The 62,229-nt window shown below is 43.8% G+C and overlaps 1 long non-coding RNA gene across 1 annotated transcript; it reads left to right on the top strand.

Annotated features, from left to right (window-relative positions):
* The first annotated feature begins 12,955 nt into the window (after positions 1–12,955).
* Positions 12,956–34,158, top strand: LOC137662927 (uncharacterized). The gene is made up of 5 exons (XR_011048074.1): positions 12,956–13,143; positions 14,279–14,509; positions 15,186–15,304; positions 32,311–32,412; positions 33,174–34,158. It is a non-coding gene; the product is annotated as an uncharacterized lncRNA (long non-coding RNA).
* Positions 34,159–62,229: the final 28,071 nt, after the last annotated feature.

Here is a 62,229-nt window from a genome sequence, read left to right on the forward strand (position 1 = left end):
TCTCTGACTTCATTAGGCCTTGGAAAGGAGAATGAATTTTGAAGGCCTTTGAAGGAGTTGCTTTGATACGAAAGGGGCTCGTGTTCCTGTGATCTGTGTGTATGAGGATTTCTTTCTTGGAACCAGTTCCTTAGACCCATGTGGTAGGACCACCTTGTCATCTTAGTACAGTAATACTCCTTTCCAGAATGCTCCAAGGGGGGTTGTTTTTGTTTAAGGAAAAGAGGAGGAGGGAGTTTCCCTTGTGCTTGCCAAGGTAAGAAGCAATCTTCTTCTGAAGCTACTGCCAGCCTCTATTACCCTTGAGTGCTTCTTGTCATCACCTGCTATTACCAGAGAGTTCATGAATTCCTCAGTGGCTCACTTCAAACTAAAGTATCTGTGTTCCTTCTAGAGCCTGCTGCTTACCGGCTCCATCCCAAATACAAGGGCATGGGAGAGATTCTCTGAGCTTCAAACTTTAACCATAAGCTCTTGGCATATTACATTAAATGCTGCCACCAGCTTCAATCAGGGAATGCAGGGTGCCTCTCAGCAAGAGGAGATGAGAAGCTGGTTTAATTGAGACATCCAAAGATGTGGACTTAATTAGGCAATTTTGTTCATCTCATCTGGGGATAGGAGGAATCACTGCAAATAGCCAATGGAAAGTTTTATGAGAACAGTTAAATATCTCCTGCCACTTCTTGTGCTTTCCCACGCAGGTTGGAGCTCTTCAGACTACTTTCAGCTGATGCCAGGCTTTTTTATCATTTACAAGTGCTGCTCCCATCACCCCTTCAGCAGCCTGTTCTGCTTGTCTGTTTCCCCATGGGGACTGTGCATTTCCCACATGTGATCCATAGTGGAGAGTGGTAAACAACTGTTTGGGTCAGATACCTCATCTAAAGATGAGGTGATTCCCAAACTCTTCTCATCCCAGAAAAACTCAAAGATCATATAATCTTCCAAAGATTATATATGTATATCTCTCCATATATATATATATGGATCCAAAGATCCATAATCTTCTTTTGTCATTTCTTCTCTTTCTGGCAATAATCTGCAATTACTTTTTCTTTTAAAAGAAACAATGTTTTTGTTTCTTGTTGAAATGCCTACAACTTTTTTTTGTGAAAATTAATAAAATCTGGAATGAAAAGAACAAAGAGGATATGCACTGCAGATTTTTCTATTTTTCAGTAACCAAAAATCTTCTAAAGAAATGTGTCACACATTGCCCTTCGTCTTTAAAAAAACTAATTTCTTGTCTAGCCCCTGTGTGTATGTAAAACACCTTACCCTTTCCCCTCTCTAATGTTAAGATTTATAGGCTTCCTTCCTGGCTGCCAGCCTTTCCTCCATTGAAGAAAAATAAAACCAGCAATAAATAGACTCACAGTACTAAGGCTATAAATTTCTAAATTCAGTTGCCAAAACTAAATCATCATTTGAACATAAGTGCAAACTCCAATAAGATATTGACCTGCAGCATTCAGCCCATTCCACAAATTTTTATTTAGTTACTGCACTTACTCCATTGGGAAAAAATTCTACTTAAGCCAAAAATTGGTGGGTCGTTTCCCAGCTAACATTTCCATAGTGATATCAGAGGTGTTACCTACCAGGCCGCCATGGGACAGAGCTGTGGCTGTTGGGGAGCATTGTTCTGTTGCTCTGTATTTAGTTCAGGTCTCAGTACTGGATATATAAATTTGAAATGTGTTTCTCCTGTCTTTCTGCTCCCTCTTCATTTACAGCACTGTAAAAATCCCCAGCCTGTATCCCAGGTCCCAGTAAATATTTAGGTGTCTTTTAAATCTAGTACACAAACATTTGTGATAACTAAAACAACATATTTATATAAACTATCTCATTCTCCTAATGTGTGCTCCCTAAATTAACTTATATTACCAGAGTAAGGTGTTAGTACATACATTTGTATTCCTGCTTTTCTGTAATATCTTTTCAGGAATTTTAAAGAAATTATAAGTCTCCAAGTCTATGAAACTTACAAAATTGTTTTCCCAAAATCTCACCATTAAACATATACATATAAGTTCAATTTTTAGAAGAACTGTATGAGATACAGTATGAACACTCTGTGGCCCACAGTAAGCCTCTCGCTGTATTTAATTTCTTTTTTGCTAATAACGTTTAGCTTCCTTACTTCTGACCTGGCCTGACCTGATGTGGTATTCACTCTTCAGCAACCATTTATCCTGGCGTAGTTTGGATTTAGCTAAATGAGGAGGCATTTTCTTTTATGCTCAGGGAGTGTCTGTGAAAATTGGTAAACCAAAACGGCTCCCTTGGGGTCTGACTTCAGTGGTAGTGAGGAGAGAGGTGGAGGGAGGGGCAAGAAAGGAAAGAGCCATAAAATTCAAAGAACCATGTAAGAACCTTACTTCAAAAGCCAAGAGTTCCCCAAAGTAAGCTTCATCTCTCTAACTCTGTGAACATAGCTGAGGTGCCTAAATTGATAGCCTAGTCCTGGTTGAAAACCTAATCTAAACTGGGAGTTGAGCCCTTCAGTAGGTGCTGAAGAGAGACTCAGATTATGGATCAGAGGCACTACTCAGGGCTATTCATAGAATCATAGAATGGTTTGGGTTGGAAGGGACCTTAAAGATCATCTAGTACCAACCCCCCTGCCATAGGCAGGGACACCTTTCCTCTACACCAGGTTGCTCAAAGCCTCATCCAACCTGGCCTTAAACACTGACAGGGAGGGGGTATCCACAACTTCTCTGGGCAACCTGTTCCAGTGTCTCACTACCCTCACAGTAAAGAATTTCTTCCTAATATCTAATCTAAATCTACCCTCTTTCAGTTTAAAACAGTTCCCCCTTGTCCTATCGCTCCATGCCCTTGTAAAAAGTCCCTCTCCAGCTTTCCTGTAGGCCCCCTTCAGGTACTGGAAGGCTGCTATAAGGTCTCTCCGGAGCCTTCTCTTCTCCAAACTGAACAGCCCCAACTCTCTCAGCCTGTCTCCATAGGAGAGGAGCTCCAGCCCTCTGTTCATCTTCATGGTCCTCCTCTGGACTCGCTCCAACAGCTCCATGTCCTTCTTATGTTGGGGGCCCCAGAGCTGGATGCAGTACTCCAGGTGGTGTCTCACAAGAGCAGAATAGAGGGACAGAATCACCCCCCTTGACCTGCTGGCCATGCTTCTGTTGATGCAGCCCAGGATACGGTTGGCCTTCTGGGCTGCAAGCACACATTGATGCCTCATGTTGAGCTTCTCGTCAACCATCACCCCCAAGTCCTTCTCCTCAAGGCTGCTCTCAATCCATTCTCTGCCCAGCCTGGATTTGTGCTTGGGATTTCCCTGACCCACGTGTAGGACCTGGCACTTGGCCTTGTTGATTCGTATCCCTCTATCCATTGCCTGCGGAGTCTGAACATGGGCAACTCCATTACACTTAGCACACACGGTTATTCTGCCCTTTGATTAATCTCAAACTTAGCTGATTCTTTCAAGTTTCAACTCTTGAGTAAGATCTGGAATGTTTCTTGGGCTACACTCATTGCAAACATATGTTGGGGTGTAGACCACATCTGTAGTGGTGATTGGGCTGAAAAAACGGTAAGTGGAAACTTCTCTCTCCACTTCACCCTCATTGTCACCAATCCATCTCCATGGTTTAACATTTGTGATCTGAAGAATCTGTTCCCCAGTCCCTATTTCTGGCTCACTCTGCAAGTTATTCCATTTAACAGGCCTTGCCAAAAGTGGTTGATGCTAGCATGAGGGAAAAGTCTAATGGCTTTCAGCTACAGTATTCACATTAAACCCCTGCTATAGAACTGACGTTAAGTGAAATTACTGCTGAACTGGAATGTTCTCATCTCATTCAGCAGAACCTGCTCTTACTGAGGTGTCACATCCTTCCCACAGTGGCAATGCATGCCATGAAACCGTTGAAGATCTGCAGGTCTTCCCTATTTACAGGATTATCTGGCAAATGTTTTTGCTTTGCTGACTATACCAGAGATGTGCTGTTTCCACTTCACTGAAACTAACAGATCCCAGACTACTAGGTTTTTTTGTTTTATTTTGCACTATAGTTGGCTTGGATCTAGGAACCTCAGGATCTAGGAATATCAATCATGTCTGTGATGCCTGACACTAGACAGGGGCTATTTCAAGCATTGTCAAGTAAAGATTGTGAGGAGACTCCAGAATTCCTTGCTGAAAGCAGGCTGATAGCCATGTTTTTTAAAACTGGAGAAATCTGTTAGAAAGCCATGAGAATTTGTTGCTGGGAAGCAGAAAGGTAGCTGGAAAGCTCTTGGCTCACATAGAAGGGAATGAAGGTGCCTCAGAAAAGTATTTCGAAAGGTGATTTCAAAGCCCAAAAATGCAAGATAACCAAAGTGCAGAACAAGATACCAGAGCTAAACCAGACATCTATCTTGTCTATACTATTGACTAGCAGCCAACTACTTCACTCTATAAATATTACCATCAGGATGAGCCTATTTTGAGCTGTCCCTGAATTGCAGCTGAACTGCACACCAGGTGACTCTCCCCTTGAGCAGGGACACCTCTCAAGGTTTGAGATCCCTTACATGAGACTAAGAGATCCTTCCTTGCCCAAGGCAGAGAGATCCCTTACTTGTGGCAGATCTTTGGTAAGAGACCAATAGCATGCTGAATTAATACTAATAAAACATTACTAATCCAGGTAGCTACTCAATTATTATAAACTTTGTATAGATAATTCCATTAGATATAAACTGTTGTCCAAGATTGGACCTTGCCGCACCTAGGCTCCATATGGAGTTTAGAAAGCAAGGGGGTCCACTCTGAACCTTGTGACTCAATAGGAGGGTCTTTCTTACCCTTTTGCATCTCCAGTCTCTTTGTGAATCGCTCTAACTCAATTCTAACTCAATTTTCCTTTGTATGTTTCTTCCATGCAGTAATTAATAAGGTGAACCTTGCCATCAAACTTATTGAACCGTGGTAAACCACTGTTAAACAACTTTGTTAAATTCCATCAAATTTATTGAACTCTGTCAATTTATTATTTTACCTCAATAAAACGTATTGCTGCTTCTCTCTTTTGAGTGAGGTGCATTCCACTCATCCGTGACATAACCCCATGACCAAGGAGAGCAATTCTGCTGCTCTGGTAGGGTCTAGATCTATTCTCCTAGCTGCTGGCCCATGAAAGGGCACAAAAGTCAAGCTTTCCTTCTGAGATCCTTAGCAGACCACAATTCTGATTAGTTGTGGCTGGACAAGAAGGCCAGATTTCATTAGAAATTTCATCCTTTCAAAATTCCCCAGGAGCCAAACAAGGATAAAAAGAGCATCTACCAAACAGGGACAATAATCAACATGTAGGCTGCTGGCAACAACATGCAGAATGAGGTACATCCTGGTGCTGCTCCCTAATATTCTTCATTAACAGTCCACAAGCATCCTGGGGAAGGAAATACAGCAGACCAAAGGCCAGGGAACAGACAAAACAGGAAAGGGACAAGCACTCAAGACCCCTTGCAAATGAATCTGATTTATTAAAATGCATCCCACCTTCAGTCAGAAGCTTTATCAAGTGCCCTCCTGACCCTTTGTCCCTCTGCCTCTGTTCTTGAAGCCAGTTTGCCTTGTACGTTGCCTAGCTGTGAGTGCTGCCTCAGCGTTTGTATCCATCCTATTTTATCAAAATTGCATGTTCTTTGACCCAATCTCACAGACCTGTTGGAGAGCAGCGTAGGGGAAAGGGACCTGGGGGTCCTAGTGGACAGCAGGATGACCATGAGCCAGCAGTGTGCCCTTGTGGCCAAGAAGGCCAATGGCATCCTGGGGTGTATTAGAAGGGGTGTGGTTAGCAGGTCAAGAGAGGTTCTCCTCCCCCTCTACTCTGCCCTGGTGAGGCCGCACCTGGAATATTGTGTCCAGTTCTGGGCCCCTCAGTTCAAGAAGGACAGGGAACTGCTAGAGAGAGTCCAGCGCAGAGCCACGAAGATGATTAAGGGAGTGGAACATCTCCGTTATGAGGAGAGGCTGAGGGAGCTGGGTCTCTTTAGCTTAGAGAAGAGGAGACTGAGGGGTGACCTCATTAATGTTTATAAATATGTAAAGGGCAAGTGTCATGAGGATGGAGCCAGGCTCTTCTCAGTGACATCCCTTGACAGGACAAGGGGCAATGGGTGCAAGCTGGAACACAGGAGGTTCCACATAAATATGAGGAAAAACTTCTTTACGGTGAGGGTGACCGAACACTGGAACAGGCTGCCCAGAGAGGTTGTGGAGTCTCCTTCTCTGGAGACATTCAAAACCCGCCTGGACGCGTTCCTGTGTGATATGGTCTAGGCAATCCTGCTTTGGCAGGGGGATTGGACTAGATGATCTTCCGAGGTCCCTTCCAATCCCTAACATTCTGTGATTCTGTGATTCTGTGAAATCTTTTTCTTATGCCCCTTCAATTGAGCCAGCTGAATTTTGCTTCGTCTCCTGTAACTATTTCTTTTTTCTGCTCTCAGTGAGTTAGGGGATGGAGGAGTTTGCCTTCTTTTTGTCATTTCTCTAGCTCCTTCCAAGCAGCTGGAATTTATTTTAATAAAGTTCATTTCAGTAGACCCTGGAGCCATAATACATGAGGCTGTGATCTCAGAAGAGCTCGTAAATTAAATAGGGTCAGCTCTGGTCGATGCATGCATAGGAGACCTCCAAGGACACCCTGTGTGCTGATCAGCCTGTGCCAAGGATATAGCAACAGCCAGGCCGTGTCTGCCCAGCAGGCTGTCTCTTTTGGTATGCTATCTCTAGCCGCTGCCAAATGCTTCAGAGAAAGATATGTGACCCCTGCAGTGGGCAAGTTATTCTTAACTGATCATAATATCCTTCTAGACCTTTGTGGTATGAAGCTGTTGGTCTGCTGTCTCACATGTGCAAGGGTAGTCAGGGGGCACTGCACCCTGCCTGCTTAGACAATGCCTGGACCACTCTCTGACACTCATACCAAAGGCACTCTTGTAGGTTGCTCTGCGGTCAGTCCCATTTCAAACTTCACTGCCTGTCCTGAAAGATGAATGCACCACAGAGGTATCTTGACTTCAAGAGGGGAGTAGCCAGCTTGAACATACCCTTTGCAATTTTTCCCCTGAAGTTAGGTAGTGTGTTTTTAAAAGATATGCAGTCTTGTCATAAAGTGTCCAAAAGATGAAGACCTCCATAGTTATGCTGTTGTAGTTCTAGCTGCCTAGAAATTACATCTTATTTAAATAAGACAGAATTTGTCTTGTTGAACTTCCAACTCTTGGCTCACATTATGTTTTTGTCAGAAAGCCTGAAATGCCTGCCTGCTTGCCTCCTCCTCCTATTAAATGCTTTTCTATGTGTAAATCCCTATATTCAGCAATTATGTCACCTCTAAAACCTCCCTTCTATAAGCTGAATTAATTGAATAGAATAAGCCTTATATTTGAAGTCTTCTTTTCCAGTTCCTGTGGTCCCTACTACAGATATCCCCACTCAGTGATAAAGCCTGTGTGCTTTGAAATACAGCAGTGTGTTTTTAATTCAGATTACAATAAAATCCACTGATTAACAGTGAAATAATCCTCTAGGCTATGTTTGACAGTAGTTTTTCTTCATCAGTGAGCATACTAATTTAACCTTTCCCCTCCCAAGTCAAGGAAGCTTCTGAAAATACTAGGCATTTTTTCTAGTAAATGTTAACTGCTTTCCTACTACCTTGACCTTGACTTGGTGGTTGAAGTCAACTATGAGGTATGGTCTCTGTTTTCTGGAACAACACGATGAAGAAAGAGTGGACCTCAAAGAGCAGGAAAGCCTCCAGGTCAGTAACTTTCAAAAGCTGTCCTATGACCTTTCCACTGTAGAGGGATGTACCAAGCTCGGGAGAAGCCTCTTCCCTTCTTTTATAGTCTCTGGTGGTGTTGAGTGAGATAGGTCTATTTGTTTTCCTTCTCTTGTTATTCTAGTCCCTTTTCCTCTTGCCATAATGTGTTACTTCATCAGCCTTGGAATCAGAGTTTTCACAGGGCTATTATTCTCCAGAAGATTAAATTCTTAGTACTGCTCTGCTTCCCATTTCTCTTTCTTGGTGGCTTTTTTTTTTTTTTTGCATAGTTTCAGGATTATCTCAACACTTCTAAAGCAGAAGGAGCAAGCTAGAGCCAAACACTTTTAGAGCAGGCGTTAGGTGGGCTTTTTCCACTGACAAAACTGCTAACATTTCTCATTTCTGATCAGTGGTGCTTTCTTTGAGTCCCTCAGGTTTTCTTCAGTCTAGGGTGAAAAATCTGTGATCTGGCTGGACTGCTTAGTGTTTCAGTTTTTATTGTTCTGAATGTGAAACACATCAACAACAGCTTCTAGATAACAGACAAGCAGATGCTCATCTCCAAGTCTCACTTGGCTTTGAGTTTGTTGGGTATCTGAATCCGAGTCGCTAAAGGGGCTATGACAAAAACCAGCATTAATTGGTGTCGCCATTTAGCTTCTTCATCTTCTGAGTGTCTGTCTGTCTGTGCCATCACCTGAGTAACGTTCCTTGCATGATGTAATAGGAGTGGCAAATATTCTGGGTCTGGATACCAGTGCTGATGCATGGTCCTGAAGTTTTGGCTGAGTAATGACAAGGATTCAGCCAGGTGGTTTTGGTAGTAGCTGACTGGATTTACTCTGTAAGGGCTGCATTTTATTTTCTACCTGCAGCGAAGAAGATACTCTTCATCATACAGCCTGCATTTCAGTTATAATTTTTCCCAGGTTCAGCTTCCAGGGCCTACTACACATGCCTGTATATCCAATATCCCTTGTATTTTGTGCTGTTGGTATCAGGAGCCTGTCCCTTAGGTTTCCAAGGCAGCCTTATCTGATACCAGGTATGCTACAGGAGCCCTCTTAGTAGCTATTAGGTGCCATGGATGACTGGGTTGAAGTCGCAGAGGCTATTATGCTACTTAAATGGTTGGTGTAGGAGAAAGGTATAGTTAGTTGACTCAAACCGAATGCATAGTGGGAGGAAACTGAATCAGAAGTTCTAAACATGCAGTGAGAAGGAAACTTCAAACATTTTTTCTTTCCCTTTTGCAGAAACAAATACAATTCTGTAATAACCTGTGATGTGTCGTGTGAATGGGTGTGGATGTGGGTGTCTCTGTTTCATGTGTCTCCATAATGTGCTACAGATTTTTTTCTGTTTGCTTGTTTGCTCTGGACATTTCATTCAGTTCTTCTGCTGAGCCAGTAAATAGTGATCTGTGTATTGTTTTCCAGATCACGATAAAATAGCTCATGCTCGATCACTTAGGCACTGCTTGATGGAGGTGTAGCATCCACTGATTTGAGATTTACCACCTCTTGAGACTAGGAAGAGCTGGAAAAGGAAGAAAGAATGTGGTATCAATACTAATACATGCATTATAGCTTTGGGGTGATACAGAAGAGTCATTGGCATGAACTAGGTGTAGAGGCCGCCCCTATGCCAGAGCCAGAGCACACTAACAGGCTCTGCAACCTTTCCCCCCTCCCTGGGAAGGGCTTTGGCTGCCTGTGCCTATGGCCAGCTCTGATGGCCACAGCTGTATCCTGGGGTTCAGCTGCTGTCAAACAAGCTGTGTGAGAGCTGTGTGGAGCCTTGTCAGGGGTCTTCCCCCCTGGAGAGACCTAGGAGAGTGCCTGGGAGCCACTTTTAAATTCAGGCCCTTTGTCCTGAGCTGTGTTGCAGATATGCCTGGTCCCTGACCCACTGACTTGTATTCATGGCTTGACTTCAGACCTGCCCTGCCTCTGTGGACTCGTCTGGCAACTGCTGGACTGAGGCCGACCCTGGTTAGAGTCACTGGACCTGCTCTGCTTCCTTGCTTGTGTACTGTGGGCCTGCACTCTTGTTGGTGAGGGCATTGCCCTGCCTGCCCTGCTGTCACCCTCAGCCCCTTGCAGAGCAGCCCTCTCTTGCTGCTCTGACACTCTGCATCTGGCAAAGCTACCAGTGAGATACACAGGGCATCCCTAGCTTGTACTAATAAAACCTTTACAATATCACATACCACAATGCATTTTTGGAATGTATCAGAGAGGTTAAATGCTTGATTTGGAACACTAATCACCTTCTTTCTATAAAGCCAAGATCTTTTGGTACTATCAATTTAGCTGTTCAAGGTTCAAGCGGAAGGAAAAGCCTACATAATAGATGTGGGGAGACTTTCAAAAGACAAGATAGGCTTTTCATATATAATATCACAACTTCAAAGTCCACTAGTACTACTAGTACAAAGTAACTAGCACTAGTAGCACATGATTTATTCCAAAACAGTTCCATGTGCTAATGTATTTTGAGAGGTCATCTGTGCCTTTTGTGGGATTGTTTAAATATATTAGATTTATGGAAAGTTATTTAGCAGCACTCCCAGCCTTGATGGATTAATGAATTATAGAGTGGATTTATACAGTCCCAACCATACAATAGGCACAGTGTCTCACATTGCTCTGGACATGTATCACACGGTTCTGCACCACACAGTGTTTTCAAATAGGGCATCTTTATAGTTTTTATTTCCAGTCTAATCAATGGCACTGACAACACTTAAGAGATCTTGCAGTTCATTTGAGAGAAGCCTTTACCACACTTCCAGCAAGCAATAGGAACTACTCTGGTCATCTTCCATGTGTGCTGGGCTGAGCTTGTTTTACCATAGCCTTTAGGAAAGTGTTTTCCAGCTGCTCCTTTATTATCTGACCAAAGAGACTGAAAACAGAGGCCAGAACAAAAGCCTCTTACAGGTCATTGAAGGAGATATGGGGAGGCCACGTGAGGAGGGATTTTCTGGCTTTCTTGCTTCCAAAGCCCTTGCCACGTTCTGCATTCCACCTAACCCCCTAGATTCAGATGCTAGCACTACTGGGGCAATCTGTGGGTCGTTTTCCAATCAGTAAATGCAGCAGCTTGCTGGCTGGGGATGACTGACTCCTCATTGCCCAGAGATTCTCTTGACAGCAAGAAGTTCCTGCCACACTGGCTGAATGGACTTTGCTTACAATAACAGATCCTGACTTCTAAGATGAAGCCAGTAAGGAAGGAAGACTACACCAACCAAACTGGCTCCCAACATGTAAGTATCCTGAACTTTGGGAAAAACTCATCCATGCTTCTTCACAATCCCTTCTTTGTGTCCTCTTCCAGGGCAGAACAGACAGGAACTAAATGAGACAGCAATCTGCCTGTATACTTAATTAGTGCAATTTCCCTTGAGTGGCCTGTTGCTTTTAGGCATAGATGTAATCTGCTGTGCATGACATCCATATCATAGATATCAGAAATAAAGGCGGGGGAACAAGGTCTCCTGTTTCTGTACACTATATCTCATCCATTCCCCTTTGCTCATTGAGGGATTGTCCTCTACAGTCAAAACAGGATTGGGAAAAGTACTGATGGGATCTCAAAGGCACAGCCTGATAAATCTTTCTAAAATAACTACTTGGGGCAGAGGATTTCCTTTGTCTCTGTAGCCTCTCCATGCAGCAGAAACTGGGTGAGTTGTTCCAGGTGAGTGCAATTAGAAGGTCCATACTTGTGTCTACAAGGAGGGTGTAAATACCAAGAACGTGACCTTGGAAGAAGTTTTCTATTCCCTACAGAAGCTGTACGATTAGCAACTCAAGAAGCAGTTAGAAGCACATCACTGAAGAAGAAAATTTATTATGTAGTAAGTATTGCACTTGTGTAACATTGCCAACAGCACCCTAGTAAGACAACCAGGTATTTGAGATAGATAGCTCCCAGTTCAACAAACCCACTTGTCTTACTGTATCTGCACTGCTGCAGACCCTCAGCTGTTCCCCTGGGCAGCAGTAGAAGTCAGCAGAGCATGAACATGTATGTTCCCTACTTGGTGCCTCCTTGCCCTGGCCTTGTTATATAGGCCTGCATATCAAAGGCCTTTGGGATTTCCTTGCCTTTTCCCTGTTCCTCTGGAAAAGATGGCATCCACTGAACTTTGCCCAATGCCTGCAGTGTTCACTGTTACACAGCTATATTCTGTCTTGTTTTCTGATAATCTCCCTCTTAGTCATTGGGACCGCTTTAGAGCGGGGGCATCTATCTGTGGGCCATGTCTTAAGAGAGAACTTGTATCATTAATTTTACCATGCCATGTTCTGGTCTCCATCTACAGGACAATCACACCAGGCTTTGTCATCTTCAAGTCTAGTGATCTGGGATCAAAGCAGCTCAGATTCATCCTGCTCCTATGAATTAGCTCCACTCAGCCAGTGAACTAGACACACCAGAGTCTAGTTCATTCAGTCAAACTGCTTTTGGACATGCAGAGTAGCATGGCAGCTCCTGACTCAAATGTAACTGTACTCTAATGTGGTCTACATATCCACCCATTACTATCAGCCATGGCTAATCCTATTATACAGTGTAAATTGTTCTACTGCTCTTCTTATTTAGTGCCTTTGTTCCTAGCCACATTTCAAAAAGATAGTTTCTTAAAGTCTGATCCCACTTCTCCATTACTGCCATTTCTGTTTCAGGGAGTAACCTGCATTGTCATATGGAATTGTTGAAAACACAAGGGGAAGCTTAGTCAAAACTTTAATTTAGAAACCAGTAAAATATGAATGATAGTTTTGCTTTCCCTGGGGATGAGGAAGAGTTAAAAATTTTAAGACAGTAAAACACTGATTCTAAATGGGGCTGCAGCCCTTTCAGATTGAACGTTCTGTCTTGATAGGTGTTTGGATGGGAAGACTTAAAGAGCTCCTAAGTAGCAATTTGGAAGGTAAGTATTAACTAGTGGTTAATACTTTATTATAGTGCTAGAGGGCACTGTACTGTTGAAGGTACTGTTTATGGATCAAATATAATAGCTAGGAGCTAGACAGTTTAATGGCTTGAGATTCTTTTGCACTTTTTGTTAGACAGACATGTTAATCCTGACAGTGTTGTAACTCATAATAATTGCACTCTTCCTGTCTCAGACATGCTATGTTTAATTCTTTGTTGTCCTGACCCTGTGGACTCCTTTCTTCTGAAGATGTGCAAGAAAATGTAAACTACTGCCATTCTGGATTGAAAAACATTCCGCGTGCAGTTTGCACTGGTGCAAATGCCTGCATGTTGTTCAGACAACATAAAGTCTGTAACGTCTGGAAGGCCATTAGCATTTGCTTGTGTAAGTACAACTGTGAGCAGCAGTGCTCCATAAAAGTGGTCTCCTATCCAGTTAGATCAGCTTTACAGTTGATAGATAAGGATGAAATGTACTTCTAACTGCTGTCAGTTCAGATAAACAGAACTAAAAATCCTTTTTTACAGAATGCCACCGGTTGTCTTCTAACACTATCACAAAGCTGGTGTCCATCTCTGTGATTTCAAACAGTTCTCACCTTGTTCACTTCAGTGTTACATGTTTCTCTAGGCAAAACTGCTTGTTTCACTTCTGCCGCTGGACTTTTAAATTGAAGATAAGATATAGTGTCACTATCTGAAAAAAATCATACCTTGTCTACAAAGTTCTTACTTTTTGCATGTTTTTTTCACACTGTTTTTTCATTAAAATGTTATTTCATAAACAAAACATTCATACATTTATCTAAAATATTATGTTGGCTTTGTGTTTAAATCAGAACTCAATTTCAAAGTTAAACATGAATTTTCACTTTTGAAAATATGTTTTGCTTTTTTTTATTCTCACTTCCATTTTTTGTAGTAGAAAGTGAAAAAAAGAAGCTGGGAATTTTACCTGCTCTTTGAAAATCTTTGTAATTATTAAATTTCCTACAAGTATTTATTTTCTTCTTAAAGTTTTGAAACCCCATGTTTTCACTTAAAAATGTCTCTTAAAGTAACTTGAGTAGTTCTCTTTTTGAACTTCAATCAGTGTTTATAATGCAAGTTCTTTCTGTATGTACAAAACCTGAGGAAAACTAAGATATTGCTGTTTCTGGCTGGTTCCAACACTCGAAATATCAGTCCCAGACTGTGATATCATGACAGCAAGCCAGACTTGAATGATGAACAGTCTGTGTTTTTACATGGCCCCAGTTAGATATCCACATGGTTAACAGATCCATTAAATCTACTGTCCAGAAGATCTGTTGCAATGGGAGAAAGTGCCCTGGGAAGGTACTTGCTGGCAGCAAGTATGTTGTGGGCTTGGACTTGGGTGACTACCCAAGTGCAGTGAAGGGACATCATGCAACTGATGGCCAGGGAGACTCAAAACTTTGAGAGTAGGCACCAATAAAGTAGATGCTGCTATAAAAGTAACAGTAAATTTTATTGCAATTTTATTTTTTCTTCTCCAGATTGTGGGAATTAACTCTGAAGAAGGAAGATCACACTGGACACCTGAGCTCTCTTCAGTGGCCTTTCCTACCCTATGGAATATGGCTTCTTTATCTTGCATAGCTGTGTCTGCAAATCCATCTTGCACGTTCCCAGGCGCCTGTTTCCAGTGCAATTTCTGCTTGGCAGTGAACTGCTGTTTTTCCTGCTTCCCCTCCCATCCCCCAGCTCATGTTCTGAGCAGCTGTGAGGTGGGCCGATCCTTCCCAGAAAAAAATCTAGCTGTTGGCCTGTCCTAGGAAGAGAATTAGCTATCCATGCTGCTCTGCATCCCATGCTTCTTTCTTCCTTCCCTTTCCCTTCTCGTCTCTGCTTCCCTTTTTACTCCCCTGCTGCTATCTTATAAACTGTAGTTCTTTCTCATTTTAATCTCTCTTCCCCCCCACCAGCTTAATGGATTGAAGATGTCAGAATAATGTAGCAAATTATTCCAAGTCCTAAGAATTCCTTCTAGAAGTGGCTGAGAATTTTTTGACATATTGGGGTTTTCTGGGGACATATTTTATGAGTGTGCTGGGTTTGATTAGAATTTCAACTTGTATCAGGAAAGTGAGAAAGACTCCAGCACTGTCTGACAGTCACCTGGAAGGTAGAAAAGGAACTTGAAGCTGGATTTACGACATTTCAGGAAGTTTCTTCTAGGTTGTATGCATCTCCCTCTCCAAAATACAAGAAATTTGAAACATGTCCACATACTGGAAAATGTTTTCCTTACTAGCTGTTGCACATCTGTGCTTTGTTTATAAGTGTTTAATTTTGATCTTAGCTCCTTATCCTACAGTTTGCTGAAGTATCTGAGTTGGGTTTTTTTTCGGTTTGTGACACTGCCAGTGGCTAAAATCTTTATAAACAAAATGTTTCTTGCAGGAGACTTCATGATTCTGTATTGCAGCGGATGGCACAGTCTTGTGTGCTACAAGATCTTGCAAAGCTGCAAAACTACTGGACTAAGACAACAAAGTTTGCTGCTCATAAGAAAGCCTCAGGTAATAGCAACTGCAATTGCTTCTAATGGACAGATACGTGCTCCTGCATTTCTGGCTTATTCAGTCCCCTTACAGCACAGTTGCATGCTCCTGGGTGCCATTTCTGGTCTATGCTTTACCCTTTTTTGAAAATATAGATGGTGACGAGCACACAGGGAAGCAGCCTAACGGCTGAAAACGGGAAATAGCCAATTAAAGGATCAAAGTCAGGGAAATTAAACCTTGAGAGGAAAGGGCATGGAACAGGGTGGGGTTGGGAAGAGCAGGATGATAGCAGCCCTCAGGGGAGACACCAGCATAGGAAATGGGAGTAGAATCAAAGAAGCAGAGGGCAAAATGCAACTGCTATCCCTTGCAGTGATTGTCTAAGAAGGCAGAGAAGCAGCACAGGAAGAGAGAAGGAGAAAAACTGTGTAACATATATAGTGATTTTGAAAGTTGTTTTAGCTAGTGCACCCTCAGAGGGGCCTACCTGTAAGTAGGGCTGTGCAAGCAGACCTTCCAGTATGGTTCGGTAGCTGAATTAGCTGCCACTGACTGCTCCCACTGTGCTTCCCAGCAGTCTCCTGGCATCACTGCACTGCCGCTTTCTCTCCCTCATTGCTGCCAGTGCCTGGCTCCCTCCTTCTCCTGGTTCCTCAATAGCCCCTATCATCTGACCTCTACTTTTGAAGTAATGCTTACTAATATCCTTACTGACATACCCCTGCTTTTGACAAGCTAGATCCTTGTTTTTAATGCCTTGACTACATGTAGTTTGTGACCCTGTTTAACTAAACCAGATATTTTTAACTTGGTGCAGCGTGGGAGTGAGAATATTCATACTTTGGATTAAGGGGAGCCTACACTTACTCTGCTTCAGTCAGTATGAGGTGACTTGGACAGCACTGAAATAGGGCATTCCAAAGATAAAATAAGAGTGTCCTTCCTGGCTGGGCTTTGCTGAGCCTTTTTTTTTTTAGGAATGAGCTCTTACTGTGCATAGGCTAAAGTTACCCAAGAGACACTTCTGTTTTAAAAGGTTTTTCACGGAAAATGAGATGTTTACAAAACAGGGAAAATACTGAAATGTTTGTTTGGGTTGATTTTTCCCCCTGAATCATTTTAAATGACAATATGCAAAGCAAAGTAATTTTTCTTGTATGGCCCACTGTTTCAGCAAAGCACTAACAGAAGACACTTGATCTAGAAATTAAGATAAGTTGCTTCAATCAGTACTAAGTAGCAGGTGCCCTTAGTGATTAAATGTAATAAAGTATTTCCATTATTCTATTAAGCTTTATGTCAGCAGTTGTCATAGTTCCTCTCATAACCTGAAATACTGTGAAAACATGTTCAGAACAACATTTCAGAATCTTGTAATGAATGCTTTCTGAAAGTGAGGAATATAAGGATTTACACTTCATAGAAAACTTATAAAATTTGTCTTTGGTGTATAGCAGATTAAAAAACAGGAATTGAAATATTTTCTTTTCCTGTGAAGGATGAAGTATTAGGTTTGATATAGTACAATGTATTGCTGACACAGTGTAGATGCTATTCTGCTTCTTTATTTACTGTATTATATGTGAAGAACACAGAAGTGCCTTTCTGCTGAGTAGTGTGCTCTTTCCCTGCCCTTTGGTGCTTATCACATGTATTGAGGGTGTTGGGGAAAAAAACCCAACACCCTAAGCCCATTACACAGCAAGATAATTTATTATAGCAGTAGATACAGAAAGAGAAAAGCAACAGAAAAAATACTTGAATGATGATAGGTCAGTACCCCGGGCTTTTAGCTGCTATTTAAATTTAAATATGCACTGCAACACGAGGTAAATAGGCCAAATGAGTCTATAGAGAGCCTTGGTAACATGCAGTCTGAGACACTCATAGCAACATACCTTGCAAATTACTATGGCCTGTCTTCTTGTGGTCAGCTACTGGGAATGACTAGCCTATATCACACACTCCTGCATAAAGCATTGTGTGGAACAAAATAAAACTGTAAAAGCTGATAAAACTGTAAACAATACCTTGAGTTGGGTTATTGAGGCAACAGCAAGGGGGCTCATGCTCGGTGCATTGGGCTCTCTCCGTCCTCTCATTCATGTCATGCCTGCATTTAAGTTTGACAATGTCTTTTCTGGGTGTATATTACATTACAGAACTTGACAACTGTAGAATTCCAAGTCTGACAATCTTGTAAGTTAATAATGGACTTTTTTCTCAGAGTAACTAGGAGGGAGGCATAGACAATGACTTATCTACTTAATTGAAATCTGAGGAGTTAAGTTCTGTTTTCATTTCTGTCAGCACAATCCCAGGGAAGTCAATCATATGGAACCAAGTGTACAATTTAATCCTAAATTGTTTATTATATTCAAGATGCCTGTTTCCACACTGGGTGGGATCCTACCAATCCAAACTGAAATAATTTAACTTCTTTCTCAGCCAAGCCTTCACTGATTTAAAAAAAAAACCACATCTTTTTCCTGACAACTAGTCCAAGACCGGTGAGGTAGCAATTGTATAGGAAACAGGGGTGGGGTATGTTCCCTCTCCCACAGCCTAGCCTCTTGCAAAGTGGGAGAGAAGTGGGGAAGGCTTGTGGTAAGACATGGAACTCCTTTTGATTCATCTGCTAGCAAAATAGTAATGTGATTCCATTAATTTAGATAAATATCTAAGGGCCTGTTTCTACTTTGGCTTACATCAACTGTTTGTTATACTGATGTGTAATATAAATGTTGCCAATTCTGAGATAACAGCTCTAGTTCAGTGCCCTTTCTGGCTGCATTACTGCTCTGAGACACACTATTTGCCCAGAAATGTTAGTGAAAGAAACCCACAGGCTGTGGTCAGGAAAAATGGCATTCTTTGAAAAGGTTTCTCAAAGCTCCAGTTAGGCCCATGCTGACTGAGATCAAATAGGTGGGATCCTGGCTGCTGTTCTACATATTCAAAACAAAAAGGCAAATTCAGTGGTCATCTGACAGCAGGAATAAGACCAGTTCCTTCCATACTGCCTGGCCCCATCCAAGGATGCTGGCCCACATGCTGTCAGGCAAGGCCTGACCTGCCTGTAGTACTGAGGGGTCCTCAGGATACGCTCTGCCTGCGTCAAGCGTCAGCATTCATCTGCGGCACTGTTTTTTGATTTCTGCAGTCTGTGGTGGAAAAAACTGTAAGCAAACCGTCACGGTTTAAAGCTGGGCCAGCTATTAACCAGGTGGCAGATGCTCTCTGTTAACCCTCTCCCTCCCCCCCCCACAAGGGAAAGGGAAAGGGACAAGGGAGAGAGACTTATGGGTTGGAAAGTTAAAACAGTTTTAATAAACTATAATAATGAAAAAGAATATAATAACAATAATAATAGAAATAACCAAATATATACAAATATGTACAAAACCAAGATCAAGAGCTTGGAAATCCTCCTCAGGCAGAGTTGCTCCCCCCAGTACAGGCAGAGGGGAAAAGGCAGTACCTCCCCCCAGCACAGGCAGAGGGGAAAATGTAGTAGCTCCCCCCAGTACAGGCAGAGGGGAAAAGGCAGTACCTCCCCCCAGCACAGGCAGAGGGGAAAATGTAGTAGCTCTCCCCAGCACGGGCAGAGGGGAAAATGCAGTAGCTTCCCTGCCATCACACCTGCAGGCTTTTAACTGGAGATTTGGCAAAGCTGGTACCAATCAGTGGGAGACAGGAGGGCCCCTCCCTCCTGGGCCCCACCTCCAGGAGGCAGTGGGTTAGTGATAAGCAGGAAAGTGAGAATGACATGTATGGGATGGAATACCTTGCCGGTCAATCCTGGGTCACCTGCCCCGTCCACTCCTCCCTGCAGGTACAACCCCCTTCGGCTCTTCACTTGTAAGCAGTGAGGAATTTAGCAGTGACCTTGGTTTCTCTAAGACTAATTGGCCTGGTTTGGGCCAAACCAGGACATTCCACCCCTTATTCCATACCATTCATGTCATACTCAGATCACCACTACCTTTTCATTTTCAAATATAGATATACATATCACTAGTTTATGATTCATCTTTATGCAAAAAGTCCATCAAGTTCATTTGGTTCAGGATTGTGGGTTTCCATCTGGTTAGCAGTCTCTCAGCAGTCTTTCTGGCTAGCAGTCTCTCTTTTGTCATGGTTCGTGCCCACGGGTTGCAGGTTAAAGATGTCAGACTCGAGGAGGTTACTGGACGCCACTTGATGAAGCTAGCTCCGGTCTCATCACCACTGTCTTAACCTAAAAGACACTTATGCAGCAACAACATACAGTTCAGACTTAAGTAGTCTCACCCAGAATCAGATCACCTTCAGGGACACATCGGACTTCACCATCTTGCAACATCACCCACCAAGTACATCCAGGTCCCTGGGCAAAAGCAATCCCATGAATGGGTTTACCTTTGCCCGTTACAGGAAGAATCCAGACAGTTTTTCCCAATAGATTCCTTTCATGCACCACAGGGACTTTATCCCCTTCTACTGTATGTAGAAGGTCTGACTGAGCAGGGCCAGCTCGATTGATAGATCCCCTGGTGTTAACTAACCAGGTAGCTTGTGCCAGATGCTTATCCCAGTTTTCAAAGGTTCCACCCCCCATTGCTTTCAGGGTAGTTTTTAACAGCCCATTATACCGTTCAATTTTCCCAGAGGCTGGTGCATGATAGGGGATGTGATATACCCATTCAATGCCATGCTCTTTGGCCCAGTTGTCTATGAGACTGTTTTTGAAATGAGTCCCATTGTCCGACTCAATTCTCTCTGGCGTGCCGTGTCGCCACAAGATTTGCTTTTCGAGGCCCAGAATAGTGTTCCGGGCAGTGGCATGGGGCACAGAGTATGTTTCCAACCATCCGGTGGTCGCCTCCACCATGGTAAGCACATAGCGTTTACCCTGGCGGGTTTGAGGGAGTGTGATATAGTCAATTTGCCAGGCCTCCCCATATTTATATTTCAACCACCGCCCCCCATACCACAAAGGTTTTAACCGTTTGGCTTGCTTATTGCGGCGCATGTTTCACAATCATGGATAACCTGTGCAATAGAGTCCATGGTTTAAGTCCACCCCTCGGTCACGAGCCCATCTGTATGTTGCGTCTCTCCCTTGATGACCTGAAGTGTCATGAGCCCACCGAGCTAAAATAGTTCACCTTATGTTCCCAGTCCAAATCTATTTGGAACACTTTAGCAGCTTGATCCGCTTGTTGGTTGTTTCGATGTTCCTCAGTTGCCTGACTTTTAGGTACGTGAGCATCTACATGACGTACCTTCACGACTAGTTCCTCTAGCTGAGCAGCAATATCTTGCCACAATTCAGCAGCCCAAATAGGTTTCCCTTTGCGCTGCCAGTTGCTTCGCTTCCACTGCTTTAACCACCCCCACAAGGCATTTGCCACCATCCATGAGTCAGTATAAAGATACAGCCTTGGCCACTTTTCTCGTTTAGCAATGTCTAGAGCCAGCTGGATGGCTTTTACCTCTGCAAATTGACTTGATTCACCTTGTCCTTCTGTGGCTTCTGTGACTCGTCGTATGGGACTCCATACAGCAGCTTTCCACTTCCGATGCTTTCCTACAAGACGGCAGGATCCATCGGTGAACAGGGCATACTGCTTCTCATCCTCTGGTAGTTCATTATATGGTGGGGCTTCTTCAGCACGTGTCACCTCCTTTTCTGGTGGCATTCCGAAGTCTTTGCCTTCTGGCCAGTCCATGATCACTTCTAAGATTCCTGGGTGATTAGGGTTTCCTATTCGAGCCCTCTGTGTAATTAATGCAATCCATTTACTCCATGTAGCATCAGTTGCATGATGGGTAGTGGGAACATTACCCTTGAACATCCAGCCTAGTACTGGTAATCGAGGTGCCAGGAGAAGCTGTGCTTCAGTACCAATTACCTCTGAAGCAGCTCTAACTCCTTCATATGCTGCCAGTATCTCTTTTTCAGTTGGAGTGTAATTGGCCTCGGAGCCCTTGTATCCTCGACTCCAAAATCCTAGGGGTCAACCTCGAGTCTCCCCTGGCACTTTCTGCCAGAGGCTCCAGGTAGGACCATTGTCCCCAGCTGAGGTGTAGAGCACATTTTTAACATCTTGTCCATACGGACTGGTCCAAGGGCTACTGCATGCACAATCTCTTGTTTAATCTGTTCAAAAGCCTGTCGTTGTTCAGGGCCCCACTGAAAATCATTCTTCTTTCTGGTCACTTGATAAGAGGGCGTACAATCTGGCTGTAATCTGGAATATGCATTCTCCAGAAACCCACAACGCCTAAGAAGGCTTGTGTTTCCTTTTGTTAGTTGGTGGGGACATGGCTTGTTATTTTGTTGATCACCTCTATCGGGATCTGGCGACGCCCATCTTGCCATTTAATCCCTAAAAACTGGATCTCCCGGGCAGGTCCCTTGACCTTGCCCCTTTTTATGGCAAAACCAGCTTGCAGAAGAATTTGGATTATTTTCTCTCCTTTGTCAAAAACTTCTGCTGCTGTATCACCCCACACAATGATGTCATCAATGTATTGCAAATGTTCTGGAGCTCCACCCTTTCTAGTGCAGTCTGGATCAGTCCATGGCAAATAGTAGGACTGTGTTTCCACCCTGGGGCAGTCGATTCCAGGTGTACTGGATACCTCTCAGGTAAAAGCAAACTGTGGCCTGCACTTTGGTGCCAAAGGAATAGAGAAAAATGCATTAGCTATGTCTATGGTGGCGTACCACTTGGCTGCCTTTGACTCCAGTTCGTATTGAAGTTCTAGCATGTCTGGCACAGCAGCACTCAGCGGTGGCGTAACTTCATTTAGGCCACGATAGTCCACAGTTAATCTCCATTCTCCATCAGACTTTCGCACTGGCCATATAGGACTATTAAAGGGTGAGCGAGTCTTGCCAATCACTCCTTGATTTTCTAATTGTCTAATCAGTTTATGAATGGGGATCAGGGAGTCTCGATTGGTGCAATATTGTCGTCGGTGCACTGTCGTTGTAGCAATTGGCACCTGTTGTTCTTCAACCTTCAGCAACCCCACAACAGAAGGATCTTCTGAGAGGCCAGGCAAGGTAGACAGCTGTTTAATGTCCTCAGTCTCTACAGCTGCTATACCAAAGGCCCATCTATACCCTTTTGGGTCCTTAAAATACCCTCTCTTGAGGTAGTCTATGCCAAGGATGCACGGAGCATCTGGGCCAGTCACAATGGGGTGCTTTTTCCATTCATTTTTAGTTAGGCTCACTTCGGCCTCCAATACAGATAACACTTGAGATCCTCCTGTTACTCCTGAAATACTGATAGGTTCTGCCCCTTTATGATCCGATGGCATTAGGGTGCACTGTGCACCAGTGTCTACTAGGGCTCGATACCTTTGTGGTTTTAATGTGCCAGGCCATCGAATCCACACAGTCCAATAAATCTGGTTGTCCCTCTCCTCCACCTGGCTGGAGGCAGGGCCCCCCTAATTAAGAAATGGATTCATGCTGCTCACAGGGACTGGACCTTCATTTCTCCTATTCACACTTGGGAAAAAGTGATTTGAGGCCCATCTCCCCTGACTGGGGTCCTGCTCACTGGTAACTGGAGCAGCCATCCTCCTAGAAAAATTCTGTCTGGTATTTCTTTTAGCTTGCAACTCACGTACTCGTGCCTGTAGGGTACTGGTAGGTTGTCCATGCCATCTGCTCATGTCCTCCCCATAACCACGCAGGGCAAACCACAGGATACCTCGTGATGTGTTCCTTTTCCTTTGAGCTGGTCCTGTAGGAGAACGTTTTCTCTTAACAGCTGCAACGCGCGCCTGTGTAGGTAGAGAGTCAAGTTTATTCTCGATCCTGGACAGTTTGTCTGACAGTTGTTTAAATGAGTCCTTGTTCTCCTTAGTCAGTTTTTCCACAGCCGAGATGCGTGCCTGCAGTGGGGAAGAAATACTATCTTCATACTGTCGCATACAGTTAGCCATTTCGCCCACACTAGATCGTGCCATAGCATCTTCTCCCCATACTAATATTGACAATGTATGGGTATATGTCGGTGGAGCATTCTTCACAACCTTCCGGAACATGGATCGGTTGCATTCCACTTCATCAGGATCTACAGGATCTACAATGTCCTGAGGGTGTTTATAAATGATCTCTTGCACAGCTAGTTGTCTAAGGTAGTTAATACCTTTTTCTATAGTGGTCCATTTGCTTAGGTGGCTCATAACATCATCTTTATAGGGATACCTGCTCTTTACAGCTGACAAGAGTCGCCTCCAGAGACTGACAGTGTTTGACTTTCTTGCGAGCGCTTTATCAATACCACCATCTCTGGACAGGGATCCCAACTGTCTGGCTTCTCTGCCATCTAATTGCATGCTGTCTGCCCCATTATCCCAGCATCGGAGCAACCAGGTAATAATAGGTTCACCGTCATAACGGCTGAAGTCTTTCCTTATATTTCTCAGGTCCTTCAGGGATAAGGAGTGGTAGGTTATCTCTACGTCCGAGTCCTCTTGTGATAGTTCTGCTTTAGAAGGGCCTTTCTTCTGTGATGGGTCTGTTTTAAAAGGACGATCGAGGAAACCCCCATCTGTGTCAGGCCCTAACTCTGCCTGAGAAGGGCCCTCACCTGGGTCATATGATGGCTCTGCCTTAGAAGGCTCTGAGTCATCATCCTTCACTTCATGAGCTGATTTCTTTTGGTATTTCTTCCTGGTTACAGGAGCAATTGGTAGAGATTCGATAGATGCTGGAGTCTGAGTAGATGCAGTGGCTGTCGTGGGAGTGCTGAGAGTCTGAGTAGCTACAGTGGCCATCTTGGGGGGTGTAGCAGCTGTGGTATAGGCTGCCGAGATGTTAGTGGGTTTAGTGGCTGTAGTGGCAGTACACACTGTAGGGTCTGAGGTGGCTGCATGACACCTACAACTGTCCCTGCACTGATATTTAATCTTATCCCACATCAGAAACACATTCAGGACAACCAAAAATAAAAACATGCCACCTAGATAGCACCATCCTAATTTCGCAAAATCTGGTGGAATCAGCTTGGCAGAAAAGGAGAAGGTGCTATTTCCCGAAGTAAAACTGGAAGTGTAATCATTAACAGAATCAGCTAAAGGACGCCTGGAGCGTGCAGATGAAGTCGCTGCTACTGATTCGCGATTAAAGCTGCCCATCATTGTGTCATAGAGATAAGAGATCGGAATATTAACTGCCCAGTTTATCACAGCATAAATCAGTATCAAACCCCATACCAAAACAATACATTTCGACCAGTGCCCACTGCTAAACTGCATGTAAACATTCATAAGAAGCAAGCAATAACACAGTGCCCACGGCAGGTAAGGCATCATTGCAATACTCAATTGTGAAAGAAACTCCATAAAAAGATGAGATAACACAGCATTCAAAAATGACATCACCATCTTCACTATCTGTTTTAACTTTCCAACCCCTCCTAAATCTCAAAGGAAGAAATCTGATATTCTCTCAGCTGAGCTCCCTGTGTCTCCTCCCACCAGAGCCAGGATTCAACTTATCAGAGCAACCTGTTGGAGCTTCTCTCGAGCCCCACCCCACGTTGGACACCAATAAATCTGTCACGGTTTAAAGCTGGGCCAGCTATTAACCAGGTGGCAGATGCTCTCTGTTAACCCTCCCCCCCCCCCCCCCCCCGCCACAAGGGAAAGGGAAAGGGAAAAGGGAGAGAGACTTATGGGTTGGAAAGTTAAAACAGTTTTAATAAACTATAATAATGAAAAAGAATATAATAACAATAATAATAGAAATAACCAAATATATACAAATATGTACAAAACCAAGATCAAGAGCTTGGAAATCCTCCTCAGGCAGAGTTGCTCCCCCCAGTACAGGCAGAGGGGAAAAGGCAGTACCTCCCCCCAGCACAGGCAGAGGGGAAAATGTAGTAGCTCTCCCCAGCACGGGCAGAGGGGAAAATGCAGTAGCTTCCCTGCCATCACACCTGCAGGCTTTTAACTGGAGATTTGGCAAAGCTGGTACCAATCAGTGGGAGACAGGAGGGCCCCTCCCTCCTGGGCCCCACCTCCAGGAGGCAGTGGGTTAGTGATAAGCAGGAAAGTGAGAATGACATGTATGGGATGGAATACCTTGCCGGTCAATCCTGGGTCACCTGCCCCGTCCACTCCTCCCTGCAGGTACAACCCCCTTCGGCTCTTCACTTGTAAGCAGTGAGGAATTTAGCAGTGACCTTGGTTTCTCTAAGACTAATTGGCCTTGTTTGGGCCAAACCAGGACACAAACCAAAAGTATACCAGGCTTTCCCAAGTCTGTGAAAGCCTCCTGGATACATGAGTCTCTCAGACCACAACACAGGGAAAGAAATTAAGCCAGGTTTCCCATATTCTCAGGAGGTGGCTTTCCTGGTGGACCATTAGGAGGAAGATAGTACTATAGAAAGTCTAGTCTCAAAACACAGGTATGCCTCTGGCCTGAATGCAGGATGATGAAGACCGTGTTTTTTGGAAAAGTCATAGACCAGCTGAGGTCAAAAGGGACTTCTGGAGGTCATCCAGTCCAGACCCCCCAGTCAAAGCAGGGTCAACTTTGTTTAGGTTACTCAGGGCTTTGTATCCACTCAAGTTTTGAATATCTCTGAGAATGGAGATATACCTCCATTTCTTGGGGAACCTATTCCATTGTTTAACTCCCCCATTATGAATTTTTTTCCCCTGATATCTAGCTGGAATTTCTCATGTTGCAGCTTGTGTTCATTGTCTCTCAGACTGTCACTGTGTCCCTCTGAGGAAAGTCTAGCTCAGTTTCCTCTATGAATTCCCATTATATAATCAAAGACAGCAATAATATCTCCCCCTAACCTCCTTCTATTATGGTGAAGAAACCCAGCTCGCTCAGCCTTTCCTTGGCTGTCAAGTGCTTTGGCTCTCCTCTTAATTAATGTGGCCTCTGTTGTCAGTGTCCCTCTTGTGCTGGGGTCCCAAAACTGACACAGTACTGCAAGGGTAGTCTCACCAGTGCCAAACAGGGGAGAATAATCATCCCTGACTAGCTAACTCCACTCTTGCTAATACAGTTCTGTACGTGGTTGGCTGCCTTTGATGCAAAGGTATGTTGCTGGGTCATGTTAGATTTGTCTTCCATTAGAATCCCCAGGCCCTTGTCTGCAAAGCTGCTTTCTATCCAGCTGGTGCCCTCTGGCTGAAAGAATTCACTGGCTGTGGTCAGGACAAATGGCATTGACTGAAATATAGATTCTCAAACTGCTGCTCTTGCATGGGATTATCCTGTACCAGCTGCAGGACTTTGAATTTGTCTTTCTTGAAGCTCCATCAGGTTTCTCTCAACCCATTTTTCCAGCCTGTCAATGTTGCTTTGAATAATAGCCCTGTCCTCTAGCATCCAAAACTGGTACGATCCACAAAATTGCTGAGGTGTGCTCTGTCCCAAAGTCCAGTTTATTAACATAGACAACACTTCACATTAAAAAGTATTGTCCTCAGTATTGATCCCTAGGGATCACTAGTCACCAGGCACAACCCTTTGACCCTGGAAATTCCTCCTATTTTCCATTTACTTCATAGCCTACCTGTTCAAACCAAATCTCACCAGTTTTGCTACGAGGATGCGGTGGGAGACAGTGTTAAAGACATTTCTGTACTCAAGGCAAAACAGTATTCACCACTGTCCTCTCATCCACAAGCAGGGCATATAATTTGCTAAAAAATGGTCACTTCATGACGAAATCCAGACATCAGTCCTCACGGAGAGGCAGTGCTAAGCATGTTCTCAGTGTTCCCTGGCTTCTGCCTTCCTTCCAGAGGTCTTCCATGTATGATATCAGTTCCAGCACATAACTCCATTCTTCCAGGCCTCAAAATTATACACTAGTTTCTCATGCAGAACTCAGCTTCCACATGCTTTCCTTCTCGAGTTAATAATAAAGGAAAGATCCCAAGAACTTGGGAAAGTGTGTCGCAAACCACCGTCACATGTAGGAAGTCTCCTTTTGGCCTCACTGGATAGTGTTTTGCTTCTATCCAGTCTCTGCATATAATGTGAAGATGATATTGTCCTTCAGTGGGGCTTTCCCACTGAAAGGAAATGCTCTGTGTCAACCTGATAATATCAGTTTATCTTGCACACACTACTAGAGATGTTTATCCCTCTATCTATCTCCTAGCATCCTGGTAAGTCTCTCTCCCATTTGTCTCTAATGTACTAAGTAGTGTGATCTTTAGAAAAGAAAACACCTTCAATTATCATTATTACTAAGATGTCTGGAGATGCTGATGAAGTTCATGATGCTGCTATGGCTGGTGGTATCTAAACATACTTAACCCAGACATTTTTTAGCTAAATAAGACAAAGGAAAGACAAGATGAAAACACAGTATTGAAGCAGCTTGCACAATATTGTTCAAATCAGGAGCAGAACCAGGATCCAGGGATTTAAAATCTGTTTGATCACCTGCTAGACCACAGTTCCTGTAAATACCCTGTGGTTGTTGTCCACATGCCTGGGTTGCTAGTCCAGGCCATAGAATGCCTTTTATATTTCTTTAATCTCTTGTTGGTGCCCCAAAGTTACCCAGCTCCTCCTAACAGCTACCAAACCTAGGGTCACATAATTCACCTCACAGGAACACAGGAGTTGTGTAACTAGATCTTAATCCCTGCTCTTGCAGACATTTCTAGAACCCAGGTCCTATGCATACCAAGCTTTAGGTATTAGGATTTAGTATTCAGTGCTGTGTGTCTCCATGCTATACATACCATAGTTGTACATTGGTGTCAGGAGAACCCGATTCTGAAAATGTGTGGATTCTCCGGCCTTTGGCAGGCCAAATCTTCCTCTATTACCTGCAGAAGAATGACTTCTCTTGCTGGTCCTGCAAGTACATTTTTCTTCCCTTTCAAAATTTAAATTACTGTATTCTGCCAAAATTTCCCTCAAGAAAAGACAAAAATATTCCTGGCACAGTGTGATTAATCCCAGGAGCTTTAGCTAAGGTGTGCCTTCCAGATATCTATTTCCCCTGCAAAATCACCCTGGACATAGCAATAAACGCAGCGTGCATTCAGCCACTGAATTAGTGTCCATGAAACCCTGTGTAAGGGGAGCTGGGGTGCTGGTGCTGTATGTTTACTCTGAGTTGTGGGTTTGGATTTTGCAGCACCTAGAGGTGAACCCTGGCTGGAGAAAAAATGACCCAAGAACATGCTTCTGCTACTGCCACAACCTTAAGGGGCAGAAAAACAAAAGCAAGCAGGAGCCCAGGCTGGCCTTGAAATGCTGAGTTGGGCTTTCGGAAGGAAAGGAGAGGATGAGGTGATTGGATTGTTTAAACAGCTGCAATGAATCAGCAGCTCTCTTCCCCTGCCCTCCTCTTGCTGCACAGCAGCCCCCTCCATGCCAAGTAAAACAGAGTAATCCCAAAAAGTGCAATCTACCACAGTGCAGCCAAATCACACCACAGGACAGAACCAGTCCACAAACTAGAGAGAAAGGAAAGAGATGTTTTCAGATGAGATATGAAGCTGGTGTGATAGTGGATTTCTTAACAGGAACTGCAAAGAAGATTTGTACCAGCAGCCAAGAAGAACAGGAGAAAAAAGAGAGAGGGAAATCCAGAAAAGGAAAGGGCCAAACTTAGCTTTGCTGTAAGCAGAGCCAGCTGAGCTAATCACAGTGAAAGTTCCCCTCAGTTACAGCAGGATGAGATGTGCTACTGCTGCCATTTGCAAGTTGTGGCTCCTGCTTTAGCTGGTTAGCCCAACCAGCTAACAAGCTGCTGCTCACTAATGGGGCAGCTGCTTTGTCCTGAGTCAGCAGAGCTCTCTGGGAGCTTACAGCCTCTGGGGCCATACTTGGGTCACAACAAAAAGTTTAGAAGCTTGTAAGAATCACACAGATTAAAGGAGGAGCTTGGGGGCTGCTGTCCCATGTGGATCAAAGCAGTGATTTGAGGAGAACCCCAAATATGAAGATCCATAGGAAATCAGTGCAAGAAACAGGTGAGTGAATGTTTCTAATGCTCAATATACAGTAGCACTCAGCTTATTGCTACAAGGCATCTAATCTTCGCCCTGCACCCCACCCTCTTCTCAGCCGCTCAGCTCAGCTTTTTGTCTGGCTGCAGCACAATCTGTTAGGCCAGTGCCCACTTAAGGATAGTTATTGCAGGGAGTGCAGTTAGAGTCTTTGTAATTGCTCAGCTGATGGTGTAATGGTCTCTCTGAGGATTCAGCCCAGCAACAGTAATGATACAGCTGGCTTGTCTGGCCTGATGGGATCATTTCCACTTTATTATAACTGTGATTTTCAGCTCAATAATTCCAGAGTATTTTTAGACCCTTTGAGATGAAAAAATGTGCTGAATTTACAATGTTGGCTTTTTTGTTTTGTTTTTGTTCCCTCTTAACTGGTGACCAGGAGAAAAATAAATTTCCAAGCAAAGTCAGGCAGGGATCCCCCAGATCAGCTTTCTTCCTGCACCCTTTCCAGAAAAGAAGGTAACTCTCAGCAAGCTGCTGAAAGAGGTCAGTATGTTTCTGGGGATGAACTGGGAGCCTAGGCATAAAATAAAGCGAGGAGGAATTTCAGCTGAGACCACCTTCCATTCTGCCATCTTATAGAAAAAATCTACCACAGAGAGGTGAGGGGTGAACTTCACTCGTTCATTTAAAACAAGACCATAAGAATCTCTGACCAGAAAACTGTAGGAAACAACACAGTCCTAACTGTCACCACCGGCAGCCATCCTTTTCAACCTCCGGTTGCTAGAATCACCTCAATAGCCCTGTGCTTCCTCCAGGTCATTTGTCTCCCATGAGTCCCCAAAAGAAAAAGAAAATGGTTGCCCCTTGGCAGCTCCCAGAAGACACTTCCTCCTTGGCATGTGATAGAGCATGACAGCACTAACTTGTTTCTCTTGCACCTGTTTGACATGGGATAAAACCATGCCCTGCTAGATCTAGGGGAGGGGGATACAGCTGTGAAAGCTACTTCTCCTTTGTCATGTATAGATCAGCAAGGGATACCCTGTCAATTGTCATTTCTGTGTATGTCTGCTTCATGTTTTAGTATTGAAGCCCAGAGCCTCAGGCATCTATTGGATTTTATTTAAAGGCTTTATTGGATTTTATGAACCTCATATACACCAGAGAGACCATAGGAGACATGTCCTAGTGATATCCGCAATAACCAATTAAAATCCCAGTCATGTTTTAACTCCATTTTCAACAAACTATAGAGACACAACCCTCTTCTCTATAGGGTGAACAGAGATCTCGTTAACTACATTTAATTGAGAGTGGCAGCTAGTGGATTTTATACATTAGGGAGCACTTCTGTAGACATCGCATCTTTCAAATGCATACACTGACAAATTATAATGAATCCCATGATCGATACAGAATCATCTTTCTTGTTTCCAGTGTTGCTTCAGTTCCAAGGTTACTTGAATAGACGAGCTTCAGTTAATAAAAATCACATTTTCTTCACCCTACAATATTTTTTGCACACTGACTCTTATTCTTTTCTCTTTCTTTTGGCATCGTCTTTATCAATTCACCCTTCAAAATAACCTAAAAAATTCTTTTTTTTCCCCCTGCTTCATTTTGAGGATTTCAAAGATCTCAGGAGCTGCAGACAATATTCTTTTTAAGTGTATGCTATTGTTTCTATTTTAGAGAAGGAAATTAAGGGAAAGCACAGTTAGGCGTTTCTCACGCTATGTGGCACACAGGAAGGCAGTGGTTAAGCTGTGAACTGAGCTCTGAAGCCCCAGGACACACAGCATAGCACTAATACTCAACTATCTTTCCTCGATAATTCATTAGAGATTCCAGGGAAGGTGTGTGAGATCCTTCATGTTATTGAGTGAGAAAACCCACCACGAATGTCATTTGAGGTCAATAATCCACTGAATGCAATTAAAAGGTAGTGGGAAGAGCAGCCATATGGCATGCGTGCTCATAGGCAGACACATACACACACCCACATACACACACAAATGGATATGCCTTCGTATACCCTACTGTGACTGAGTCACAGTAATTCCTTAATTCACATGCCCTTGAAAACCGTATGAATGGGGAAGTATATGAGAACACAGTACATTAGAGACTGCTTAAGACGGTGGCAGTCTTTCTTCAATGGACTGTACTAACCCAGTTAATTCTATGAGCGTCAGTCTTTCTTCGGTCATTTCATATATAGTCTTTAGAGAATCATATTCACCATTGTAGGTCAGCTTCACCCCATGGATTATCTCTTCTTATAGATGTTAATTCCCTTTTGAGCATGATAGCTTTGTAAAAGTAGTTACATACTTCCTTCAGGACTTTCTAAGCCCCATTTTGATGTATGTTCAGAGCTTTGAAAACATCTGCTTTCTTACTGAAATGCTTCAGGCTTGGTCTCTGTTTGAAGTTTAATTGTTTTGGAAAGTTTGAAGAAATTCTTGTGTTCATGTTTTTGGGTCAGGAGAAAATGAATGTCTGTTTGAAAGTCTAGCAATTGTATCACACTGGGGACATGCAGGTAGCAGATTCCTCCCTAGCAGTGAAAGGACTGGGAGCAGGAGGGCCAAGTCACACCTCCTGCCTCTCTTCCTGATCCTTGTCCTCACTGTCTTGCCATCTTGGAGCAGTTACAGGAGCTACAGCTTGTGCTTATGAAAAGCTGAAGGCAGGGTGGCTCCCTGGCAGGAAAGAAGTGTGAGGCAGCTGCCAGGCTTTCATGCCATCAGCTCAATGGCTAATTGTTTGCATAGCTTCACCTTTCCCAGTGATCTTCCCATGTCCTGTGTTCCTCATGTGGTTCCCATTAAGGTCAGGATGGGGGAAGGGAAGCATGTGAATTACTGCAGTATTTACTCTCACTTATCATGCCAAAGCTTGGAGTGCTCTGTGGTATAGATGCTGTGGGGAGTTGCAAGCAGTGCACAAAGACAGTGTTTGAGTGTTTTTAACTGCATTGATTGAAAGGCAGAAATCTCCCTTTCCCATCCCTTCGCAAAATCCTGACCTTCTCCTTTTCTTACTGCAAGCTGCACAATAAGGAACACGAAGTTGACTCAAAACTGCATGAGAACTAGATCTTCCATCCAGCTGAAAAGAACATGACAATATGAACAAAGTGATCAATCCAGGTAATATGGCTAATATTTCCAGGTGGAAGAGACTGCGACTGCCAGCAGAATCAGCATGAGCTCACACCCACAACTGGGCAAGAGGCTGATCTCCCTCTGTCTCTCCTTCTTACTCTGTGCTCTATGGCTGGCCTAAGGAACAAACTGCTCAGCTGATCTCTTCCTGAGACACTTCTCTGGCAATTGGTGAACCTCTCAGAGTATCTCAGTTGTCATCTGGCCCCTTCTGGGCATAAAATTAACAAGGTCTTTCAACACTTCACATGTAAAATTACTTTCAGGTAGTTCAAGTAGGTTTTCTTTCCCCTCCTTTTCCTTTCTGTGGGTGGGTATTCCTTGCCTTTAACGTCAGAGGTGGGGGTAACTGGCAAAGCAAGTTAAAGTCTAGGACTATTTGTCTGCTCACTGGTCACTGCATTTTACTGGAGATGCTGCAATTGTTGAAGTTGGGAGGATAGTCCTCTCAGTTTTTTGGGTCCAATGATCCTGTTCTTATATGTGGCTCCAAAATGTGGAGCCAAAGTGTTGAATACTCTTCTGCTAAGTAGATTCCAGATTAGAAAGGGTACTGGATCTAGGTCAGAGACCCAGAGCACCTTGATACAGATAGATGTTGAAAGCTTGAAAGGGAGATGGTTACAAACCTCACAGCTGGGTTTCCCTAGACAAACTCCTTATCCTCCTCATGCTTAGTCTTTCTTTGATGGATGAAAAGGCAATGTTATATGTATGGAGTAATTTTCTTTATGTTACATGGATAGGTTTCTGTTGGGGTTTCACCAACTTGCATGAAAGAAGAAGCTGCCCAGACTAAAGATGACAAGAAGGCGGCAAAATCAGATCAAGTGAAAGCTCTCCCCTTTGACAGAGACACCTGAAGAAGTGGTCCCACACAGTCTTTGTGTATATTACAAGCCTCTAACACAGGGGTTGTTCCTAAAGAGGAGGCTTTGTGTCTCCCTCCAGATTCCTTGGGGGATGATTTACAATGGGGCAGTTCATAAACTGGCCTATCTCCACATATGCCAAGAAAAAGAGAGAAGGAAAATCAAGGAGAGGAAGGCAGAAAAGTTCACCTTCTAGTATCTGCATGGACTAGAAATGAATCACGAGATAGGCACAGCTCCAGCAGTAGCCTACATATTGACTATTTTGTATCACGAACTTCACCTTGTGATGGCATGGCAGTATTATCCTGACATTTCCTTTGGAGGCTGAACTGTTATGCAAGTCTTCGCACTCTAAAGCTAGACTGGTGCAGTGCTCTTTGTACAAAGCAAATTGGTGCTACGGGTCTGGAGTGCATCTGGGACTGGGCCCATCAGTGCTTGTGTGTTGTGCAACTGTTGTATGCCCGGGTATGAGTACAGGTGAGGTGACAAGCAGGTACATCAGTGGGGCTAGATTGTACCTGTAGGTATAAAAGCCAGCTGGAAGCTAAAGCAAAGTATCAGCATTTTCAGCCTGTTCATGATTTCCAGCTGGACTGATTTCATACTCTTACCTTTTTCAGCAGAACTATGATGCTCAATGCAATAGCACCCACACGCCCTGTTATGGTCAGTGAAAATGAGTATGTGTATAAAAAGCCACCTGCTGTAAACAGCTTTAGCTCTAAAGGAGAGCACGTGGGCCTCCCACAGGCAGAATGGACAGTGCAGAGTACTGGAGGAGTAGAAGCCAGGATGCCTAGGTCCCAGTCTCAGATCTGATTGTGTGAAATTGCTTTTTTTTTTTCAAATAAAGATGCCTACATGCTTCCCTAATAGCCTAAGAACATCAGTCATACAACATTAAAAAATTTCTAAAAATATATTGTTCTGTGAAAATCTGTTTTTAATTAACGTTACAGCTCTGAAAAGCAATCTGATGAAACAAACTTATAGCCACATTGGACTAGTGACGCCTGGCTTTCTGCAATTCTCTCAAGATTGACAGGGTTCTCTGATGTGTGATAAGATGTAAGTAGCTTTCAAAGATTTTCTCACAGTGGGAGCATTTAAAACAATATTCTCTCCCATGGAGTCTCTGGTATCTGCTAAGTCCCAAGCTCACACTGCAGTTTTACTTCAGCACAGGATGGGTGCACTTAGCAGGGTTTCTTTCCTGTACCCAGCCACTGATTTTTTCCTAACTTGTACAAGCTGCATAGTTTGGGGCCAAAAACCCCTGTTCAATTTGGTTTAAACTGGGCAGCAGAATCAAAGTTTTCCTGGGATGATAACTGGACAAAAGGAGAACTGGGTTTCTTATGCCTTGTTTCTTTAGTAAACCAGGCTAAAAACAACTTTGAATGAAAAATTCCAACCAGCTCCATTCACTACTTGGCATACCATCAAAAGTTGCTCCCTTGCTATAGAGAAATAGGGCTTCATGGCTTCATGGCTTCATGAAGCTTAAAGAATGGGCTGTAGCCTATACTGTTATACAGACTATATTGTCTCAGATTTCTATTTGTCAGGGTCACCAACAGTAGGATAAAAAGACAATAGCTGGTAATAGGATTTTCTGGGAATATTTCTGAGTCTGTATTAGTGCGCTGGGGTGGCAGTGGGAGGGGATGAAGGGGGCAATTTTATGGGTTTTAATCTTCCTGAATACATAGAAAAACACCTGCAATTTGTTAGCAAGTCAGTAGTGGACTAGCAGTTCTGACATTTCCAAGAAGGTTAGGAATGAAACCCATAACTAATCACAGTTTGTGGGGAGGACGTAGTGATGCTTTGTCATGGACTGGGCCTGTGCCTTTCAGTGTGATTCTGCAGCAACCCCAAATTCCAGCAGCAAAGCCTTGCATCTGTCTCACACATGGTGCGTTTTCCTCCCACATCTCCTGATGAAGATTTGCTTGGTAAAGGAGAATCTCAGAGATGAGACGTTTGCTTGCAGGTCCAAACTTTCGTAGGAAAGAACTCTCTGCACATCATTAGTTTGTGGCAAGCTGAGTGAGCTAACCCTAATGGTATCCCAGTCCTTTTCCAGTAACCACTTGATACGTAGATGGGATCATTTTGCCATTCACCAAAGTTTCTTGCATGTCTTCTTCTTGCAAATGGAAGCAGACTTAGTGCGTTTTAAGGGACAGTCCAGCATTATCCCAAGGCCGGGCTCTCTGACTAAACAGTGATTCTGCAAGGAGGGTGCTGGTGCAGAGGTGGCTGTTCTAGAGAGCGTGTTGCAGCCTCTTCCCAGTCCCTTCGAACAGCACCAGACAGGCAGACCGCAGGCTGCTGGCGGGGGCTGTAATAGGGGTGGAAGATCACTGGCTTACTGCAAATCAATGACATGCAGATATAGTTACCATTTCTAGATGCTAGGCATGCTTGAAGAGATCCTACAACATACTCCTACTTAAGAAGAATAAAAAAGCTTTATACTTAGGTGAGGAGTTTTTGATTTAGTGATAGACAATTGATTTCTGAGGGAAACACTCCAGTTGTTCCTCACCAAATCTTTTGTCTTTCGTGGGTGCTGGAATTTTCAAGGATACTGAACCTTTCAATGAATGTAGAGATCATCATTTTAAGACATAGATATGTATAGCATATTTTACCCAAGCAGACTTAAGGCAAATTTCTCACATCCCGACCTTCACAACTACATGCTACACAGGATTTTGAGTGACTCTTGCTGGATGCTGAAAGTTGGATCAACTTCCCTGGGTCACTCAAAGTTTGTGAGATTGTCAGTATGTCAGTAAGTTTTAGCAGTAGTTTTTTAAGCTGTTCTTTCTTTTTTCTAGAATTAGGAAATCTATCCACATTTTTTGTTAAAGGGACTCCTCCCTCTCTCTTTTAGCCAGGAGGACTCAAACTCATTATCCTCAGGAAAGGCGAACTATTCTATTCCTTCCTTTTGGAGCAATGCATTCTCACTGAAATTCAGTCTACATGTAATTTGTCTGAATTATAATTTGGGGTTTTTCTTGTGCAAGGTTCCTGTGTTATAAGCTTGCTTCAAAAAGAAACATTGTGTATTAAAGCAAAAATGACTTAAGCGTCTAGAGCCAAGGAAAATGAAAAGAGTTTAGACGGAGAAAAATATTATTTTTTGGTGAATCTCTAAAGCTTTCCTGAAAGCCATTCAAATGCCACTTTAATCTGTCAGCCCTGGATAAATATGGTAGATTGGTGCAACAAGCTGCCTTATAAGTTCTTCAAAGCAAGGGAGACTGCGTCTTTGTGCTTCAGAGACACGCGTGTCGACCGTCTCCCCTCTTGTTACAGCTGCATATGGGCTGAAGCAGAGTGTGTGTATTCACCATCCATCAGAAACAAAAGTTTTAAGCCTCCTGTTGCCAAACCCAAGATGTCGTGAAACATTCAGCAGCCAGGGAGGCAGTGGAAGTGTGAAATAGCATTTCACCTCTGGAGCTTTGGGATTAAGTTTTGACATGACAAGATCATGTCAAGGGAGTCTGCTTCTCTGGTCCTCTCAAAATGTCCTGCTGGTGCAGACTCCCCCACAGACTTACTCACACTATTTTGCTACAGTCAGTAGCTTTTACTCCACTGAGGTTTTGGACTGGAACAGAAATAAGAGTATTCAGGACTGAATCTCAAACAAGACAAGACAGGACTGGAATACCACGAGGGTCAGTCCCAGAACAGGGTCAGTCTGTGTGCATTGGCTGAGCTGAGGCACTGGGCTCAGCACGTCATGGGGCTCTGAACTAGAGCAGTGAAAGTTGTAAGGGTCCGAAATGCCTAAGCTGAACTGCAGAACAGAACCAACCGTGATCAGTCTCTGATTCAGCTGGGCACCACATTGAAACCATCCTTCCCTTTCATTCATTTGAATAATGTAAAGTTCTAAATGAGAGTCCGGGGCACCCCAGCTCGTGGATGGACTTACAGCAGATGCTGGCTCAAATCTGCATGCAATTTACAGTACTCTGGCCCAACAAACAAAGCTGCTTTGCTGTTTGGATGCTAATTTGATGTCTTGGCCATCTAAGTGCTTCATGGGCAGTCACAGTCTTTCATCTATGAGCCCAGCCTGTGCAGCCACTGCCATCTTTCCTTGGTTCAGTTCCCTGCCGCTCCCTCCGAGCCTCCTTCAGCAATCCTACTGTGGACACCACAGGCAATCTCATTGCTCCCAACCTGTTTCGCTGCAGCTTCCATTAGAATAAATATTCTTCTAAAGGCACTTCCTTCAGAGGAGCCTTCTCCTCTGCAGTTGCCCTCAACACTTGCAAAGTCTCACCTCCTCATGTGTGCTCACAGGACTTCCTTTTCATTCATTTCCTTTATTTGGGGGAACAGCTGGACAACTCCAGCTGTTTCCCTCCACGAGCAGTTTCGGAAATGAGGTGATAACCTCAGCCCTTCTTGTGCCTTGAGGTTAGCTGGGGGAGGGTTGCAGATTAAATTAACAGTCTGCAAAATATTTGAGGTTAAGGGCAGAGAGGCTGAGAACCAGTGGAATTTTCCATCTCGCCTGGGCTGTATGCCTTTCACCCTGTGCAGCTTGTCAAGCCTCAAGGGCACACAGCTTGCCGACTTTTTTCCAATTATTTTAATGCTTTGGTAGTGTTAAAATGGAAAGCCTTCTAATTAAACCTGGAGCCTTGCACATGAATTATCCCTTAAGGGCCAGCAGGATGCACTGTCAGAGGAGCAGCACATTCGGGTGTGGGGGGGAGTTACTGAGAGGTGATTTTGCTCGAGTGCAACCCCTTTGAACTTCTCTCAGAGCACTGGTGCTGAGGAAGGGATTTGCGGGGCTACTTGTAGTGGAGGATATGCAGGTTAAAAGAGGTTTCTTTCCCTGTGTATGTCCAAACATACCATTCATAGCCATGGAAATAGCCAATGTGCATTTAATCTACACTTAGAAAATACAATGAGGAGTCAAGAGCCCATATTAAAGCATCAGGCCTTCTGCTTTGACTCTTCTTTTGTATGCTAAGAGACAGTGATTAGCAAGGTTCAAAGAAAACCATGATAAGGACAAAGTAAGTAGTTTTGGAAGTCACCTTATCTATATTAAGATATCACCAAATATAGAAGAAGGTGATGATTTACTGTGTGTTTTGTAGTTTCTGACAGCTGCCACAAATGTATTTCATCTTCTAGAGGTGTAAGGGATGGCATCATCTGTCAGGTGATATCCTGAAGCTCTTCAATATACACTGTCGTTTCTGGAGTGGCGTGAGGTCTGGAAGTTGTTTTGTACAATCTAATGCTCTGCCCCTTCTTAAGGCCATGATCACTACAGTTGCTGTCAGGTGTCAGATACTGCAGTAGCATTTTATTTTTCTTGATGCCTTGAGCAGTAGCCACCCCATCTGTCCAGGCTGTTCTGCTTTTCGGAGCCAGCCTCCAGATGACTAGCAATGGCAAGAATCTGCCTGGAGCAACTTCAGCCAAGCTGAAAGCAGCCTGCTTTTTTCCATGACTATGGAGATGTGTGAGGGAGGTCTACTCTGGTTACTTACTTGTCAAAAAAAGGTATAACAGGTGGCAGCATCAGCTGTCCTTCATGAGGGCAGTGAATGACTAGACGGTGGTTTTCTTGTGGTCTGTCCCTCATTGGATTGTTACTTTTAAGTGGTCAGTGAAAAGTAACTGATAAAGCAAGCCATCTGACTTACATTTGCTATGTAGGGAAATTAGATAGCGGGCTGCAAATTAAAATATCCTTTTCTTTAGCTTTCTGGAATGTTCCTCAATAAACATTAAGTGGAGAACAGATCTGTCTGCCATATCACCCCTCTTAACCCATTTTTTGAGAATCTGGGATAAGCCTTTGTGTTCATACAGCAGAAGAGTGCAGGGTTTAAGAGTGGTGCCAACTGTGATCATGTGGAACTGCAACACACTGCTGTTGAATGCCCCCAAAAGGGCTCTGAGACAGTTCATTGAGAGTATCAGTTATTAACGGCCCTGTGACTAGGAACCTGGCTTTGAGCTCAAGCACCGCTTATTTGCAACTGGAAGTTCCCAAGGTGTTGACTGCCACAGGCATGGGAGAAGAAAGACCCAGGCTGGTGAATCTGGGCCTACAAAGAAAGAGAGGAGAGGGTTTTTTGTTGAACCTTTGAGAAAAATCCTGCATTAATTGATGGCAATAGTTCTTTCAGGCCAGTATTATCATTACATGAGTTCAGTCTGATTCATATTTTTGCTACTAATATAAGAATTTATTAATGAGGGTGATCAGCAGGAGGCAGGGCAGCAGAGGAGATTGGGAATGGTTTTTTGCCATTTCAAATCCAGTCCAGCTCAGCAGTAATTGGTAGTTATTAGTGTCTGATATTTCTTGGTAGGTCCTGCATGAAATAAATTGGCAAATCTTTCATTCATTTACCCCTCAGAAAAAAGTCAACCATAACTGACATTAATTAGGTGCCTCATTGGCAGTCTTGCAGGGAGAGCAAAAACTGATAGAGACCATGCTCTCATTTTTCCCCTGAGTTATCAACACATTCAGAGAAAGAGTCCTTGCAGGTCAGACTGGGTGTATAAGGTGACCTGAGCAGTAGACTGGAAAAGCTTATCCTGATGTAGAGTTAAATGAGATTTTGATACCCTGTGCTCCAGGGAGACTAGCATTGTTTGTAATACACCAAAAGTTTTGTTTGGCTAGAAAGCTGGCAAGATATCCCACTGCTGCCACTTACTACTAGTGCCAGCTCTCTGGGAGTCTGAACTGCTATTCCAAGAGTAACTATGTAGGTGGTGAGCATCTGTTCCTTCTCCAGGAACCCAGCTGGCTCAGAGCCTCAGCCAGGCCAAGGGACTACTGAATATTTGTTCCATGGACAGCAGTCAGGCAGTTTCCAAAGGAGAAAAGGATTTCCTAACAGGGACCATGAGTACAGCCTCAGAGGCTGATAAGAATGTTGTTGGGTTTTGTTCTTGAAGTGATTATTGGATCAAGCGTGGGAAAATTCTTCACTTCATAACCAGAAAAGGTGGAAGTTTGGAATTAGCTACCAGCAAGTGAAGGCTACTTTTTTTTATTTACAGACTCATTCCTCCTTCCGCTCTATCACGGTGGTTTGCTTATTTCTTTGGCACCTTTTTGGTTCAATTGTAGGACCCCTTGGAAAGTCTCCCACTTACATGCCTTTTCCCCAGGATATGAGCCCCTGGGGAAGGCTTCCTGCAGACTGTTTGCTTAGACACCTGTGCACTGTAATGTATGTCTAATTGAAATTGCATTAATGGTATGATTCCATTACAGGCAAGCAAGATGCTTGCTGCAAGAACACTCCCAGTGGGCCCTGAATCAGCTGCAATAGATCATTTATAAAGTGCTGTGGATCTACTCAAAGCTTCAGTGTTAAGTACAGGAGACACAGGGCTATTCATTATTAACAAGATGTTATGCTTTTTGCTTAGCAAAAAGTGTGGGTCTTGGATGAGCTAAGCTCTATCAAAGGTGAGATTTGAGATCGCCAGTTTGACTGAGCTATTCCTCAGACACTGCCTCTAAGTCTATGCCAGCTTTTGAACTCTCTTTGAAAGATAAAAGTTCACATCTCTGTTCTGACCTGGTATTCTAAGAGTTTTGTAGGTTCCCTTTGAATTTTCTTGCTTTGCATTGTAAGTTTTATGAAAAGACCAAGAGTGAAAAGAACTAACAGCTGCTTTGAGGTAGGCCTGTTGTAAAGCAGCAAGTCAAGCTTCTTTGAGCCCAGTCTTCTGTTATCACAAACCTGGGTTTCTCTCCTCACTTCCACATTTCTGCATGTATTTCCTAGTCTGAGTCTTCAACAACCTTTTGCTGTCTCAAGCATAGGCTACCACTGTTCTCATAAGAAGAAAGGTGTGGAGAGAGGAATGGTTTTGTGGTGTGATGGTAAGGTAGTGAAAGGGTATTCATCTTAGGAATGGATATCCAAACTAAACTACAGTTCTACACCACAGAAGTGCCCAGGTGAGAGGAGGGGAGAAAGAAGATGTGAAAGAAAGAGCCTGCTTCTGAATCTTCTGCTCCCTGTTCCTCCTCCTGTTCATTCTCCCTCCTCAGACCCTGCTGCCATACCTGCCTGAGCGACTCTGCTCTCCTTGGCAGCTCCCCTCTCTGAAGCAAAGCCCCAGCTTCTACGTTTGGGGGAAGTTCAAAAACACAGACACGGGCAGCACTTACTGAAGAATCTGTGTCAGCAGAGAGCATGAAAGGAATACATATGCAAGGAAAATCTAGATGCAGATTTGCCCTCTCTGAGTCTTGCCTCCTCTCTCTCCAGAACTCTGCAAGTGTACCTACCTGTTCCACTGCAGTTTCTGTTGTTACTCGTGCTAGTGTCCTGTCCTGCAACAGAGCACCAGCAGGATGACTTACCCTTCTGCTCTCAGCTCTACCTCACGTGGATGTATTTTACTGAAGTGTATAAAGGTATGTTAGCAACCAGAGCTGCTTCAATTTGGAAATTAAAGCAAAAATCAGTGAAAGCTGAAGACTTTCCAGAAAAGCTTTGCATGATTTTGTGAGGATGCTCCAGGTTATTTATCCTCTTCCCAATAGACTGTAGGAAACATCAGCTGGTTTAATCCTCTAAAGAGAGAGAACATTCTTTGCAAAATTCTCACCCTCTTGGCCTCTTTGTAATCAGCTCTAGTAGCAAGTCATTAGCAATTGTTATTAAAGCAAAATTTGAAGTCAGAGATGGAGAATCAGTATGACCTTCTTATTCTTCAGTCTTCTTCCCCCACTCCACTACACATATGTAGTCAGAGCTGCCACCAATATTTTTAGTAATATTTTAATTTTAACTGTGCATTCGAGAGGAAAGAAGGGGAGGTTTTTTTGGCAATGAAGCTTCCAAGTCTATGCAGAGCTTTGGGTCTCTTGGCAGGAAGATGTGCATTTTTAAGGGGTCACGCATTGAAATTGTCAGTAGAAAGTTTACCCTCTAAAAGAAGAAACTTAGAAAAAGTTGTTTTTTTAAAATTCTTTTTTTCTTTAAAAATAGAAGGAAAGTGCAGGCTTCAGAGCTTGGGAATCAAGATCAGACACACACCAGGAATTGTGGCCTTTTCAGTTATTTATTGGGTTGCATTTTTCATTTGTAGAGCTTGATGGTTGATCTTTATGAACTCCTTCCTCTCCTCCCACTGTCTTTTCTTCATCTGTCCTTTACACAGCTTGAATAGTTGTGGGAGCAGCTGGATTAACAACGCTAGAGACTTGCAGGAAGAAATGGAGATGTGCATTTAATGGGTCTAGCAGCTGAGAGCCTGATGCAGACTCTACCAAAAGTAATGGAAGAGAAGAAAGAATCAAAGTAGAGACATAGGAACTGCAGTTGTATACAGTGCCTATATCAGGCCTATCCGGACATACGGCTGCACCCACAGAAACCCATCTGCTGGCCTCCTGACTCCCTTAAGAGATCACTAGGGAGTGTGGAATTAAACCTTGCAAGAGAGGTCAAGGACAACAGAAAGGGCTTCTTCAAATACATTGCAGGTAAAACCAACACTAGAGGCAATGTAGGCCCACTGATGAATGAGGTGGGGGCCCTGGAGACAGAGGATAAAAAGAAGGCGGAATTACTGAATGCCTTCTTTGCCTCTGTCTATACTGCTGGAGGCTGTCCTGAGGAGCCCCGGACCCCTGAGGCCCCAGAAGAAGTCAGGATAGAGGAGGAATCTGTCTTGGTAGATGAGGGCTGGGTCAGGGACCAATTAAGCAATCTGGACGTCCATAAATCCATGGGCCCTGATGGGATGCACCCGCGGGTGCTGAGGGAGCTGGCGGAAGTCATTGCTAGGCCACTCTCCATCATCTTTGCTAAGTCGTGGGCAATGGGAGAGGTGCCTGAGGACTGGAGGAAAGCAAATGTCACTCCAGTCTTCAAAAAGGGCAAGAAGGAGGACCCGGGTAACTATAGACCAGTCAGCCTCACCTCCATCCCCGGAAAGGTGATGGAACAACTTGTCCTTGGTGCTGTCTCTAGACACATCAAGGATAGGGGGATCATTAGGGGCACTCAGCATGGCTTCACCAAGGGGAAGTCATGCTTAACCAACTTGATAGCCTTTTATGAGGACGTAACCCGGTGGACAGATGATGGTAAAGCTGTGGATGTGGTCTATCTTGATTTCAGTAAAGCGTTTGACACGGTCTCCCCCAGCATCCTCGCAGCTAAACTGAGGAAGTGTGGTCTGGATGATCGGGTAGTGAGGTGGATTGTGAACTGGCTGAAGGAAAGAAGCCAGAGAGTGGTGGTCAATGGGACTGAGTCCAGTTGGAGGCCTGTGTCTAGCGGAGTCCCTCAAGGGTCGGTAGTGGGACCAGTACTATTCAATATATTCATTAATGACTTGGATGAGGGAATAGAGTGCACTGTCAGCAAGTTCACTGATGACACAAAACTGGGAGGAGTGGCTGACGCACCGGAAGGCTGCGCAGCCATTCAGAGAGACCTAGACAGGCTGGAGAGTTGGGCGGGGAGAAATTTAATGAAATATAACAACAGCAAGTGTAGAGTCCTGCATCTCGGCAAGAACAACCCCATGTATGAGAACAAGTTGGGGACAGACCTGTTGGAGAGCAGCGTAGGGGAAAGGGACCTGGGGGTCCTAGTGGACAGCAGGATGACCATGAGCCAGCAGTGTGCCCTTGTGGCCAAGAAGGCCAATGGCATCCTGGGGTGTATTAGAAGGGGTGTGGTTAGCAGGTCAAGAGAGGTTCTCCTCCCCCTCTACTCTGCCCTGGTGAGGCCACACCTGGAATATTGTGTCCAGTTCTGGGCCCCTCAGTTCAAGAAGGACAGGGAACTGCTAGAGAGAGTCCAGCGCAGAGCCACGAAGATGATTAAGGGAGTGGAACATCTCCCTTATGAGGAGAGGCTGAGGGAGCTGGGTCTCTTTAGCTTAGAGAAGAGGAGACTGAGGGGTGACCTCATTAATGTTTATAAATATGTAAAGGGCAAATGTCATGAGGATGGAGCCAGGCTCTTCTCAGTGACATCCCTTGACAGGACAAGGGGCAATGGGTGCAAGCTGGAACACAGGAGGTTCCACATAAATATGAGGAGAAACTTCTTTACGGTGAGGGTGACCGAACACTGGAACAGGCTGCCCAGAGAGGTTGTGGAGTCTCCTTCTCTGGAGACATTCAAAACCCACCTGGACGCGTTCCTGTGTGATATGGTCTAGGCAATCCTGCTCCGGCAGGGGGATTGGACTAGATGATCTTTCAAGGTCCCTTCCAATCCCTAACATTCTGTGATTCTGTGTTTCTGTGGCTCTATTATATTGGCTGTCTAATGTTGTATGCTGCTTAGCTTGCTAGTCTGCTGCTTATCACTTTGGATTTTTTTTTAAGTATTTGGTGACTTTTGACCTTCTGCTTTGGCTCTTTACATAATCTATCAACACCAGTGGACTGAGCAATCAAAAATCTCTAATAAGGTCAACATGGCCCTCCCTTACCACCTGTCCTTGAGAAAAGTCCAGATGGGCTGCTATCAGCACAAACATCTTCAGAGGTACTTTCTTTCCTCCTGCTGAACTTGTTCTTGTTTGCTCCCTCACCTCCAGAGGTGAACATGAACCAACAGGGAAATCAAGACAGTAGGCTTGGCTGCCAGTCTGCCTGCAGCCCAGAACCCCACCCTGGGAAAAAGCCTAACAGCAAAACTGTTTGTCTCCCATTAGACCAAAATCTGTAAATTTCAATTTGAAAAAACGTAATCCAAATGCCTTTCTTCGAGTTTTTAAAATTAAGCTGACTTGTCCAAATGGCTCAAAGTTGCCATCACTTTCATTTCAGGCTTGCTGCCACACAGCTGGGATCCTAGCAGTCCTGGTTGCCCTGGCTCAAATAGGGTTCCTTGGCTTCCAGGATTCCTGCCAGGAAAATCTTTAGTGTCCCAGCTGGAGTTAGGTTTGCCAAACTCTCAGTTCTGCTCACTGATCAGGTACACAGGAGAACCTGTGAGGAAATGGGCAGATTTCTGCCAGAAAATTCAATTAAGCAAGTACATTCCCATGAAATAGTTTGATTCTGTTAAACTGGCATTTTTCAAATGGAAAACTGTTCTATCAGAAAGCTTACATCCAGCTCTGCTCATTAGTGCATCCATCCACGAACAAAAGGTAGGTTGTGCTGGAGACCAATAATTGAAATGCCTAAGTACCTTCCACTGAGAGCAGAGCACAGAGTAACACTTCAGTCTCTGGCTCCATTTTAGCACTTTAATGTTTTCTGCACATATTAGATCTTACAAATCCCCTGTTAGACAGAGATTACTATCCCCATTAACAGGTAGATACAGGGCTGAGATAGGGCAGGGAATAACTTGATCCTATAGTGAGTCAGTGGGAACTCTGCAAGAGCTTCCATTCCTGACCAAGCTTTCTGATCAACTATGCCACCTTGTAGAAACTCTTGCAAAAGCCAAAACGATCAGTATTGTACAGGGTTTGTGTTACAGGACACAGATCAGGTTCAATTATAACACTTTTAGAACAAATTCAGGCCTAATTTTAAGATCAAAATAGCAGCGTCAGAAGACCATGGGGTAGCAAACAGTTCTACAAAACTGTATTGACACCATCAGCTTGAGCCATGTGACATCATTCTGCAGTTCAGCTAGCAAAAACTACTAGGAAGTAGCCTGCAAGGTACTCAGCACCATATATATTGTGTAGAAGTACATGTAAGTCTGTGCTGAACAACATGTAAGTCTGTGCTGAACAGACAGTAACACATGCTAACCATTTAACCATTGCTTTCCACTTGCAGCCTGCTTTCCTATGGCAAAAAAAGTTTATATAATAATTTGTTCTGATACCATTTGAACCAATTTCAGTGAAATTTTTCAGAAGCAGCAGTATCAGAGATTGTTAAGCTACTACAGATTTTTTTGGAAGTGAGACAATTAGGAAGAGGTAAGTGTCCTTTCAAGGAGAATGGCGATATTAGTTCACCTACTATTAGACATCAGAAAAATCCATATGAAGGGAGAGAGGCAGAGAAATAGAAAACCTTAATTAAAACTCTAACCAGGGGACAAGCTTCAACTGTATTTTGAACCTTAGACACGAAAGCAAATCAACTCCAAGTCACCATAGGTAGCCAAGTGTCTTCATTTCTGGTGCCTGTGAGAAAGCCTTCAGCAAGGTGAAAGTGCCGGCATGAAATAGTGGATATGAATCTTCTGAAAATCACAGGAGCTGTTATTAATAACAAGCATCTCTTGGACGAGAGTCCCTTTTCTTTGAAGGTTCTTCAGGAAGACTTCTCACGACACTAAGATTTTTTTTTTTTGACAGTGGTATTCAGAAACAGTCTTGCCTCATCCCCTTTACTGAGGGCTGAAATTGTTTGTCACACACTTTCCATCTGAATCACATTTCCGTACTGACTCTCCTGCCTGATTCTCTAAGCTGCCTCTGTCATTGTTTGCTGCCTTTACACCCTCCTGTGGAACTGGATCACACACTGTCTTGTGATTGGCCCAGGGCAAGAATTTGAATAGGAAATAGGAAAGGCTGAGCACGTAGCCCCTGATGACATCCCACTCAGCACTTCTTCTATCACTGGCTGCTTTAAGTGCTTCTTGCTGGTAACCACTGCCTTCCAGATTACGACTTCGAGAGATTTCTTAACCTGTTCTCCCATTTCATCCTGACTGATGGAGCCTTGAAGCTGAAGTGGATGTAAGCCATGGGAAGAAGGGTTTATGAAAAGGCCCTCAAACTAAATTGCATGTGTGTAGCGCAACTGTTTTTATTCTTCTACTCAGATTTTGTGCCGCATCAGTTAACAGTGCCTTATGAATTCCTCACTGGTGCAGAGAAACTTTACTGTTATAAGCACCAAGACCCAACAACATCGAAGATATAATATAACAGGCTCAAAGGTAAAAGGCAAATTCTTATCTGAGATTGCAAGCAGAGATGAGGAGTGAGATAGTTACATTATTTAACACCTTGTGATTTTTACATTGATGCAAACTGCTACCATTCTTATTTAGTCACTGTGCAACTGATGTAAATGGCAAACTATAAATGACAAATGCTGGCAACTGATAGTTACACCAGCCATCGAAGTATGAGGTTAGTAAAAGTGTGCAGACAAGTAACAAAGGATTCCCTTCATTTCCTCCTATCTGGAGGAGAGGAGAATAAGGATAGAGACCCTTGAGCTGAGAAAAAAAGTCAGCCCCACTGTATGTTAGGTATTGCTCTTTGAGGACAAAAACCCCTGCTGCTAGAAACCAAGACATTTATTTTGGTACAATTGTATTTTAATTGAGCCCTGTGGCATTTTTAAGTGGGCTTTAAGCGATGCGTAAGCCTTGAGTTAGGTTAAATTTCCTAAGTAGGATAGATCAGCTCAATGCTTTTTAGCGACAAAGCAAAGTTCCTGTTTAGGGAACAAGGCTCTGCAACATGTTCATAAAGCTTAGTTATCCCTCTGCAGAGAAGGGATAACCTTCCTTCCCGCTTGCTGATGTTCTTGTACCAAAAGCTGGGCAGAAATGTTTTGCCATTTTTTTTCTGCTTTTCCCTTTTCCTGCTTACCTTCTAGGGAACTTGCTTTATAAACAGTAATAGAATAGGGCTGGGAGGCCTTGTACACACAGAGAAGTGATCCCAGTGAAGACTGTCTCCTCCATATGGCAGCATATGTTTCTGTGCATTTCCTGATAGAGCAGCCATCTCCCTGTGGCATTTGGGCACGGTATAATTAGCTGTGTACAGAAGTAGAGTGTTGATAACATTTTGCTGGAAGAGTGCCATCAGCATGACTGTTCTTGGTATTGGTTGCCGTAAGTAACACTGTCTTCAGAGAACAGTCATTGGAAATCTGTGGGCTGCTCCTGGGCACCCTGAGCTCTTTCGTGATTTTACCATTAGTGGTGCCTAGTGAGTGGTCCTTTGAGTTTTGAATGTTTAACGTGAGAGACATTCTGGCCTGTTTGTTTAGCTATGTATCTTCTTGATTGCAGTTTGACAGGATTAAGCCCAACTGCAGACTGGCATAATGACTGGATATACAGACTACTCCCTGTTCTGACATACTTGCTCTCTGTTTTCTCCAGCTTCTGTTGTCAGCAGAGAACATGACAAAGAAAGGGAAAAAAAATCCAGGGATATTTCTCCTTAAAAAGCTCAGCCCCTTGCAGGGTCTTCTCCCTGCCTTGCCTATAATGAAATTTTTCTGCATTTTTGCTATCCCATGCAGACAGAATCCAGTGATTACAGTGCACCATACAAGAACTACACAGCGTGATATATGAGAATATGATATACATATATGAAAATAAGTCTGTCTCAGAGACTACCCAAGAGCAGAGCTTCAGAGAAGAATGCAAAAAATGTAGGGTCACCACTGATGAGTAGGACAGGGCAAGTTCCATCTTCCTGTAGGCAATGAAAGATTGGTTTATGGGATTATAATATCTTTATCCATTTTACACTGTTTACGGTAACCCTGCACGTCCCATTGTCCATGCAAGCATCCTGTAATCTTTTAAGTACTTTTTATCTGTTGACTTCTGTGATAATTGTAGACGTGAGTCCCAACAGTCAATAACATGATGGTCAAAATATTTTCTGATCATAAATGTACTGCTTTTGGCTTCCTCTACTTCATTTGTAAAATCTCCTTCTGTGCTTACACAATGCTCAGTTTTCAGCAAAGCTGCTGAGGCATGTCTATAACATCTGTGGGGAAAGAGGGGAAGAGCTAGTCCTGAGTTGTGAACCCGTAAGTCTATGCAACGCAGCACAGCTCCGTGATGGCTTCCGTGTTTATTTGCTCACCAATAGCACTGAGTGATGTGGCTGTGTTCCTCCTGAACCCAAGCTAATTCACAGCTTTGATGTCTCAGCATGATGCATTCTAGTGCTTTCAGCTCCAAGAACATCGTGCAAGGTGGTGGCTTGGGGTCACAGTGCCCACGGTGCATATATATCCTGCTGGTGGCTGCTCCGTGGCCATGACAGATGGCCAAACACAGCACCAGCTCCTGTAGCTGGATATTCTTTAGCAACAGAAGTAATATCAGTTATTTTGTTCTGCAGATAGTAGGGCTATATAATCTCACACTCAGTCAGAGCAGGCATCCTGCTCAACAGTCATTCTTGTGTACTACATTGTCATTGAATAATACAAATGGATTTTCAAAAGGAACAAAAGGAGCCAAAACTTCAGACTGGGAAAGGAGATCTCTCTATTTCCCTCCCTTCACTTGGGATATGTCAGGGTGTCCAGAAGAAAACTAAAGACTCAAACTGGCTGTTTCAACTCAGAAGGACTGACTGAGGTTGGAGAAAGGAAAGCTTTGAAGCATGGTAAAATGATACAGCCAAGAAGATTTTAGAGCACAGAGTCCTCAAATATATTTTGCTGAGATACTACTGGCAAAGACAACAGCAGCTCTTGCTTCTACATGTGTACTGGAAGAGGCTTTTTTTTTTAATGCGCAGTAGATGTTTTTATGTCAGTTTAAAACAACCTGTGTATCACACCAGAGCCTGAAAGCCCAGATATTCTAGATTGTGTATAGAAAGAGGGAGTGGCAGGGAGCATATGCCTACTTCTCTGTATTTATTTGATTTGAGTCTGAAGTCTAATCCTTGGGGCAGAATTTATTTTGACACCTTGTGTCACAAGGACACCTTGTTAGGTATGAATTTGGAGAAGCTATCAGGACAAAGTAATAGGTGCATTTTTAAAGTTTGTTCTCTGTTGCTTAACACCTCCTGACTGTGCCATCGCCCTGGAAGAGCAAAGCTTAACAAGTATTTTGTTCATAGCTGCAGGTAGATGCGGAGAAATTTGTCCTGACCTTTTGTGTTTCTGCAATATTAATAACTATTTCTTTTTTACTGTGTGTGCAAATCTGAGTTTGACTGCCTCTGTGTTCTACGTGGTAGGTATATTTGCTGTTGTGTGATAATCCTAGAGTTTGTGTATTTTTTTTTCACTTTATTCCCCAGCCCTCTTGTAACTCTAGAAGCTAAGCAAATCAACTTTTGGAGAAAGTATGGCTGCAATCTCAGTAAAAACAGAACAAAAAAAAATGTTGGGAAGTATAAAATAGTTCATTTTCTCAGAGGTTGTCAGTTGTTCAAAAAAACCCAGGGGCACATAAAATTCTGCCTTTTCCTAGCAAAATCACTAAAGAGATGCCTGGGATTTGTGAAGCCAGAACAGAGAAAATCAATGTTTTGGGGTTGTCTGCTGGGACATTGACTGGAAGGCTCAGGAAAAGCAAGGTCAAGTCCTCCATGTGTCCTGTGGCTGTGAAGCAGGAATGCTGGCTTGTTTGAAGTAATTGGAAAAGCAGTCTGTACCCCAGCTCCCGCCCTCTCCTGTATTAGCCTGAACTACTGCTGAAAAACAAGCATGTGTGCCCAGCCACACTTAGGGTATGCTCTCTTCCCCACACGATCCCACACCAGAGTGCAGGGGCTGTTGGGCTCCATCTGAGGTACGTTTCTTGGTCAGAATTTGGCAGTCGCAGAGGTACAAAGAGATTTCCGGCTTTTCTGACCTGCAATCTTGACAGGAAATACCGTGGAGGGAAAGATAAAAACAAGAAGGGAGCAAATGAGGTTTTCTCAAGCCAGGGCTTCTCTGCCTTGAATTGGTGCAGATAGAAGAATGGGAGGAAGCAGCCTTTGAGGGCTGCCTGAGAGGCAGGCTTCTATTAATAACCTTGTTTATGTGATCCCAAGGCATTGTTAGAGGAATTCTGCAGACTGCAAGTTTCTTCTGTTGTTGCTTGGGATTTACTCACCTCAATGTTATACTAAACAGAGAATTTTTAGAGAACACTTTTTTGGAGGACACTGCCTTTATAGTCCCTTTCTCCCCCAACCTTTGGTGTTCTCTAAAGAGGCATGAAAATCCTCACCTTGCCTCATACTTAGGCTTAAAAGAGCCTCCTTTTTTAGTCACAGTCCCAGCTGAGAAGAAGATTCCCTCCTTTCCGCTGCAGAGCAAAGAATGTTGCCTTGTAATTGCAAAAGCCTTTCTGTGCCAGTTCTCCTCTCACCTGTGCTATTCTCAACTGGTGTTTCCTTTAACTCTCCCTATTTGTTCCCACCATAGCAAACATTCAGAAAGGAATTGTGGTTGTTTGTTCCACATCCTCATGAACTGCCATTGTTTGAAGCAGCAGTGGACAAAGGCTTGGAGAGTTAAAAAAAGAACATTTAACAGTAATCTTTGGCAGTACAGTAGAGTTGGAAAGTATGCTTTTAGGCAGTGATGCATACTGTTTATTGGGACATATTGTAAAGTAGTAAGTTAGGACCCTCTTTAGCCCTCTCAAAACAAGGCATCTGTGATAAACTGTCCTGCTATCCCTTTATTTTCCTTTCTTTCCTCTTCCCCCTTCCCAGAACAGTGCTATCTTCAGATATTTTCCAGTGATAATTACTCTATATGCAAAAAACCTTTCAATGATACAACAAGGGGATGTTCTAAGCAAGTAACAGGGTGTCTCCAGATCACAATTCCTGAGGAGCCTGGGAGTGTCCTTTATACCTGCTGCTATCAGACCAATGCTTCCACACCAAAACAAAAGGAGATTTAACCCTTCCCAGTGAGAGCCTGAGGGCATGTGGAGGTGCACAGCAGCTCTTGAAATCGAGCATCTGAGCTTGGTAATAGGACCACAATGTTCAAGCTGTTGCTGAAGATCTTTGAACACAGCAGGAGCAGATGGAAAAGACATTTACCTTGGTGCTGTTAGGATGGGAGAGCTTTTCTGTTAGGGTTTGGGGTTTTTTTAGTCTTTGCTTTATATTTTATTGAGATACTTTCTATATTAAATTAAATGTGCAACTACATTAATTCAGGCATGCAGCTTCCAGCAGCAGTCCCATAGTCACAGGGGTTTCTCTCTGCATTAACATATCTATGTTTAAAGCCAGGCCACCTCAGCAGCTTATAGAGCAATGTACTGTATAATGTAGCAGCGAACATAAATGGCACAAAACAAACAACTATGGTATGTGACAGAAGGGAAGGAAAGCATATCAAGAAAAGCCTTTAAAATATTACCTTTACCCCAAAGTCTATCAGAAGAAAAACCCGCAAGCCCTACAATCAGCTCACAGCCCCCAACACCCAGCAAACATTTAAATCTGTGTCACTTTGAGGTCTAATGGCAGCAGCTTCCCTTCAGTTTTGCAAGATTCAGAAATCCAACGGCTGATACAGCTGTCTGAGAACTAAGGCAGGAGCACACTTATAAGGACAAACATGCTATACAAAGTACATCTGTATGGTCTGGTGACCAGCCTTGTTATCTGTGGTTTGGTATAGTGTGAAAGGTAAAGTCCACGCAATGTGAACTGAAGCCAGACCTACCAAGTTAAAATCATCTGGTAAAGCAAATTTTTTTGCCAGCTGCCTCCAGCTGCAGCCAATACAAAAGATTTTCAAAGGAAGACAAATATGTCTGAATGCTGCCCTTGACTCAGTGTAGTGGGTGGGTGGCAGATATCTCAGGAATTCTTCCACGGTGATATTTAAGATTATTTTAGAGTGCACCTGTAAAGATCTGGGATATCAGAAGTCTCAGGTGTGTCCTCCCATGTGCCTTCTAGGAATCTTCCACATCCCAAAGGAATTGGCTGGCTGAAAGATTTACAGAAGATCCCATTCTGTATGGCCTCTGCTGTCCTCAGCCAGAGCAACTGTTCTGCTGATATTCTCTGTGCCTGGGCCCACTGGGAACCTATAGGAAAATCCTTTCTTCCCCCAGCTAGTAATGAGTAAGTGCTGGAGGCACTTTCCTGTATGTATTGACGCTATGTCTTTTGAAGCTGAAGCTCCCACAGTGTATAAAGGCTGTATCCCTCCCTTTGATGCCAAATGAAGGCTAGGGTCACTGTATTTGACCTCAGTAGCTCAAGGTTTGAAATGGAACAAAAAAGAGTCAGTAACCACTAGAAGTGGCCCATGAGGTCTGATCTTGTGTAATACAATACTCCATGACAAGAGCTTCCACTGTTACCAGAGCAAAAAGAGTGTGACATACTATCTCAATTCTTCACAACAGAGAATTGGGGCAAGCATATCTGTAGAGAGACTCAGAGATAAACATCTCCTCTTGTAGCATCTGTAAATCCCTCCAGTGTGATGAAATTGACACTGCTGGTCTAGTAACAGAATGTCTAAAGCCATCTGGCAAAATAAAAATGAGTGGGACTTGCTCCTTTTCGCTAAGGAAATATCCATGCGCCAAACTCCACAGTGTTTCTAAACTATTTGACATGGGAGAGGCCTGTAAAGGGCTCCATTCTCCAGCTTCTGGTATAGTAACTAGCAGTGCTGACTTTCATTTCTTGAATCAATCATTCTCATCTGGGTGATGATGCTTCCCTGGGCTGTGGCATGATGCCATGCCATTTTCCATAAGCCAGCATGCAGACACAAAGAGTCTGGATTGCTGGCCAAGTGTTGAACAAGGAGAAAATCAGCAGGTCTAATGTTGAAATTATTGATATTGTTTTAAAGTGGTCTTCTAAATACAGTGGAATCAGCCCTGTCATCTCAGTCAGAGCAATCAAAACAGTCATTAAATCTTAATAAAGTTGAGTGATTCATTTTTTGCTGTAGTATTTTCAAATAATTATCCAACTTAAGATTTAAGCTCCTTGAGAGTGTAAAGTCTAGGCAGAAGTGAAGAAGAAAGGCTGAGTCTGAATCCAGTGCTACCTCCTGCCCCTACTGTCTGCTAAACTTGGTACCTTTTATTCCTGCTAATACTACATTTCAGTACTGAGAGTTTCAAGCTCATTCTTGGTGAACACTGTAGATGTTCAAGCAGTCGCAAAACCCAGATGGATGCTTGGCCTGTGTCCTGGTTTGGCCCAAACCAGGCCAATTAGTCTTAGAGAAACCAAGGTCACTGCTAAATTCCTCACTGCTTACAAGTGAAGAGCCGAAGGGGGTTGTACCTGCAGGGAGGAGCAGACAGGGCAGGTGACCCAAGATTGACCAACGAGGTATTCCATCCCATACATGTCATTCTCACTTTCCTATTTATCACTAACCCACTGCCTCCTGGAGGTGGGGCCCAGGAGGGAGGGGCCCTCCTATCTCCCACTGATTGGTACCAGCTTTGCCAATTCTCCAGTTAAAAGCCTGCAGGTGTGATGGCAGGGGGAACTACTGCATTTTTCCCTCTGCCCGTGCTGGGGGGAGCAACTCTGCCTGAGGAGGATTTCCAAGCTCTCAATCTTGGTTTTGTATATATTTGTATATATTTGATTATTTCTATTATTCTTATTATACTCTTTTTTTTTCATTACTATAGTTTATTAAAACTGTTTTAACTTTCCAACCCATAAGTCTCTCTTCCTTTTCCCTTTCCCTTCGGGTCGGGGGGGGAGGGTTAACAGAGAGCATCTGCCACAGGTTTAATAGCTGGCCCAGCTTTAAACCGTGATAGCCTGTATAGTCCAGGATCTAATCTCTAACAAACCTCCATCAAACCATGCATCCTTGTATCCTGCCAGTGGCAAATGTCCAATATCCAGTGCTTCTGGGAGACATGACAGTCTCATCACGCACGCAGTGATGCAAGGCACAATGCTGCACAGAGACATGAAGATGTGGAAGCTAGCCAGGTGCCACATACAGTGTGGAATAATGCAAATCTTCTCACTTGTTCTGTCTGGCAGGTGTTTGCTTCCAAATGTTGATTAAAACTTGGAACAGCTTTCTACCCAGAAGAGGATATAGCTGTGCACCTTGACTCTCTGGTACAGCAGATGGTAACAGTGACTGTTGTGGTGTGTTCAATGGTTAGATGTTTCCAGAGCCTCAGGTTGCTGCTTTGCTTGGCTGAGTCCCTCTTCATGAATATCCACTTTTGAAAGAGATTTATTTAGAAGGGGGAAAATACATCACAGATAACTGTGGTCACCAGAAGAAAGGAGCAGCTCGTTATTTCTGTCTGCAAGGGCAACGATAAAAAGGATCAGCAGGTTAGCTATTATATCTGTGTATTAAATAAAAGGCATTCACTGTGAGCAGAGGGTGTACACAGTTCCTTCAGTTCAGCTGACATACACTCATTAAGCTGTAGTAACTAATTTACTTGCAATTATTTCTCCAAGCCCTAAATCAGAGCCTTTCAAACTGTGTTAATGCCATACCTTCCTTTCCATGGCATAGAAGGGAGGGCTAAGACACTGATTTATCAGAGGCAGGAAAAACAATCTTGGCTAAAACCTAAACAGTTAAAAAGTACACCTTAGATCCCAGCTAGGCATTTCAGATTTTTCTCAGCCCAAACAGGAATTGAGTTCATAAGAAATTTTGGTCATGGGGTGAAAATATACTTTCCAAGTTTTTCTTGCCATGGTATGTGTTATTCTTGGTGATGGATCACTGGACAGTGTCCCTATATCTGTCTCATTGTCATGGAGACTTCCACCAGAAAGAATCATGTGCTTTATTTGTGCCCAGGCTGAAACTATATTTCTTGTAAGGAATCTGTCGGTAAGATGAGCTTTTTAACAGTGGAAGTCTGCACAGGGTTTACCAAGCAGTGGGACCAGGCATCTTGATAAAGACCAGCCAGCTTATCTGTTCCACAGCAAACCAGAGTGGGCAAGAGTCAGGCATATGTCCAGACCCTGGAGTACAAATCAGCGTTGTAATAATGAGTCCAGCTACTTTGATAATACTTGTAACATACAAGGGCTAAGAAGTGACTGAAGAGCAGATGGAGTGGCTTGTTCAGATCCCATCTCAGCCATTCTGCTGTCTGCTGTCACTGAGGCACCAGCCTGACTGGGTATTATTAACCACTTGAAGCTCTTTCCTTGCACTGATGGGAAGTGATTTAGAACTGCGTTGCTCTCCTCTGAGTGAAGTGGAGAAAACAGGCACCACCTTGTTTTATTTCCTGATGGCTCCACAAAAATTGAACAGCCTGTGAAAAATGTTTTACTAAGATTGAGAGAGGTTTGGCTTTCAATCACCCTGGTAAGGTGCTTTAAATCCCTAAACTATATGGTCAGATGTATCTCTCTTACCTGGGGCAATCAGAGACTCAGATATGAGGTATCTTTCTTTGAGAGCTGTGCATACATTCTGCCATTCCACGACTATCTCATGTTTATGGTATTGGATTGATAATGCAGAATAACACTATTCTCTCACAGGGACCATGTACTCCTTGACCCTGAGCCAGAGAACCTTGCTTTTCACCAGGGAGACAGCATCTTTGTGGGTAGGATGAAAAATCCCTTTCTGGGGAAAACTGGTGTCTGAAATTTCAGACCTTTGTGTTAAGACAGAACTAAAATACACCCATTTAGTTCATACAGGAAATAAAGCAGCACTTAAATGAATTGTGGTTTTCTAGCTTTCCAGTGATGAGTTATGTTCATTTGTGGGAAGCACTGCATTCAGACTGAAAGTCTCTTAAGCCAGGTTCTGAATGCATGCATTTCTGCATTTTCAGTGCCTAAGTATTTGCCATTTCCCACTCAGGGGTGCTGATATGGCATTAACTTTCTGCAAACATTCCCTGAAATGGCAGTCTGGGGACATGCAGCAAAAGGCTTAGTCTGGGTTATAGAACTGAGCATGTCTGTGCTCTGATGCTTGAATCAGCAAGAGAAAGGTTTAGGTCCATTGTCCCCACACAATTATTTTTTTTAATTTTGTATGGCATGTGACTCTGCCAACTTGTTGCAGAGTAAAAGCTGTTCTAGAGCAGTTTTAGGGTTTGCTCTTCATTTTCAAATGTAGGGAAAGGCAGAAAAATCCAGCTGAAGATGGTAGTCCAAGATTAGAAGTTAGGATCAGCTTCTCAGTTCATATTCAGTGAAGGGATTTGCTAGGTAGCTTGTATCCTTGTACCTTGATTTTCTCCATATGATGGGAGAAACAACTAGCAGCTCCCATAGTTCTGACTTTGATGCTGTCCCAGCACATTTTGCTTTCTTTTCTCTCACCAGGGAACAGAACATCTTGTTAAATGGAGATAGCTATGTTGGTTTGTTTACTGCCATTTGGAGGTGGGTAGAAAATGCAGAGTTTGGAGATTCAGCAGGAACAGCAGACACCTACCCCCTTCCTCCCTGATAGCCACCATGGAAGGGAAATAATCTCGACCCCATAGATGAGTGCCTGGAAATCCTTGGCCAGGCAACAGCAGAAAGGTAGCATTGAATCATTCCTGCTGCTTGCTCAGAACTGCCCTCCGTGAGTTCGCCTGTTTTTTTCAAGAAGCAGAGACAGCTCTGTGTGGTGCCAGAGAATTTACACAGACAATTCCACAAGAACAGAGGCAATTGTACTAGGAATTGCATGCCCAATATTTATATTCCAGGAAGAGATGCGAAGAGAAGAGAGGGACATTAGCAGTGCTCCCCATCCCTGCCTCTTCCTGTATCCTGAACTTCCACATAGTGGTGTCTGTTTATTTGACACAATCCAGAAAATGTAAACAGTTAGTTTAAAATTAGATAGAAAATCTCTAGGGGAACGATGAAATAGAAATATCGGAGATGGCTGCGCTTATGATGTATGTTCACTTAGTAAAGGAGGCACAAAGATGAATGCAGCGGCTTGTTTATCACTCACTAAGTGCATGTGACTTGATGAAGTGACATGAGCATGACGTGCCACTTGCCAGCAGTCTGCAGCAGAGACTGCACACTCCAGTATGCCATGAAACCTGTTATTTTCGCCTGAGGGGCATGTTGCACCCTGGATCATGTGGTCTATGAAAGCTATACTTTTGCATTGTGGTGGCTTGGCCTCAGCTACCAGCCAAACTCCAACCTAGCCGCTTGCTCGCTCCCTCCCCCAGCAGAACAAGGGGAGAAAATAGGAAGCACAGGAATGAGAAAGCTCATGGTTTGAGATACAGACAGGGAGATCACTTACCAATTACTGTCACAGGCAAAACAGACTTGACTTTGGGAAATTAATTTATTGACAATTAAAATAGAAATGTAATTGCTAATTTGGGTAGTGGGAAACAAAAAACCCCGAACATTAAAACAACACCTTTCATCCCTTCTTGCCCAGGCTCAACTTCACTCCTTCATTCCAGACTCATCTACCCTCTCCAGGCAGCGCAGGTGGGTTGGGGGTTATGGTCAGTGTGTAGTGGTTTCTCTCTGCTGCTCATTTTCCTCTGCTCTGTGTGGGCTCTCCCATGGGCTCCAGGGAATATCTGCTCTGGTGCATGGAGCACCTCCTCCTCAACCTCCTCCTCTGACCTTGGTGTTCCCTCTGTTGTTTCTCACTCTTTTTTCTCCCTCCTTTCTCTCTGTGGCACTTCCTGCCCTTTCTTACATGTGTTTTCACAGAGATGCCACCAATTTGGCTGATGGGCTCAGCTGTGTCCTGTGATGGGTCTGTCATGGAGCTGGCTGCAACTGGCTGTGTCTGGCATGGAGCAGTCCCTGACCTCTTCCCACAGGGGCCAACCCTCTAGCCTCCTCCTGCCCCACTACCAAAATCTTGCTACATACACTGAAGGAAGATGATACTTTAGATCTCCAGCCACTAGAAGTAACTTGATGGCTGTACAAGTTCCAGGAAAGGTGAGCTGCAATTGCCCTGGCCCTCTTCTGTTCGCCAGGGAAAAATTCCTTCCTGCCTCTATGTCCTGTCGCAACGTAGCACATGGGAAAGAAGGACTCTCAAGCTGAGAAGCTGGTCCTGGGACTGAGGTGAAGCCTTGGTCACAAGGTTTTTGTGGGTTTTCTTCTCCATACATTAACACTACCAGAGCCATCCTCACTGGTTTCTACGTGATATTTTCGTTATGTGGAGTCATGATTTTGTGTGAGTAGTGGCCTGAGCAGTGAACCTTTGGGAGAAAAAACAAAGAAAACTGTGTGCAAAAGATGATGAATCCAGTGAGGTGAAGTAGGGTGGAGACAAGAGGAATATCCTAGTATCATGAAGGGAATGATGACTGTCAAACTTTTTCCAAGTTGCCTGGTAGTAAATGTGGTAGGATGACCACAGGTGTTTGTATCTACTAGGAGAGAAGCCTGAAGACTTACTGGCATTTGAACTTTGGATCCCTGATGGGTACGTTTATCCTCTTACTCTTCTTCTTCAACCACACTTCCTTTTAGCCAGTTTTCAATCCACTTTTCCAAAGCTATCACATTCCTCCAGCTACCATGATTTCCTTGTCATGCTGTATCATGCTCATCTCTTGGCTGGTGCTTCAGCTGTAAGATCTTTGGGCTAAGGGGAAGTTTTTCTGATCATGTAATGCAGGGAAGGGGGTTGCAGTCCACAACTTAAGACTTCTAGAGGATGCAACATTATAAGAAAGAGATGAATCCAAACTCTCCGTCTCTCTGCATCCCCTTAACCTCACACTGGGATCCACCACATTGGTTCCAAAGACCTTGTCATGTTCAACTTCAAATTCATAAGAAGAGCAACACAAATGTAATTTCTAAACTGAATTCACATGGAAGAGCAACACTGCCAAGAGAAAGCAGCCTGCCAGGCTGTGGCTGTGCAGGTAACGAGGGAAATGAACCTGGCCCCTTCGGAACTCCCTTATGGTCTTCTCTAAACCCAAACCCCGCAAATGTAATGGCCTGTTAGTGGCAAGGAAACAGTAAATCACTTTTTTTCCACGTTGAGCCACAAGCTGTGGCAATCAGACCCCTGGGAATTCAGACTTCTTCTCTAGCTCAGACGGAAGGATTAATGCAGCAGACTTGAGGGGGTTCTGCTTCAAATCCCAGCTCCCTTGCCTCCCTAATTACTTCCATGTGTATTTGTGCAAGGCTGCATGTTGTCTAGGGTCTGCAGGTGGCATAGTGACCTTTGGGCTATAGGTGGGTTTTCCATGCTTCACCATATGTTACACGAATGAGCCAAGCAGTTAGAAGGCAATTGTAAGCATCCATGGCCAAGCAATCTCTCTCTGTACAGTGACTGATGGATTCTGTTTCTCTGCCCTCACTTCTCCCTTTATGCTTTCTCTGGCTGTGAGAGAAGAAGGCATTTCTGGTCTTAGTTTATAATGTTTAATTAAAAAGACAAACCTTCATGTAAAGACAGCTTGTTTCCACAGCTTTGATGTTGGTGCCTATGGGAAATAGATGAATTGGAAGTGCATTCTGGGTAACAAAATGTAAATGAGCAACTTCAAGAATTCTTGTGGGTTTCTCAAATCTGAAAATCAGTAGAGCCAGAACAATATATTTTCCCAATGAATTCTGTTGTGCTTGGTGCACTTGTACTGCTGATTGTACTGCTTTCTCTAGCTCCCTTAGAAGGCCTTTCCAGAAGTCTCCTCAGATATATTTTAGCTTGTTCGCAGTGAGGCAGCTGCGTTGTTGCGTGAGTACTCTGAAGAGAGTGTCGTGTTTGCAAAGAAAAAGAAGCAGCAGTGTGTGCAAAAATCTGCCCATCAGTGCTCCTAGGGAGCACGCTGCCACTGGGGTAGAGTCTAGTTTTGCAACAACTTCTAATGGTTCTTTAGAATCATAGAATCATTTTGGTTGGAAAGGACCTTTAAGACCATCAAGTCCAACCATTAACTCCGCACTGCCAAGTCCACCACTAAACCGTGTCCCTGAGCACCACAACTACATGTCTTTTAAATACCTCCAGGAATGGGGACTCAACCGCTTCCCTGGGCAGCCTGTTCCAATGTTTGACAACCCTTTCTAAGAAGAAATTTTTCCTGATATCCAATCTAAACCTTCCCTGGTGCAACTTGAGGCCATTTCCTCTTGTCCTATCACTTGTTACTTGGGAGAAGAGACCGACACTGACCTCGTTACAACCTCCTTTCAGGTACTTATAGACAGCAGTAAGGTCTCCCCTGAGCCTCCTTTTCTCCAGACTAAACAAACCCAGTTCCCTCAGCTGCTCCTCATAAGACTTGTTCTCCAGACCCTTTACCAGCTTCATTGCCCTTCTCTGGACTTGCTCCAGCACCTCAATGTCTTTCTTGTAGTGAGGGGCCCAAAACTGAACACAGTATTTGAGGTGTGGCCTCACTAGTGCTGAGTACAGGGGGATGATCACTTCCCTAGTCCTGCTGGCCACACTGTTTCTGATACAAGCCAGGACGCTGTTGGCCGCCTTGGCCACCTAGGCACACTGCTGGCTCGTATTCATATTCATATTTACTTTGAATGTAATTGGGTAGTGCAACAGAAATTCCTCTTTGTTTTTTTCCCTTTGTCTTCTTGGGGTTTTTTTTGACAGAAAAAAAATAAATGAGATCATGTCCGATATTCTAGAGAATACAGAAAACCTATCAAGGGCTTTTGGGGCAACGGCAGTGCCTCGAAAGAATGGCTCATCTCAGAAGTTTGAAGTGCTGGTTACTGGTTCCAGTGGGATAATTCACATCCACCACTCAGGGATATGTATGTCCTGCCTTATATTTCAGGCAGCCTGGAACAGAAAGCATGGTACTCACAATTTGTGGTTTTCAGCAGTTCCTTCAAATATGTTCTATTAAGATATCCAGTCTAGTTTCAGGGGATTTCTTTTTTCACAGTTTTGTTAAACTCACTGAAGACATGTGTGATACACTGGAAACAGATGTACAAAGGCTGTATAAAGGGAATAGATTCACTGGCTTTGAATCTTCCTGAAACGAATACTTGCCCCCGGCTCTTGCCTCCTTCCTGCTCTTAGATTGCCACCAAGAGGGATAAGGCTGAACGAGAAGCCACTGCCCACTGTGGCTGGAGAGTCTAGCCACAGGAGACATGATTAGTCCTCCCTAGCACAGCCCATCCCAAAAGGCTTCCTCCATGTGATCACACAGCAGGGCATTTGAGCCATGTCTCCTGTGGCATTTAGTGCCATGGTCTAGTTGACGTGGTGGTGTCAGGGCCACAGTTGGACTTG

This window comes from Nyctibius grandis, chromosome 4 (genome assembly GCF_013368605.1).
Source record: "Nyctibius grandis isolate bNycGra1 chromosome 4, bNycGra1.pri, whole genome shotgun sequence".
In the NCBI taxonomy this organism is placed as follows: Eukaryota; Metazoa; Chordata; class Aves; order Nyctibiiformes; family Nyctibiidae; genus Nyctibius; species Nyctibius grandis.